Source organism: Aotus nancymaae, unplaced genomic scaffold, assembly GCF_030222135.1.
Source record: "Aotus nancymaae isolate 86718 unplaced genomic scaffold, 86718_ANA_hifiasm-v0.15.2.pri h1tg000021l, whole genome shotgun sequence".
Taxonomy (NCBI): Eukaryota; Metazoa; Chordata; class Mammalia; order Primates; family Aotidae; genus Aotus; species Aotus nancymaae.
The window spans coordinates 12,607,478-12,664,146 of NW_026988433.1; the positions used below are offsets into that span (position 1 = coordinate 12,607,478).

Below are 56,669 nucleotides of genomic sequence, written 5' to 3' on the forward strand. Positions count from 1 at the left end.
GGGGCTCCATGCGGCACTGCGGGATCAGCCTGCAGTCTCCGCCAGACTCCAGCTCTCCAGTGCCCCGCACGCCTTGGGCGATACCCGGGTCACCTCAGTGAGTGCTCACAAGTCTGTGAGGTAGGCGGCGCCACAGAGCAATGGAGGCGCGGGAACCCAAGGCACCTGTCCAGCTTCTCAGCCGAGCGTGAAACGCGCTCGGGGCTGGCATCCACACGGCCCAGCTCCACGCTCTCCCTATCAGCGCCTGAAGGCTCTTCGCACCTCCAGGGGGCGCTAGGCTGCGCGCACGCGCAATGGTCGCAGCCGCCTCCCCTTTAAGAGGATTCCTTTTGCCTCTTCCGACCCCTTCGCTTCCGCTCCGCGTTCCCACAATGCAGTGCGGCTGAGCGCCTCAGAGCCCGCGGGGACGCTGCGGGGGGACCCGTGCTGAGGCGGCGGCGGCGGCGGCGGCGACGTGGGCTGCGGCGGGCCCGCGGCGTCGGGCGGTGCGGATGTCGGGCTGGGCGGACGAGCGCGGCGGCGAGGGCGACGGGCGCATCTACGTGGGGAACCTTCCGACCGACGTGCGCGAGAAGGACCTGGAGGACCTGTTCTACAAGTACGGCCGCATCCGCGAGATCGAGCTCAAGAACCGGCACGGCCTCGTGCCCTTCGCCTTCGTGCGCTTCGAGGACCCCCGGTGAGTTCCCTGCGCGCCCGCCCGCCTGCCTTCCGTGCCTGAGGCCCCCTCCTTCCCTGCTCTCCCCTCCCCCGGCCTCCCCTCCCCCCGCGTCCGCGCAGACCCCTCACGGCGCCCCCTCACGGGTGGAGGATGAGGCCGCCTCTCGCAGGCCGGGGCCGTCCTTCGCGCCGTCGTCACTTCCTTTATTTTTATTATTCCAGTATTTTGCTTAGAAACCCAACAGCTGAGCAAGGGCCCCAGCCCGCCTGAACCGGTCTCGGGGGGGTCCCAATGAGCCCTGTCCACCTCCTGCCTGGGGCGGCACCGTGAGGGGAAGCAGCCCCGGGGCCGCGCGGGGGTCGCCGTTCCGCCCTTCCCGCCTGCCCCTCCCCCGGCCATAGCTCGCCGCCTGCAGGGTCGCGGGTGCCGCCGGAGGTCGTGGGGGGGTTTCTGGTGGAACAGCTCGCCGTCCGCGCGCCCCGCCCCGCGAGGCCAGGGCCCGGGCTTTGTAAAGGGATCAGGGATTTGGGTAAACTTCTAAAACAGCCAGAGTGGGGCTCTGATTTCACTTCCCTCTTTTAATGAGGGAGGCTGGGCGAGATGCTAAAGATTCCAGGGATTTGGAAACTCTGGATTCCTAACCCGGCTCGAAGGAGTGTTTGTGATTTTGCAAACAGTGTCAGCTGTCTGGCCTGAAAAAGCCCAGGAACTTTCAAAACTGTGGTTGCAGTGGTTAGAAGCCGCGGCGCTGAACTGGTCACTCCGCTCCGGCCAAATAAGAGCCCGTTCCCTGTTTTCCTAGCATCGTCGGTTCCCGGGGAACACAGGGAATGTTCGTAGGGTGTCCAGCCTACCTGGGGTGGACGTATTGATAGCAAGGAGAGCAACTGAAGAGGGGCAAGCAGGAAGCACCGCGAGGCTTTGATGGCTGAAGAGTCGACTCTGACATCTCATTCCTAATATCTTGTCATTTGCCTTAAAACCGAAACTGGGGGCCGGGCGCGGTGGCTCACGCCTGTAATCCCAGCACTTTGGGAGGCCGAGGTGGGTGGATCACGAGGTCAAGAGATCGAGACCATCCTGGTCAACATGGTGAAACCCTGTCTCTACTAAACATACAAAAAATTATCTGGGCACGGTGGCGCGTGCCTGTAATCCCAGCTACTCAGGAGGCTGAGGCAGGAGAATTGCCTGAACCCAGGAGGCGGAGGTTGCGGTGAGCCGAGATCACGCCATTGCACTCCAGCCTGGGTAACAAGAGCGAAACTCCGTCTCAAAAAAAAAAAAAAAAAAAAACCCGAAACTGGGCATTTTTACACCTAGCCAGAGAAGGCTATGCCTCGCTTATTTGGTAACCGTGCTATTGTGGTTTTTCAGCAGTTGCTATGGGTCGAGTGCCATGGTGTGTATTTAGGTTTTTTTCTTTCCTTCTTATTTTTTTCGATTAATAAAATAGGAAGTTTCACCATATTGCCCAGGCTGGTCTCAAACTCCTGAGCTCAGGTTATCTGCCTGTCTGATTATGGGCGTGAGGGACTCACCCAGCCTGTATTTAGTGTGTGTGGTTTTTTTTTAATCAATTTATGAGGTGTAGCTACTGTTAACCACATTTTACAGATCAGGATCTTGAGGATTTAGAGTTAATTGATAAAACAGCTAGTGGCAGGGCACAGTGGCTCACATCTGTAATCCCAGCACTTTGGGAGGCCGAGGCAGGCGGATCATGAGGTCAAGAGAAGAGACTGTCCTGGCCAACATGGTGAAACCCCATCTCTACTAAAAATACAAAAATTAGCTGGACGTGGTGGCGCACACCTTAGTCCCAATTGCTCTGGAGGTTGAGGCAGGAGAATTGCTTGAACTTGGGAGGTGGAGGTTGCAGGGAGCCGTGATGTTTCAAAACACACACACACACACACACACACACACACACACACACACACGACTAGTAAGGGATCAGGGGATTTGTTATTTTATTTTATTTTTGTTTGAGACGGCGTTTGGCTCTTGTTGCCCAGGCTGGAGTGCAGTGGTACAATCTCGGCTCACTGCAACCTCCACCTCCTGGGTTCAAGCTTTTCTCGTTCGTCAGTCTCCCGAGTCGCTGGGATTACAGGTGCCCACCGCCATGCCCAGCTAATTTTTGTATTTTTACTAGAGAAAACGGGGTTTCACCATGTTGCCCAGGCTGGTCTCAGACACCTCACTTCAAGTGATCCGCCTGCCTCAGCCTCCCAAAGTGCTGGATTACAGGTGTGAGCCACCGTGCCGGGCCTGAATGCAGGCCAATTTTTATTCAAAGTCTGCTCTGACATCCTAGCACTTCTGTGTCTCCTAATATGCATATTACATAGTCAAGGTTGCACTGGATGTGGTCCTTGTTGCTTTTAGTTCTAAAATCTTATAAATAATTATGTGCCTGTGACACTGAACAATGCCTTCATTGGCACATTCAGCTCCTCTTGTCCACCCAAGCTCCAAGGTCACACTTTACCAACTAATACTGGAGAATCAATGTGGCATTCTTGACTCTCCTAGAGTCCTAGGAAAGACTTAAAGTAATTTTATTGAATATTTATCTCTTTTGGCAAAATTATATCCAGAGAGTATTTTTTGGACAAAATAGTTCTCCAAACCATGCTGAAAAAGTACACTTAGGAAGTTCCAAGGCCAGATGCAATGTCCTATGCCTGTAATCCTAGCACTTTGGGAGGCTGAGGTGGGAGGATTGCCTGAGCCCAGGAGTTGAAGACCAGGCTGGGCAATATAGGGAGACCTGTCTCTACAAAAAAAAAATCCAAAGATTAGCTGGCCCTATTCAGGAGGCTGAGGTGGGAGGATTGCTTGAGCCGAAGACTTACAAGCTGCAGTGACTTATGCTCTAGCCCACTGTACTCAGTCTTGGTGACAGAGCAAGACCTTGTTTCAAAAAAAAAAAGTTCCTTCCACATTCATCACAAAACACTCATTTGCATTTGTTTTTTGAGCCTTATTATTTTTATTTTTTTTCAGATGGAGTGTTGCTCTGTCGCCAGGCTGGTATGCAGTGGCGCAATCTCGGCTCACTGCAACCTCCACCTCCCAGGTTCAAGCGATTCTCCTGCCTCAGCCTCCTGAGTAGCTGGGATTACAGGCATACACCACCACACCTGGCTAAATTTGCATTTTTAGTAGAGATGGGGTTTCTCCATGTTGGTCAGGCTGGTCTCAAACTCCTGAACCTGAGGTGATCTGCCTGCCTCAGCCTCCAAAGTGCTGGGATTAGAGGTGTGAGCCACCGCACCTGGCACATTTTTTTTTATGAGACAGGGTCTCACTGTATTACCCAGGCTGGCCTTGAACTGGGTTCAAACACCAAGCCCAGCTACTTTATTTATTTCCCTCAAATACTCTCCTATCCAACTGGCTACTTTTTTTTTTTTTTTTTTTTTTTTTGAGACAGGGTCTCTGTCACCCAGGCTGGAGTATGGTAGTGTGATCATGGCTCTGCACTTCTATCTCAGCCTTCTGAGTAGCTGGGACTACAGGTGTGCACCACCATACCTGGCTAACTGGTTACTTTTTTCTTTCCATAGACTTTATGGCACTAGGCCTTTTAGAACAATATTAAGGGGTTAGTGTGTGGTATGCTTTTTGAGAAAATGCTCACCAAGGTTAGAAAAACACTGGTGGTTTATTGGCAAAATCAATCTGTCAGCAGTTGATTCTTTTTTCTCTGAATTAGTCCTCTTATATAAATAATCTATTTGACCATTCATTATAATTTCAAACCTATAAAACTGTGTGACAGCTATAAAGGTTAATTCCAGTATCATGAAACATCTCTAAACCAAAGCAGAAATGCATCAAGATCCTAATTTGTGTTTTTCTTCCTTCACTCTCAGTTTCCCTTTTATGCTTACTACTCGTGCTTCTCACTGGGAAGTCACTCGGCCTCCTGAACAGCACTAACTCCAAACTTTTTTTTTTTGCAGAGATGCAGAGGATGCAATTTATGGAAGGAATGGTTATGATTATGGCCAGTGTCGGCTTCGTGTGGAGTTCCCCAGGACTTATGGAGGTCGGGGTGGGTGGCCCCGTGGTGGGAGGAATGGGCCTCCTACAAGAAGATCTGATTTCCGAGTTCTTGTTTCAGGTATGTTCCTTTCAAACAGAATGAAATGATACATGTAAAATACTTAACACAGAGTCTGGCTTCCAAGAAATGATAGCTGTTATTCTTCAGTGCATGGGACATGTGGGCTTTCTTTTCAGTAGCCTGTGTGCAGTGCCAGTCTGAAGCCCTGCCCTGGATTGCCAACGAGGCAAGTATCCTGCACATGAAATTGCGCTGGGAGTGCAGCCTTGGAAGAATATAAACATACTTCTTGTAAAGGCGTTTTCTAGTGGTGAGAAGGGAAGATGATGGCAAAACCCCTTGAGCTACAATTATAAAGACTCTTCTTTTGGAATGTACTTGGCATCAGACTTGGTAGAAAGGCATTCCAGGAGCCAGATTTGAACAACTTACCCAGCCTTGGATGCTGAAGAAAATCAAATTTTGTGGTGGTTTTAGAATTAAATATTTTTTAAAACCCTGTAACTCGGAGTGTTAGAGATTTTATTGGAAAGTATAGACTGTTCTCTGTCTAGTGTTTATAAGTGATGAAATGCTAAACTGGGAGGTTTATGTATCTTCAACATTTTAACACACTGGAAAGACCTGGGGCCTTCTGCATATTGCATGGGAGTTTTAGCGCCTTGGTGAAGTGAAATGTATCAAGGAGCCTAGCACCTTTTTAAGATGTGTATGTCACACAATCACAGCATACTCCCGTGTGCTTAAGAGTGATCCTCTCAGTATCTGCCTATCTTGTGTCCCTTTGTAATTTTTTAACCCCAGAACTCTATTCCCTCCTTCAGGATGTCATACATTATCTTTTTTTCTCTCCATGCTGCTCTGAAATCCTGCTTAGAAAACTATTAGGAAATGACTGCAGTCCTGAGCTGTGAGCGGTAAACACAGCCTTTGAGAGCAGGAGCACATTTCCCTTTCATGACTTCAGGTAGGGTTGTATGACTCCCGACTAGTTTTAGCATCTGAGTCTTACCTTCCCCCTACTGTATTGAAGAATGTTGGTGATCTCTTAAGAGGTACTTTGTATAGTTTGTCACTCACACCTATAAGAAAACTTTAGTTTTGTTGTTGCTGTGTTGTTACCTTCAGCTACTCTTTGGTTATTTCGTTGTCTGGTTTCAAAATTTTCATGTCCTGTGAAACTCTTGTCAGGCAATAAATAATTGGTACTGTTAAATTTCATATGGAAAAAAATTGGAACTCAAAGTAGTAGGAGTTTGGCATTGATTATAAAGAACAAAGAGGCTATGAATTCTCAGAGATACTAAACCTGTCATGGGATGGACTTCTTGCTATGTTGAAAAGGCCTGGTCTCTGGAAGATGGACTTAAAACCAGCTTCTCAGGGTGGTTTATTTACCACACGTACTTCGGTGCTCTTTTCTGATTTCATGTCACTTATCAAGGTTTATGATTTGGGGATCCTAGTGATCATGCAGAAGGGACCGTAGGCAGTGCTGGCTCTTAACAGGGCAGTTAACATAGCTGAAGGATGTGGGCTTTCTTATGTTCTCCATGCCTAGGACTTCCTCCATCAGGCAGCTGGCAGGACCTGAAGGATCACATGCGAGAAGCTGGGGATGTCTGTTATGCCGATGTGCAGAAGGATGGAGTGGGGATGGTTGAGTATCTCAGAAAAGAAGACATGGAATATGCCCTGCGTAAACTGGATGACACCAAATTCCGCTCTCATGAGGTAAGTCCTTGCCTTCTGTTGAGCTTGTACTCAAATCATTCCACTCACCTGACCTAGCAGAGGTAGCAACAGGCCATGCCAGTTGGTGACCTGACAGTACCATGAAAGATCTTAAGTGGACAAAGCCATGGAATTTGCTGTGCCTAAGTCCTTCAGGGTCATAGCTTAGAGAAGTGTTCATTCATGTTATGTTTTTTAAAAAATATGCTTTATTCTGTCTATTGGTATCACATGACACAGTTTGGTCATGGTATTTGTAACCTGGAGAGAATACTAGTGCAATCGTCTTAATGTGGAGAGTCATTTTGTGGTATCACCCCATTCCCAACCAGCTTAAACAGCAGTATCCCTCTGTGGACCCAAGTGCCCCGCCTGTTGGTCTAGGATGGGCTCTACAGACCAGCCTCCTCATCTCAGCCCTTCTAGGTCCCGCTGTCAGGGCTGAGCTGTCACTTCACTTTTCCTTTCCCAGAGTAGTACAGGATCCTCTCTGAAACCTGAGCTGTCATGACATTTTCTTTTTTAATTTTGTAATTTTTATATTTCTCTAGTTTTTGATTTTAGAGACAGAGTCTCATTATATTGATTGCCCAGGGTGACCTTGAACTCCTGGGCCCAAGTAGTCCTCCCACCTCCTCCAGTACTTGGGACTGCAGGCAAGCACCACTGTGCTAGGCTCAACCATGACATTTTCTTGTTGTTGATTACCTTACCCTTGAGACCCAGTGGTTCTTGATGTCCTTCCTTGTAGGAAAGCAGCTGCTGTTTTGGATCTCAGTTTGATTCAAGTGGTGACTATCTCTTTGGTACCATTGAGACCAGATACCAGACTACCAATTGGACATTGTTTTTTGTTGTTGTTGTTGTTATCCTGTCCTGCCTTGCTATGGGATTTATGGATGTCTGGGGACACTGACCTCTGGGTTCATTTCTTTTTCTGAGGATTCATATAATTCCATAGTTTTTGGCTTAGAGGTTGGTCCTTGGATGGTTTAATGGTGCTTTTGCTCTGACTGTCCTCTAGGACTTGAATTTGGAGCAGGAACAGAACAGCCCCTGATCCTCAGTTATACTGCAAAGCAGGGCCTCAGAAAGGGTAACTCCAATTACTGACTTTCACCTAAGGTGAAAAAGCATCTAGCTTCTTTCCCCTTGGGATCTTCGGATCTTCTGAGAATGGTGGCTGAAGGCAGAGGGCTTGGAGACAAGCCAGCCTGGACATGACTCCTCTGCTACTTATTAATTCCTTACCTGAACTGAACTACTCTTGGAACCTCGATTCCTTCACAGGCAAAATGGTCACATAAAAGCACCATCATAAGACTTGCCAGGAAGCTAGAACAAGAGGATAACATCTAGAGCATCTAGCAGAGATCCTAACACCTGGAAGGTATAAATACAGGTAGCACCTTCCATAGATGCCCATCTGAAGATGCATATATGAAGTGGCAGAGAATTAAATTATATGACCTGAGATCCTTTCCAGTTCTTAGCTTGGTGGGGGGGTGGGGGTCAATGGCAGTAATTCAGATACATTGTTTATAATAGCTAATTGAGTATTAACATGTCAGGCTGGCATTTATTATTTGTGTTACCTTGGGTAAATGCTGTAACTGAAGTCTTAATTTTCTTCATTCTTGAAATGGGATAGTAAGAGTACCTACCTCATAATGTTATGAGGGTTTGATGAGATAGCCTCATGCCAGGCACAGAGTACACAGTAAGTCCTCAATACTTAACTATTACTGTTAGATGTTGGTTTGCTTATTCTTTGGCTCTGATTTTTTTCCCTTTACTCTATTATTGTTAGATGTTGGTTTGCTTATTCTTTGGCTCTGATTTTTTTCCCTTTACTCTGTTTTTGTTCGCATTTCAGGGTGAAACTTCCTACATCCGAGTTTATCCTGAGAGAAGCACCAGCTATGGCTACTCACGGTCTCGATCTGGGTCAAGGGGCCGTGACTCTCCATACCAAAGCAGGGGTTCCCCACACTACTTCTCTCCTTTCAGGCCCTACTGAGACAGGTGATGGGAATTTTTTCTTTATTTTTTAGGTTAACTGAGCTGCTTTGTGCTCAGAGTCTACATTCCAGATTGATCATTTAGTGTCTTAGGAAATTTTTTTAATTTTTTTTTTAAAGAAAAAAAACTACATAATTTCTACCAGGGCCATATTAGCAGTGAAACATTTTAAACTGCAGAAACTGGTTTTGGTTCAGAAGCAAGTTGTATATTTTTCACCCGATTATGGGAAAAAAATCAGTTCTGTCTTTGTGGGTTACTCTGCTATGGAGATCAGCAGTTACTGTTGTTACTGAGTTGGCCCATTCTGTTTAGAAATATATTTTAAACGTTTAGTAATTGACATGTGTGGTTGTCCTTGATTAAGTTCACAGATTTCAACAAATAGGCACACTAATTTTAAAAATCATTGACCGGGCGCGGTGGCTCACGCTTGTAATCCCAGCACTTTGGGAGGCCGAGGTGGGTGGATCACAAGGTCAGGAGTTCGAGACCAGCCTGGCCAACATGGTGAAACCCCATCTCTATTATTATAAAAAAAATTTTTTTTTTTAAATCATTGAGTTGTAGTCATAATTTGTACTCAGTTAGTAAGGAGATAACTTTATTTATATGGGGATAGATAGTTGCTCTGATGTTGGTTTGAGAACTTCAACTCCAAGAGCAGGTTCTCTTTTAATTTGAGGCCAAGCTTGTAAATTAAGCTGCCTTAAGAAAGAAGCATTGCAGAAAAAGGAAGGGAATGGAAAAAATATACACATGGTGGCTAATGCCTGTGATCCCAGCACTTTGGAAGGCCAAGGCATGCCGGAGGATCCCTTGAGGCCAGGAGTTCAAGATAAGATAGGCAACATAGCAAGACTCCTTATCTACTTAAAAGAATTAACTGGACATGGTGATGGACATCTGTAGTCCCAGCTACTTAGGAGGCTGAGGTGGGAAAATCACTTGAGCCCAGGAGTTGGAGGCTGCAGTGATCCATGATCATGCCACTGCACTCCAGCCTGGGTATCAGAACAAGACCCTGTCTCAGAAAAATTAAAAAATGAGCAGCAGTGCAAATATCATTGGGAATTTCTTAGCCAAAACCAACTTTGGCAGTTTGGTTAGAGGAAAAAGTCCCTCTCTGATTCTATCACTTTTATCCCTAAATAGGTTTCATTTATCCTTGGTATCTGTGTTTTAAAACAAAAAAACCCACCATCTTGGACTCATCTCAATTTAATAATCATTTTGGGGGTGCTTTGTCCCAGGGCTAATTTTAGGACAAGTTCTCTTTTCAGAAAGAGAAACACTAGGTATGACTAGTATCCCTTTTGCATATAATCACTTTGTAAGATGGCAGATAGTTATAGGTTAGGAATTCCCAAGCTCTAGTCTACTTTGAACACTCTTCAGACCTTAGTAGGAAGTTAGCCCTTTTCTAGGAACAAAGTCGGTGCCCAGGAACAAATTCAGGTATGTTTGGTCAAGATAGGCCTGCTCAAATCAATGCAAATGGCAACTAAAAGGGACAGCCAAGGTTGTCACATAGTGATCAAGATGCTCCGTCTACCAGTTACATAGATAGAAAAGTTCACTTTCATGCAGTTGGTTCCGTCCTTTGGGGTTAAAGGCAGATAAATAGTGTCTTCCTTACTGAACAGGCCTGTTAAGTGAATACCTTGGAAGCTGACTTTTGCTTTCCTTTCATTTCAGTTAGCATCAGGAACTCACTGTTACAGATCTTTGGGCTCTAGACCTCATTGGGCTAGATCTTTCCCAATTCTGTCTTCAGAAGAGTCTGTTATTAAGAAATGCTTAATCATCCATTTTTTTAGGTGACTGAGAAAAGCAGGCACATTAGTGTTCACAGTAAGAAAATACTGTCATTGTGCTTCCACGTGTTCAGAGTACCCCCTTTCCAGAATGAGTTACTCAGCTGTGTGGGAATGGCTCTTGTTCATCCAGCTTTGGCAAAGGGATATTACCTGTTTGAAAACAACAAAAAAGAATGTTATAGCTGAGCCTGCTGCCCAGCTGGCTTTATTGAGCTAACTAGTCACTTAGTTTCTCATGGAAAATATGGAAGTAAGTGCAGCTACCATCCTGTTTTCTTAACTGGGAGTATCTGGAAGAATCAGTTCTAAGTGAAGCCAAATTAATGCACATTTTTCAGTAAGGAGTAGACAGGTTGACTAGCCACTAATATGCAGATAGGAGTAGAAGAAAAGACTATGACCATGAACTCAGGTGGTCCCAAGAAGCAAAATCTGAAGTAAGGTTCTGTGTAGGTGATAGCACGTATGATCAATAGCTACATCTGCTGAAGCCACAACTATCAGGCTCTGAGATGGAGAATCTCCTTTCTCTCCACAGTTAACAAATGGTTTAGTGGATTGGAGGCATGAATAATAGTTTAGCTCACAAGTTTTCTAGCTTTCTTTCCCATCCTTGCTTTAACCAGAGCCTGCTTTTAACTGGCACCTTGAGCTGACCAAGGCCAGTGTCTTCTGTGGAGTCTGCTCAGAATGATTCTCCCTCGGGGATGTCCTGAAGTGTAAGTTGGCACTTCAGTCTACCTGACTGCTTTTGGTTAGTCCCACTCCCAAATGCCCAGAGGGGTACTACAACAGCTCTGATACTCACCTACCCGCAGAGGAGATAAAAACAGTCAACCTATCCAAGGTTCTGGATTTTACTCTCAGCCCAGAGTAATTTAAAGCTTCTATTTAAAATATTTACAGTGAGGTAGATGATGCAAATCTCTACACCAGCAGTTGCAAACTGGTGGCTCACAGACTGCACCTGTCTTGCAGGTATGTTTTATTTGGCTTGGATCGTATTTTATTTTTTTAATTTTGAATTGGTTGCCAGCACTTAAAATTTAAGAAATATCACACAAGATGCCAGGTATCCAGGTTCTCTGGAGAAATGGGCTTACATTCTTGCCTGGCACCACTGAAATGGTAGCAGTCACGCTCCTCCTGCTTTGAGTGGGCACAGACTGAGGGCAGATCCTAATGACGTTTGAGTGATGTCAAAAAGGGGCAAAGATGTGACAACATCTACGCTAAGGCTGCACGTGATAACTAAGTTGTCACAATAAGATTCCTTTAGGAAAGGACTGGTTCTTTTTTGTGACACCCAGCCCAAAGCTAGACATAACAAATATTTATTCATGGTACGAATACTAGAAGGTTGGAGTTGATTACAGGATCTGGCATGGTCTTAACTGTGGCTTTGAGAAACAGTGAATGCCAGCTGCCCCTTGAGGGAGATCTTGAGCTCCAGATTTCCACCTACTGTAAACCCCACCCCACCCCCCACATCTTCTTTTGCTCATTCCTGTTACTAACTGCCTCCTAGAGGTAAGTATGACCCTGGCCTGGACTCTACTGCCACCTTAATGCCACCATCTGTATGTACTTTATCCTTTTCAAAGTGTTTTCACATAGCATCTTTGGTCCTCACAGTTCCTGCTTCGTTTTTTTTGTTTTTTTTTTTTTTTTTAATTTTTAGTTTTAATTTTAATTTTTTTAAATATGGGGTTTCACCACGATGGCCAGGCTGGTCTTGAACTCCTGACCTCAGGTGATCCACCCACCTTAGCCTCCCAAAGTGCTAGGATTACAGGCGTGAGCCACCACGCCCGGCTTCCTGCTTCATTCCTAAGGTCACTGTGAGACTGCCTGTTAAACCACCCTGGGCAGCACATACCTGGAGGGGCCACAAAGTACTCCTCCACGACACGATGGGAGTTTTGTAGTAATTCATCAGCACAGTTGCCTTCTACTACATTGTCGGATCTCAGGTATAGACATCTACAAAACCCAGAAGCTCAAGGTTACCCTCTCAGAGAATGTGGCTTTTAGGGGATGATGGAGAGGGGCAAAGAGGAGAGAACAAGGAAGCATATATTCTTGTTAATAGGCACTGTTCAAAGATAGAGAAACGGATCAACAGTAGACCAAACAGCAGCCTACAGTTTATAGATTGCCCCAACAACCCTGTGAAGTAAGTGCTAGTTACTTCTCTGGATTGATTTAAACAAGTAGTTTTGGATGATTATACGGGCAACTGCCTTTTGGTGGGGACAGGTAAAGGCAATTACAAAACAATATTTTAAATCTAACAGAGGCCAAAGTGGGCAGGTCACCTGAGGTTAGGAATTCGAGACCAGCCTGACCAACATGGAGAAAAACCCTGACTCTACTAAAAAGACAAAATTAGCCAGGTGTGTGGTGGTGCATGTCTGTAGTCCCAGCTACTCGGGAGGCTGAACCAGAAGAATCGCTTGAACCTGGGAGGCAGAGATTGTGGTGAGCCGAGATCGAGCCATTGCGCTCCAGCCTGGGCAATAAGAGTGAAACCCCGTCCCCCCAACAAAAGATTTCTTAAATCTAACAGGTTAGCACAGCCTGCCAAAGAATAGAAAGGGTACCTAGTTGAGCCTGGGTAAGTAGCACATCCTCAGAATAGCTGATGTCACTGCTCAAGGATGGGCAAGAAATAGCTGGATTGGGGGATGAAGGGATGAGAAATGGACTTCCTGGCATGTATACCAGCATGAATCCCAAAGCAAGAGAGCCCAGAGATTCAGAGAGGGGCACAGAGTTTAGCAGGCTGGAGTGTGGTCTCCTGGGGTAGAAGATGAAGCTAGAAACCTAAGCAGAGATGGGGCAGCAAACTTGCCTCAAGAGTGACTTACTTAAGGATACTGGCTCCTAAGTGAGAGAACTGGAATCTGAGGCCAATCTGGTACCCTTAATATGAATGCTTTTTCCACCACAGCCACTTTGGTGGATGTAAAAGTGCTTGCCCTTGAGCAAGATGTGCCACAAACAGCTCAAGAATCTCCCAGTGTTCTATGGGTCCTAGTGACTTTACTAAAGCCTTCAGATGGCAAACTCGTAAAAAACACAGGAGCTTGGGCCAGGCACGGTGGCTCACTGAGCGCTTGTAATCCTAGCACTTTGGGAGGCTGAGGTGGGTGGATCACCTGAAATCAGGAGTTGAAGACCAGCCTGGCCATCATGGTGAAACCCCATCTTAAAAAAAAAAACACAGTAGCTTGAACATATGCATGAGGCTTCACTATTGTTTCAAGGTACAAAAGTGTGTAAGCTTGCTTCCAGATACTTGGACTAAAAAATAAGCAGTCTGTTAAATCACTGATATGGTAATCAGTAGTAGCCATGCTCCTGCTTTGAGTGGGCACAGACTGAAGGCAGAGCCTAATGGCGTTTGAGTCATGTCATAGAGGGACAAAGATGTGACAGGAACATCTGGGCTAAGGCTGCACATAAGAACAAAGTTGTCACAATAAGATTCTTTTAGAAAAGGACTAGTTTTTTTTTTTTTTTTTGTATGTGTGTGTCGCACCCAGCCCAAAGAAAACACAAATATTTATTCATGGTACGAATACTAGAAGTCTATTATAGGATCTGGCACGTTCTTAACTGTGGCCTTGAACGAGTATGATCTTTTCAGACATTAAATTTCTTGTTTAAGAAAAAAAAAAGGCCAGGTGTGGTGGCTCCCGCATGTAATCCCAGCAGTTTGGGAGGCTGAGGCAGGTGGATCACCTGAGGTCAGGAGTTTGAGACCATCCAATATGGTGAAACCCTGTCTCTACTAAAAATACAAAAGTTAGCCAGGCGTGATGGTGCATACCTATAATCCCAGTTACTTGGGACGCTGAGGCACGAGAATCACTTGAACGATTCTCTGCTTCATGGGAAGCAGAAGTTGTAGTGAGTAGAGATTGTACCACTGCACTCCAACCTGGGTGGCAGAGTGAGATAGTGTCTCTCACACACACAAGAGTCACACCGGCTTTTTTTTGGTAATAACACAAGGACTGCGCATTAAGAAAATTTGGGAGAACAAAAGTAAAAATTATACCATTCAGTTTACCCCTGGACTTTCTGGAGTTTATATTTTCTGTTGGACAGTATTAAAAAATGACTAAGAGGTTAGGCTCTTGAGTCAGAGCTCAATTCAGATCCCAATGCTAATAATCCCATATTTCAGTTTCCTTGTTTGTCAGATGCCTCATAGGATTTCTGGGATGAAATGATACTAAAAAACAAGATCTGATAATGCTGAGCCTGCACTCACAGCAGTAAGAGAGGGGTCTGAGTGGCACCTGCTCCTTTCAGAAAGCCTTAGTGCACCCCAGTATACCTCAGTCCTCACCACTCATTCAAAGTCTGCGCTTGTGACCAGGCGTTACCTGCCTAGCATCTGAAGGTTTTGAGAAGACTCTACTACTGCCAACAGGCGGTTAAATGCTACTGCTTCCCCAAGAGTACATCTAATAGCAACTAATTTATTTACTCATCAAGTAATCAAGTTTGGTAATCAAGTTTCCTGCATAAGTGGAATTTCCGGGAAAACAAAATTCACCCCTTTATTTACCACATATTTCCATTTAGTTACTGGTTATGATGGAGTTGTTCCTAAAATAGACCCATGTCTTCTGGGGTCGTCGTCTTTTTATTTTTATTTTTTGAGACATGGTCTTGCTGTGTTGCCTAGGCTGGTCTCAAACTTCTGGGCTCAAGTGATCCTCTTGCCTCAGCTTCCCAAGTAGCTGGGAGTATAGGTGTGTACCACCATGCCCAGCTTTATTTTCTTAATTATGGGCTACTGAACCCATAGTCTCTGACAGTGGTACAGCAAGCATATCCCTCACTTGGTGAGCTGCTTCACTTTCTTGGACCTCAGAATTGTATAAAACACCAAACAGGACCAGATGAGCTCTTCAGATCAACTGCTGATTGACTAAGCTTCTACCTCACTTCCTATCTTTCCTAATCAGTGTTCTGTAAGGTAAGTTAGCCCACATACCCCAAGACACCCATTCTGATGATAATTAACTTCTCTCCTATGTGTTTGGGCTAACATTTGTCATGTACTGTCCTTAGGAGAACTGAACAAAAGTCACTTGAAATTTTGTGTTCTGGTTTGAGTGAGGAACCCTGGTTGAGAAAGACTTCAGCTGTAAACTAGAAGTCCCTGCTGACTAAAACTCATGAACACTAACTTAAGTAACTGTGGGAAATGCTGCTGCAATGGCATTGGGAAGTGCTGTGGCATCAGGGAGGATAAAGTGGCTCCATTTGTGATCCTGTCAGGCCTTGGACTGACTGATGGGACAGTTTTCCCAGTGCTTTTGTTTCCTTGAGCCTCTTCCCTGGTATCTGGCTGGAAGGAATAAATTCCTTTTTTTTTTTTTTTTGAGATGGAGTTTCGCTCGTTACCCAGGCTGGAGTGCAATGGTGCAATCTCAGCTCACTGCAGCCTCCACCTCCTGGGTTCAAGCAATTCTCCTGCCTCACCCTCCTGAGTAGCTGGGACTACAGGCATGTGCCACCATGCCCAGCTAATTTTTGTATTTTTAGTAGAGACGGGGTTTCACCATGTTGACCAGGATGGTCTCGATCTCTTGACTCGTGATCCACCTGCCTTGGCCTCCCAAAGTGCTAGGATTATAGGCGTGAGCCACCGCGCCTGGCCTAGGAATAGAATAGATTCTTACGGACCCTTCTACTTCCATCTAAAAGCCTTTTCTTTTTCTCCTAGTTTATTTCTAGTTTGATGCAGACTGGAATAAAAATTATAATTAAACCAGAGGTAACCCTTGGTTAAAAAGTTCTGGGCCAGGCAAGGTGGCTAACATCTATAATCCCAACACTTAGGGAGGCTGAAGCGGGTGGACTGCTTGAGCCCAGGAGTTTGAAACCAGCCTAGGAAATATGGTGAAACCCCATTTCCCCTAAAAATAAAAAAAAGTTAGCCAGGGGTGGTGGCGTGTGCCTGTAGTCCCAGCTACTTGGGAGGCTGAGGTGGGAGGATTGTTTGAGTTCAAGAGATGGAGGCTGCAGTGAGCTGAGATTGTACCACTGCACTGCAGCCTGGGTGACAGAATGAGACCCTGTCTTGGAAAAAAAAGGTCTGGGTTCAGGCCAGGCATGATGGCTCATGCCTATAATCCCAACACTTTGGGAGGCTGAGGCAGAAGGATCCCTTGAGTCCAGGAGTTCAAGACCCCCTCGGCAACACAGCAAGACTCTCTGTTTATTAAAAAAAATAAATAAATAAACACCTTAGCTGGGCATTGTGGTACATACCTCTAGTCCCAGCTACTTGGGAGGCTGAGGCAGGAGGATGGCTTGAGCCCAAGAGTTTGAAGTTTTTAGTTCAAATAAGACTCTGAGGGACATGGAACATTTAAGTATTTGGTTGTAATCAGAGTTGCTGTCAACTCATTCTCTGGATTTCAGATGAAAGAGAATAAAGTTCCTAGGAACTGACTTTAGCTAGCATATCTTAGAGCAGTATTTGGGAGCAGAAGCTCTGAGTTCCAAATCCTCCATTTATTACTGTGAAACTCTGGGCACATTACATAACCTTTCTGAACCTCAGTTTTTCCCATCTATAAAATAGATAACTTGTATTGACCTTCTAGGACTGTATGTAAAAACCGAGCCTGTCATGTAAGCACACTAATGTTTTTAGCTCAAACCAAATGACATGTCCAAATGACATGTTATTAGTGTGCAAAGAGATTTCTATTAACCAGTCAGGGCTTTTTTTTTCTTTTTTTTGGAGACCAAGTCTCGCTCTGTTGCCCAGGCTGGAGAGTGCAGTGGCGCTGTCTCGGCTCACTGCAACCTCTGCCTCCTGGGTTCAAGCGATTCTCCTGCTTCAGCCTTCAGAGTAGCTGGGACCATAGGCACATGCCACCATGTGCCCTACTAATTTTTGTAATTTTTAGTAGAGACATGGTTTCGGCATCTTGGCCAGGCTGGTCTCAAACTCCTAACCTCAAGTGATCTGCCCAGCTCAGCCTCTCAAAGTGCTGAGATTACAGGCATGAGCCATCATGCCTGGCCAAGTCAGGGCTTTTATAGCTAAGATGGCTACTACCTAAAACCATTTAAGCAACTTGGGACCCTGCAAAGAAGGATGGTGAGAAGGATAATGGCCATTTTGCCATGAACTAGGTGGTGACCCAAGAGGACACCATCAACATTCCTAAGCATATCTACTGAGTGGACTTCAAGCAGGATGCCCCCCAGGCTCTTAAAGAAATGGGAAATTTGCCACGAAGGAGGTGGAAAACTCCAGATACGTACATTGATACCAGACTCAACAACGCTGTCTGGCCAAAGTAGTAAGGAATGTCCATACTGTATCCATGTGCAGTGGGTGGTCCAGAAAACATAGTAATAATGGAAATTCACCAAACAAGCTCTATACTTTGGTTACCTATGTACTTGTTATCACTTTCACAGATCTACAGTGTGGATGTGAACTAACTTGCTGATCATCAAATACATCAATAAAGTTATAAAAACTGCCAAAAAAAAAAAAAAGGTTTAATACTTGTCTTCACTTTACTGGATTCTGTTAGTGTTTTCAAAACATTAAAGTCCTACAAATGTCAAGTTAAAATGATTAATGGGAATCATTAACCTAAACTGGTTTCCAAATTTATGAAAAACAGTACAGATCACTGAATACCAGGTTCAGATGCTAGCTACTAGATCCAGATTCCTCGTCATCTTTTTTCACGACCTCTTCCCTTATTAATAATAGTTTTATTTCTTTATATTTACCCTTTAAATTACTTGGGAAATTCTGACAACTCTGTGCTTCTAGTCCCTCCTTTCCTAGAGCTATTAATAAAGAACAGTGGATAGGTGTGGTAGCTCATGCCTGTAATCCCGTCACTTTGGGAGGCCACGGTGGGTGGCTCACCTGTGGTCAGGAGTTTGAGACCAGACTGGCCAACATGGTGAAACCTCATCTCTACTAAAAATACAAAAATTAGCTGGGTATGGTGGTGGGCACCTGTAGTCCCAGCTACTTGGGAGGCTGAGACAGGAGAATTGCTTGAACTGGGGAGGTGAAGGCTGCAGTGAGCTGAGATGGTACCACTGCACTCCAGCCTGGGCAGCAGAGTGAGACTCCATCTCAAGAAAAAAAACATTTACCAAATACTCAGTGCCAACCACTGAAAACATGATGAGCAAAAACAGACATGCTCTGGAAAGTAGGTGAGCAGGAGAGGGGCAGAGACTCAATACATCCCTTAAATAGATGTGTAAATATATGTAAATATCAGCCCTTTTGGATACCATGAGAGCCACAGGTAGAGAACGTAAGTATTAAAGAAGTTTTTTTGGCCAGCAAATAAACTTCACGCCTATAATCCCAGCACGTTGGGAGGCCAAGATGGGTAGATCACTTGAGACCAGGAGTTCAAGACCAGCCTGGTCAACATGGTGAAACCCCATCTCTACTAAAAATACAAAAAGTAGCTGGGTGTGGTGGTGGATGCCTGTAATCCCTGCTACTCAGAAGGCTGAGGCACAACAATCGCTTGAACCTGGAGGGTAGAGGTTGCACTGAGTTGAGATCATGTCACTGCACTGCAGCCTGGGCAACAGGCGGGACTCCAACTCAAAAAAAAAAAAACTTTCTTGAGGAAGTGGGAGGCTGAGGCAGGAGGATGCTTGAGACCAGGAGTTTGAGACCAGACTGGGTAACGTAGCAAGGCCCTATTTCTACAAAAATTTAAGAATTAGCCAGGTGTAGTGGTGTGCACCTATGGTCCCAGCTACTTGGGAGGCTGAGACAAGAGGATGTCGAGTCCAGAAGTTTGAGACCAGCCTGGGCAACACAGCGAGACCCTGTCCCAAACAAAAAAGAAAATTGTAAAGTGGAGAAAGGATCTGAAAGAATCAAACACTGGGCCAGGCACTGTGACTCATGCTTGTAAATCCCAGCACTTTGGGAGGCTGAGGTGAGTGGGTCGCCTTTGCTCAAGAGTCAAGACAAGCCTGGACAACATGGCAAAATCCTGTCTCTACCAAAACCAAAAAATTAGCTTGGCCTGGTGGTACATGACTATGGGCCTATACTTGGGAGGCTGAGGTGGGAGGATCTCTTGATCCTGGGAGACAGAGGCTGCAATGAGATCATGCTACTGTACTCTAACCTGGGTGACAGAGTGAGACTCTGTCTCGAAAACAATTAAAAAAAAAATTCAAGGCAGGAATACAACAGTAACCAAATAAGATAATGAGTTCACATTGTAATAAAAGAGGCAAGAAATGAACAAAAGTCCATTAAAACGTCAGGAAAAAACTCAACAGGATAAGAGTTACTGACTACAAGGGAAGAAGGGATTTGGAGTGGTTAGGAGAGCCCTTTCCAAGAAGATAAGCTGAAACCTATGCCAAGAGGGTGACAGCCATGCAAATACCGAGAGGCAGGAAAAAAACGAAAGGCAAGTGCAAAGATCTAGAGAGGGAAAGAACTTCTCTTTCTGGAGAAGCAGTCAAGGAAGCCAAGGAGGGTACTGATAAAAGCAGTACCTTCGAGTGAGTAGGCAGGGACTCTATGCATAGAGTAGGGCCTCAAAGGCGATGGGGTTTTGTTTCTGCTTAGCTAGGAGGACACGAGCGAGAGCATCCGTAATGAACACGGGGAAGAGGAAAGTCACTGACTCGCGGGGTGAGAGTGGGCAAGTTCCTGAATCTCGCCAACGCTCTTTCACCCCTGGAAAATGGTTCGCTAACTGCCACATTAAACAGCTGCAAGCCGGGCGCGGTGGCTCACGCCTGTAATGCCAGCACTTTGGGAGGCTGACACGGGTGGCTCACCTGAGGTCGGGAGTTCGAGACCAGCCTGACCAATATGGAGAAACCCCGTCTCTACTAAAAATACAAAATGAGCCGGGAGGTGGTGCACACCTATAATCCCAGCGACTCGGAAGGCTGACAGGAGAATCGCTTGAATCCTGGAGGCAGAGACTGCAGTGTGCCAAGATCGCGCCATTGCACTGCAGCCTGGGCAACAGAGCGAATCTCCTTCTCAAAAATAAATAAATAAAGATAAATGGCTGCGAACTGGCCACAGTCAAGGTTTCGAGGCTGCAGCCGCAAGTTTACCTGTCCTCCAGGACCGACTCCATGGGCTCCACCCCGTCAGTGTCCACGGCGCGTAGCAGGTCGGCGAAGGCGATGGCTTTTTCCAGCCGCGCTACTGCCTCCCGGCTGCCGAAGTCCACAAGTGCTAGACGCTCCAGGTGCTCGATCACCTCGGCCGTGATTCGGCCACTGCCCTGGAAGAGGAATGAGGCGGGGAGTGTGGGTCACCGGCGGAACCCGGTGAATGTGAGTCACCGACGCTCCGGAGCGCTTCCCGGTTTGCTTCGCCACCCGCCTAGATGGCCCCGGCCTTTACCTGAGGATCTGTCTTGGAGGTGAAGCACCGGGGCCCGCCCAGCGGGGCCCGAAGGCCCAGCCACAACGCCCGCGCCCACATTTCTTCCTTCCGTGGCCCCCGTAGTGCGTCCGTGCGTAACGCCGAGCGGCGCGACTGAGTGATGACATCAGAGTGCGCCGCCGTCGCCGCCGTCACCGCTATCGCCATGAACAGTGTGGGGGAGGCATGTACCGACTTGAAGCGCGAGTACGACCAGTGCTTCAATCGCTGGTTCGCCGAGAAGTTTCTCAAGGGGGACAGCTCCGGGGACCCATGCACTGATCTCTTCAAGCGCTACCAGCAGTGTGTTCAGGTGAGCCCTCGCGCCTCAGCTCTCAGGCCCCGCGTTCTTCGCGCTGTCTCCGCCACACTCATTGTATTCTACGGGGCTTGGGACTGGGAGGGTGGAGGAAAGCTGCAATGAGACCAGTGGGAGGAACCCTATCCCCTACCATCACCACCGAGGCCGCTTGAGTGTCTCTCCGAATGACAAATATTGGTGCAGTGCTTTTCTTTTTAAGACGCACAGTCGGCCGGGCGCAGTGGCCCACACCTGTAATCCCAGCACTTTGGGAGGCCAAGGTGGGCGGATCACCTGAGGTCAGGAGTTCGAGACCCGCCTGACCAACATGGAGAAACCCCGTCTTTACTAAAAATACAAAATTAGCTGGGCATGGTGACATGCCTGTAATCCCAGCTACTCGGGAGGGTGAGGCAGTAGAATTGCTTGAACCCGGGAGGCGGAGGGTGCAGTGAGCCGAAATCGCGCCATTGCACTCCAGCCTGGGCAACAAGAGCAAAACTCCGTCTCAAAAAAGCACAGTCACATCCTTTGGTTCATTTGGTGTTCATCCTAAACTTGCAAGGTGGGCATACTCATATTTTATAGATAGAAAACTAACACACAGAAGTAGGAAGTGATTGGTCCCGGTTCACTAGAATCAGGTTTCCTTGATTCTTTCGCAGGTGGTGCACTTTTCCACTATTACTGTTGGGGTCTCGGCGGGGTTATACTTCAGACTGGAGGATCACATTGTTTTGTTGTTATAAACCCTTCGTTAGCTTGTTTATCTCTCTCTACCAGTCCCCCCAACTGCAGATAGGAAATGGTCATTCTGGCCTAATGGATGTGGAACTGCTTTGAACTGTAAGAACAGCACTGGGCCAAGCACTTCCAATAAGTTAACCTAATACATCCTCACGGCAATTCCCCGAGGGAAGCGAGGGTGGCTCAAGGTCACATAGCCAGTAAGTCCTGGAACCCAGATTTGAACCTAAGTCTTTCAGTAACACAAAGTGACATTATTTTTCAAATTTCACTTAATTTTAACGGTTCCCTCACAATTCCTTTTCCAATCTCCCTCAGGTCTTAACGCTTGATTTATTCATTATGGTACTTCTGTTTTTTATTTATTTATTTTTGAGGCAGAGTTTCGCTCTGTTGCCCATGCTGGAGTGCAGTGGCATGATCTCAGTTCACTGCAACCTCTGCCTCCTGGGTTCAAGCTATTCTCTGGCCACCTGAGTAGCTGGGATTACAGGAATGTGCCACCATGCCCAGCTAATTTTTGTATTTTTAGTAGAGATGGGGTTTCGCCATGTTGGCCAGGCTGGTCTCTAACTTCTGGCCTCAAGGGATCCACCTGCCTCTGTCTCCCAAAATGTTGCGATTACTCCCAAAATGTTGTGAGCCACTATGCCCGACTAGTACTTGTTTTTTAAAAAGTATGTAGTTTGAATCATGGTTATGAGTCTTTATAGTCAGCTTGATTTTACTTTTGTGCCGTCATATTTTATTTACAAAGCTTGCAACTCAAGCTTCATATAGGTCTTCAAAATATGTTTTCTCCTCTTACCAGAAAGCAATAAAAGAGAAAGAGATTCCTATTGAAGGACTGGAATTCATGGGCCATGGCAAAGAAAAGCCTGAAAATTCTTCTTGACCTTGATAGTCACCATGAAGGAGTCCTCAAGTCCAGAAATTGAGAACTCTGGATTTTTGTCAACTGAATCTGTGAAAATAGCCATCAGATTTGATGAGGAACTGCGGCGAGAGGAGTTTTATTTCCTCCTTCGATGTTTTCCTCTCAATTGTAAAAGATGATGAACTCTTTGATGCACCTGCTCGGGCATCTTGCAGGAACTCAGTGTGCTAAAATTGAACAATTTTTTGAAATTATGGTTGCAATACTTGGTCTGGAATCAACTTTACATAAATATACCTTGTATGCAAATAATGATAAACTAGTTAGAATGAGCAGAGGTGCCTGACCTCTTGATTTCTGCTGCAAAGGACATTATATACACTGTACTGGGGTCACTGTTCATGAAAGCAATTGGTTAGGGCCTCTTTTTTCTCTCAGGGAACTAATGCTCTGAAAAGGGATCTGGGCACAACAGTTTCAGGAAGTGCTTTTGAGCACACTTATTTTTATATGGTAACCAGTGGTTAAGATTGCTGGTGGCCTGGATTAGACAACTTTTACCACAGTTCCCTGCCTTCACAAGAGGTGTCAGATTAAGATGTGTAAGCTACAAGAATGTTGCAGTGAACACCATTTCAGAGCTCTCAATGCTCTCTTAATTCTTAGTTCAGGAATTGGAATATTATTCAGATACTTGGAATAGCTGTGGAGGAGGAACCTAAATTGCAAAGATCTGCTGTTGCCAGCTATCAACCCAAGTCAGTGAATTGTTAACTGCATATCCTAAAAATGTCAAAATGCTGCATCTGGTTAAATGAGGGGGGAAGCTGAAGGTGCTTGCTTTATTTGCCTTGTTTACTCATCCTGCCCTATAATGTCTGTAATCATGAAGATGGAATAAATTGTAACATTTTCTATCATTATTTGCCTCTGGAACTCAGTGCATTTTATGGAACTATTACCCTGTTATCCTACAGAGCTCATATATACACTGGGAGTTTTGTGTTTTGTTAACTTAAAGGTGAAGAAAAAGTGACTTGTCTAAGCTAGGTGGCCATCAGAAATCTTACTGTCACCCAGGCTGGAGTCAATGGCGCAATCTCAGCTTACTGCAACCTCCACCTCCTGGGTTCAAATGATTCTCCTGCCTCAGTCTCCCGAGTAGCTGGGATTACAGGTGTACACCACAATGCTTGGATAATTTTTGTATTCTTAGTAGAGACAGGGTTTCACCATGTAGGCCTGGCTGGTCTTGATCTCCTGACCTCAGGTGATCTGCCCGCCTCAGCCTCCCAAAGTGCTAGGATTACAGGCATGAGCCACCACACCCAGCCAAAAACCTCACTATTTCTAAAATGTATTGCCACAATGGGCTACACAAATATATTATGGTACCAAAAAAGTCAGGCTCAGAAGAGAACCTGTGGACGTTAGAACGTCACATAATCCCCACAATTGTGTAATTTAATTTTATTATATGCCCAAAAATAGTATGAAGGTTGAATTACAGGCCGGGTATGGTGTCTTATGCCTGTAATCTTAACACTTTGGGATACTGAGGTGGGCGGATCACTTGAGCTCAGGAATTCGAGACCAGCCTGGGCAACATGGCAAAACCCCGTCTCTACAAAAAAATTAGCTGGGTATGGTGGTGTGTGCCTGCAGTCCCAGCTACTTGAAAGGCTGAGATGGGAGAATCACCTGAGCCTGGGAGGTGGAGACTGCAGTAAGCTGTGACTACACCACTGCACTCCAGCTTGGGTGACAGAGCAAGACCATCTGAAAAATGAACTTGATTTACAGAAGGCCCTAATTCTATTGTCTTTTCTCCACTTTACCAATTGCTACATCATATTTAATGTGACTTGTCTTTAGATGTCATTTCAAAACATTCTTCATTTATATTTTATGACTGGCTAGGGTCCGTTATCCAAGGATTACAAAAGATGTTTGGAACCCAGCCAAGTGAGGCCAGGCAGCAAGCTGAAGTAAGTATAATACATCTATCTTAAACTCAGATTGGCCTCAAGCAAAACAGCTCTATAGGGACTCAGAAGTGCAGGCTGTTATATCACAAAATGGCAAAGATAATGAGATTCTCTATTCTGTACTGTATATACCTTACCTTTGCATTACCAATTTAATGTAATATACTATGAAATACCTCGTTGCCTCTTGAACCTTACCACAAGTGTTCCTTTGAGCCTTAAGAATAAACCAGCTCTGGCCAGGCACACTGGCTCACGCCTGTAATCAAGACTTTGGGAGGCCAAGGCAGGCAAATCACCTAAGGTTAGGAGTTCAAGACCAGCCTGGACAACATGGCAAAACCTCATCTCTACTAAATATACAAAAAAAATTAGCCAGGCATGGTGGTGCATGCCTGTAGTCCCAGCTATTCAGAGGACTGAGGCAGAAGAATCGCTTCAACCCAGGAAAAGGAGGTTGCAGTAAGCTGAGATTGTGCCACTGCACTATAGCCTGCAGGACAGAGAAAGACTCCATCTAACAAAAAAAAGTGTTTTTTTTTTCAATTTTTTATTTTTTTTTGAGAGACTCTCATTCTGTCGCCAGGTTGGAGTGCAGTGGCGCGATCTCAGCTCACTGCAACTTCCACCTCTCAGGTTCAAGCAGTTTTCCTGGCTCAGCCTCCCAAGTAGCTGGGACTACAGGCACACGCCACCACACCCAGCTAAGTATTTTTAGTAGAGATGGGGTTTCACTATGTTGGCCAGAATGGTCTCCATCTCTTGACCTCATTATCTGCCCACCTGGTCCTCCCAAAAAGGTTTTAAATTTTGATGTGCAATTAATTGCCCTCTCAGTGGTTTTCTAACTACTACTACTACTACTACCATTTCTCCTAATTCTTACTTTTTTTTTTTTTTTTTTAAAGACGGGGTTTCACCATGTTGGACAGGCTGGTTTCGAACTCCTGACCTCAAGTGATCCACCCGCCTCGGCCTCCCAAAGTGCTGGGATTACAGGCGTGAGCCACTGTGCCCGGCCTTTCTTTTTACTTTTTTTTTTTTTTATTTCTCCTAATTCTTATGGCTATAGGATAGTTTTAGTTCCAGAAACAAAGCCAATACTCTAAGCAGAAATGTGTCACACTCCCTTTACTTCTCAAGATTTCTGACCCTACCAGCCCCGAAGGAGATTACCTCAAGGTAAGAACTTGACACACTGGAGAAAATTATCTGACTACAGGGAAGATTCTGCAGCAAATGGTAGTGGAATGGGACAGGAAAAAGATGAGACCCAGAGCAAGCATTTCCTCTTGAGAAACACAGGTACCTCTTTCAGGTATAAACTGCAGACATTCTGCTAGCCATTCGATGTCTCTGACATCTCAGGCCTGTCAAGGAACTATCTTTTGTTTTTTCTGAGACAGTCTCGCTGTCGTGCAGGCTGGAGTACGGTGGCACAATCTTGGCTCACTACAACCTCCACCTCCCAGGTTCAAGCCTCTATACCAAGATACAGATGCATGCCACCACACCCAACCAATTTTTGTATTTTTAGTGGATGGGGTTTCATCATGTTGGCCAGGCTGGTCTCAAACTCCTGACCTCAAGTGATCCACCCACCTCGGCCTCCCAAATGTTGAGATTACAGGCATGAGCCATGTGCCTGGCCAAGGACCAATCCTGATGCTTAATTAGCACCACTCCACTTGGTCCCTTGGCTTTACTCACATCAGGCACAAGACACCAAGGGGGACTGTAATAAGCACTTATTCATTGGGCTGAATTGGACCTGTAACGCTCAACAGCAGCCTGGACCTTCACTGTGGAAACAGAAGTAACTAATGCCAATTTCTTTTCAACTTGGCACTGACTTGAAGCTCAAATGCTAATTTCTTAAAAAAAAAAAAAAAAAAAAAAAAACAACGAAAGAATATAACTCTCAGCTCATGACCAATCTAAGTTTAAGTTATTTATTTAAGCCATCTCCTGCCACAAGCAAAGGAATGGAAGATCAGTATACCAGTCATCATTTGATACACGTAAAGGAGGTGAGCTTAAGGTCCCATATACTTTTTCTGGTCCATGTGCAGAGTAATGGTCCAAACCAGTGCTATGGTCCCTGGTGCCCAGACGGTGGTCCAGATTCTCTTTATTCATCTTCGTAGCCAGTTGGAAGTGGATTCACATGAGAGTTATGGAATAGGGTATGGTTACCATCTCCCCAGGGAAACGGCTGTGGAGTGAAGATGTCAGTTAGATAATTCCAGAAAATAGTTCAGAAAGAACACTGCCATGAACTGCTTAAAACAGGTGACAGATCATACATAAAAACAAAATGGAAATTAGTCCTTTATCTACTGGCATAGTTCAACCTTCCCACTATTTAAGGGAGCTCTTATAACTACCAAGGGAGCTCTTCAAGTTATCCTGGCTACAGTATAGTTTTAATTGCAGAAACAAATATGGATGGCAGAAAATGCAAGCTCAAGTTAGTTACTCATAATCCTCTCCCTAGTAACTAGTATATCCAATGCTGTGTTTATGAAAGCATAATCCTCAAATCACTTGTATCAAAATGGTGGCAGTGAGAATTAGGGGAGGGAGATACTTAATTAAATGCACATTTCTGGCACCATCCCATACTTCAAACAGTATCTGGGCTGGGAAACTGCAACCCACCCTTAATTATCTTGCCTATTACTTTTGAAAAGCATTACTTTCGGGCAATGGTCTCCAACCCAGGGTGATTTGCTCCTCCAAGGAACACCGGGTAGTATCTGGAGACTCTGTGATTGGGGGGGGAGGGGGGGCTGCGCAGGTACTACTGCCACCTAGTGGGTACAGGCCAAGGATACAGCTAAACATTTCACAGTGCACAAGGTAGTCCCCCAACAAGAATTATCCAGCCCAGAATGTCAACAGTGCTGAGGCTGAGAAACCTTTGCTGTTTGGCTTCTAATTCCACTGTACAAGGGTGGGAGTGCTGCTCAAAGACTCAATAATTCAAGAGTCTAGGTTAAGTTTCTATGAGGCCAATCCTATATGGGCCAGGTGATGTAATAATTTTTTTTCATCGCTTCTTGGCCTTTTGGCTAAGATCAAGTATATCATTATTATTTTGAGATGGAGTTTCACTCCTGTCACCCAGGCTGTAGTGCAATGGTTCGTCTCCGTTCACTGCAACCTCCACTTCCCGGGTTCAAGCGATTCTCCCGCCTCAACCTCCTGAGTAGCTGAGATTACAGGCGCCCGCCACCGCGCCTGGCTAATTTTTGTATTTTTAGTAGAGACGGTGTTTCGCCATGTTGACCAAGCTGGTCTTGGAATTCCTGACCTTACGTGATCCGCCCGCCTCGGCCTCCTAAAGTGCTGGGATTACAGGCGTGAACCACCAAGCCCTCGTTAAAGATACAGCAAACAACAGACGACAAATCACTGTAATATATCTACATCAACAGCCAAATGATAAAACAGTCGAGAAAATAAGGTATTGGTAGGGAATACAGAAAGCTGTCTGTCTTCATTATGCAACTAGTAGCTGCCAGATGCCCAGGTCTTAGGCGAACCGCCTTCAGACTTTGCCACTCTTAATAAGATCTCCCAAACTCCAGGCTTTACACAACGGACACCTGTTTCAGAACTGTATCAGACGACAGGAGGCGTGATGAATCGGAGAAACGGGAAACTAAAGGGCACTTACTGTATGACCTTGAAGAAAACTGAGATGTAATCCCAAGTCTCAGTTGTCCTTCCACAAAATGGGAGAAAATATATGTTCTGTTTGTGAGGATTAAACGAACTGTACACGCCTGGCACCCACGCTTTTAGAGAATGAAGAACTTGCACTAAGGCACAGAGAACGGACGCTTGAAGAGATATGCAAGAGCGTACCTTGGTCCTGATGCGGAGATGAGGGTAGGCGACAAACTCGGGTCTCTCGTGCTCTTTTTGCGACTTCAGGTACACATTCAGCATGCTGACTCCCACCCCAGGGAGCGCGACGAAGAAGGTGAGGATCTTCCACATGCGAGCTGCGGAGAGGCCACAACCGCTCAGCCCCGGTGCGGGGCGGGTCCGGGTCTCACTTTCCCTCCCCTAAGGCCTTGGACCAAGGTCACAGTCCCGCCCTGCCTCACCCGAGTGGGACTGAGGCCCGACCCGTCGACCCCCGTACCTGAACCTTCTCCGCTATGGGCGGCACTCGACATAGGCCGCCCCAGCTGTGGGCGGGACCAACCCAGCAGCCGAGAAAGCCGAGACCCAACAGCTGCCGCCATCTTCGATCTGGACCTCCGCAGCACCGGAAGCGGAAGTAGAAAATTGGCTCTGTGGGTGGGACTACAACCTCCAAAGGAAGTTTCTATTGGGCAACGCCTTCCCACTGGCACCAACCAGAGCACTATCATCCGGGCCGACTGAGTCCCTGTCAAAATCCTCGGCGTCTCGGGTAAGAGAGCGCATGCGCCAGGCACCTCCCTTCAGGCTTTGCCGTTTCCTTCATGCGCCTGCGGATGCCTTGTGGTCTCCCTCCTGTCCCCACCTGGGCTAGGCGAGGCGGAACCGCAAGATAGACTTTTGTAGGGCTTCCTGGCACCTGGGATTGCTCCCTTCGTTGGAGTCCGTTGATGGCCATCTGGAGGTTCTGAGCCCAGACCGCCCTATCTAAAATTCCATTCCCCTTCCTCGCCATCCTCTGACTCACCGTTTTTTCATGGCACATAACATGGCACCGTCGTCGTTATACTACTATTTTGTCTGTCTTCCCCCACTAGAATATAAATTCTGTGATACCAAGAGTTTACCACTGCAGCATTCTCAGAATAATCCGGGAATGGTGTAATTTGGAATCATACCCGGCACATAGCAGATACTTGATATGAATGAATAGCAACAGGAACTAAAAGAGCACTGGAATTGGTGCCAACAGAACTGGATTCTAGCCTGACTCAACATTCTCATCTTTTGACCTCTGGTCACACTGGATTCTCTTCCTTGAAATTCTGGAAACAATAATTGACATTTGGCCGGGAGTGGTACCTCACGCCTGTAATCTCAGCACTTTGGGATGCCGGAGACCTGCGGATCACTTGAGGTCAGAAGTTCGAGACCAGCCTAGCCAACATGGTGAAACCCTGTCTCTACTAAAAATACAAAATTTAGCCGGGCATGGTGGCATGCGCCTGTAATCCCAGCTACCCGGGTGGCTGAGGCATGAGAATCGCTTGACCCCGGGAGGGGAAGGTCGCAGTGAGCTGAAATTGCGCCACTGCACTCTAGCCTGGTCCACACACACACGAAAAAGACATCTGTTAAATTTTTTCTGCACAATTCTTTCCTACTCACCCCCTTCTTCCTTCGTTTTTCTTCCTTCTATTGCCTAAAAGCAGCTTTAAAAATAAAACTTTTAAAAAGTATATAACATAAAATGACAGTAAACTTTTTAAAAAAAATTATAGGCCCCTTTGAAAATGTAATGAAGATCCGCGTGGTGGCTCATGCGTGTAATCCCAACACTTTGGGAGGCTGAGAAGGCTGAGTTGGGCAGATTGCTTGAGCTTGAGAGTTTTAGACCAGCCTGGGCAATAAAGCTTTTTTTTTTTTTTTTCATTGAGATGTAGTCTCACTCTGTCACCAGGCTGGAGTGCAGTGACGCCATCTCGGCTCACTGCAACTTCTGCCTCCCGGGTTCAAGCGATTCTTCTGCCTCAGCCTCCCGAGAAGCTGGTACTATAGTCAACCGCCATCACGCCCAGCTAATTTTTATATTTAGTAGAGACAGGTTTTCACCACGTTGGTCAGGATGGTCTCAGTCTCTTGACCTCGTGATCCGCCCGCCTTGGCCTCCCAAAGTGCTGGGATTACAGGCATGAGCCACCGCGCCTGGCAAGTTTTTTATTTGAAAAAAATAATAAAGTAATGAAAGCTTTGAACTCTTTCCTCCAAAAACGCACCTACGTGTAAACACACAGTATAGCAGACATCGTTGGGAGAAGAGGTTACCATAAAATATATTCGAACACCCCCTAAGCGTCTTTGTGCCTCAGATCAAGAGCTCCTGGGGGCTGCATGCGGTGGCTCGTGCCTGTAATTGTAGCACTTTGGGAATCCAAGGTGGTTGGATCCCCTGAGGTCAGGAATTCGAGACTATCCTGACCAAGATAATGAAACCTCGTCTCTACTAAAAATACAAAATTAGCCAGGAGTGGTGGCACATGCCTGTAATCCCAGCTACTTTGGAGGCTGAGGCAGGAGAATCACAAGAACCCAGAGGTGGAGGTTGCAGTGAGCAATGGTTGCAGTGGTCACACCATTGCACTCCAGTCTGGGTAACAAGAGTGAAACACCGGCTGGGCGCTGTGGCTCACACCTGTAACCTCAGCATTTTGGGAGGCTGAGCAAGCAGATCACAAGGTTAGGAGATTGAGACCAGCCTGACCAACATGGTAAAACCCCATCTCTACTAAAAATACAAAAATTAGCTGGGTGTGGTGGTGTGGGCCTGTAATCCCAGCTATTCAGGAACCTGAGGCAGGAGAATCACTTGAACCTGGGGGGCAGAGGTTGCAGTGAGCCAAGATCATGCCACTGCACTCCAGTCTGGGCAACAGAGCGAGACTCCAACTCAAAATAAATAAATAAATAAAAGCGGCAGGCATGGTGGCTCACGCCTGTAATCCAAGCACTCTGGAGGCCAAGGGAGGGGGGCGGATCACCTGAGGTCGGGAGTTCAAGACCAGCCTGACCAACATGGTGAAACCCTGTCTTAAAAAAAAAAAAAAGAAGAAAAATTAAATAAATAAATAAATAAATAAAAGTGAAACTCCTTCTCAAAAGAAAGAAAAAAAGAACTCCTGGGTAGGAGAACAAACAGGAAGTCTGGTGTGAGAAGACTGGGCTCATGTCTTGTTCCCCTTGGGCAGGTTAGCTGAAATTGATGCTTTAGGTCGTGCAGTTTCATGAAGACAAAAACTTAGGATCGTATTACTAGAACTTTACAATCTGATTTAACCTTCAATCTTTCTCAAGTAGCCTGAGTTTTTACACTTCATGGTGCAATCAGGATCATCAAATCTGTCAAACACATCCTCAAACACAGCCAAAGGGTATCTGAGGCCCCACAGTGGGGCCATACAAAGGGTCTAAGCTAGCCAGACTCACTTGTAGTCCTAGCTACTTGAGAGGCTGAGGCCAGAGGATCCCTTAAGCCCAGGAGTTCAAGTCCAGTCTGGGCAACATAGCAAGACACTGTCTCCAAAGAAAGAAAAAGAAAGTGTTCAAGACCAGGGATCAGGAACTCCTGGGTTTAAATCTCTGGTTTGCCACCAGCTATGCTTTCTCTTCTCTAAAATAGGAATATAGTAATGTAATACGCATTTATTCAATCATTTATGTAACAATTTTTTTTTTTTGAGACGGAGTCTTGCTCTGTTGCCCAGGCTGGAGTGCAGTGGTGTGATCTCGGCTTACTGTAACCTCTGCCTCCTGGGTTCAAGCAATTCTTCCGCCTCAGCCTCCAAGTAGCTGGGATTACAGACATGCACCACCACGCCTGGCTAATTTTTGTATTTTTTAGTAGAGATGGGGTTTCACCATGTTGTCCAGGCTGGTCTCAAACTCCTAACCTCAAGTGATCCGCCTGCCTCAGCCTCCCAAAGTGCTGGGCTTACAGGCGTGAGCCACCATGCCCGGCCTACAACAAATATTTATTAAAATCCAGCTCCACCTTGGGAAGTTACTCAGTCTCAATCTCTGTTAATGTAGGTATTCATTTAATAAATACTAACTAAGGTGACTACCATGTGTTAAGTGTGTACACTAGTCCACAGAACTATAAGCTCCCTCTTTCATGCAGCATACAGTCTAGTGGTAGAGACAGAATTAAGTGAAAAATACCCAATGCCTAGAATATGTTAAGAAATTGAAGAAATGTTCATTTTCAATTTTTTCATACACTTTGCAGGGTAGCCCTTCTAAGTAAAGACTCTGTCTACCATGTGCTTGAGAGTATATGTACAGCACATGCAGAAGCATGATGGCTATGCTTTTTTTTTTGCTTTTGTTTTCTTTTGAGATGGGGTCTTGCTATGTTGCCCAGGCTGGAGTGCAGGAGCTGTTCACAGGCACAATCCCACTACGGATCAGCACTGGAGTTTTGACCTGCTCTGTTTCCGACACGGGCCAGTTCACCCCTTCTTAGGCAACTTGGTGGCCCCCCACTCCATCAATGTGACCCAGAGGTCACCATATTGATGCCAAGCTTAGTGCAGACACCCAATTGGCATAGCGCACTACAGCCCAGAACTCCCAGACTCAAGCGATCCTTCTACCTCCTTCTCCCAAGTAGCTGGGACTACAGGTGCGCACCATCACACCCAGTGATAGCTACGATGTTATTGCCAGGTATGCTCAGCATTTGCAGAGCCTTGGGTGACCGAAGTTAGACTGCTCAGGAAACCAAAATCACTAATACAAAGAATATCTAAAGAATATCTGATATTCATTTAGCACTTATTTTCTGTCCATATCTGTGCTAAGCACTTTACGTAAATTGTTTTCCCTACCTCTAAATGACCACTCCTTAAGTCAGGTTGAGCACTCTAGGATCATCTTTGACTCCTCTCTCTCTCTCTCTTTTGCTTTCTCTCTCTCTCTCTCTCTCTCTCTCTCACACACACACACACACACACACACACACACACTCTTCATATCCAGTCCATCAATAACAAACCTTGCCAGTTTTCCAATATATCTAGCGTCTGACTATCTGACGACTTTTTTTTAGACAGGGTCTTGCTCTGCCGCCCAGGCTGGAGTGCTGTGGTGTGATGACAGCTCATTGCAGCCTCAGCTTCCTGGGTTCAAGCAATCTTCCCACTCACTTCAGTTTTCCCTGTAGCTGGGACCACAGGTGTGCACCACCATGCCCAGCTAATATTTTAATTTTTATGTAGAGACAGGGTCTCACTTTGTTGTCCAGGATGGCCTCAAACTCCTTGGCTCTCAGGTGATCCTCCTGCCTCAGCCTCCCAAAGTGCTGGAATTACAGGAAGGAGCCACCAAGCCCAACATCTGACCACTTCTTACCACTTACATTACCAATTGGTAGAGCTACCAATTTGGTCAAAGGTATTCTCATCTCTTACCTGGACAATTTCTTTTCTTTTCTTTTCTTTTCTTTTTGAGACAGAGTCTTGCTCTGTTGCCTGGGCTGGAGTTCAGTGGCGCGATCACAGCTCATTGCAGCCTCAGCTTCCTGGGCTCAAGCAATCTTCCCACTCACCTCAGCTTCCAATGTAGCTGGGATTACAGGTATGAACCACCACACCCGGCTAATTTCCATATTTTTAGTAGAGATGGGTTTCACCATGTTGCCTAGTCTTGAACTCCTGAGCTCAAAGTGATCTGCCCGCCTCGGCCTCCCAAAGTGCTGGGATTACAGATGTGTCAACATCTTTAATTCATTCAGTTAGGGTCTCAAGTGAGTCCTTGGGCTGGTGCCACAACAGTGGTCCCCATAGAACACCCAGTCCAGAGGGAAAGACTGACAGGTAACCAGGTTATTAACAACCAGTGCGATGAGCTCTACAATGGGAAGGCAGGAAGGCATGGGCCTTGGTGTCAAGTTCAAGTATCAGATCTGCTGCTTAGCTGTGTAATCATGGGTAAGTCAAGTTACCTCTTAGAGCCTCATCTGGGAATTGCAGTCATGACAAGGACTTTATAGGGGGATACAGATATTAGCTAACTTGTAAGCATTTACTATGTCATGGGCCCTTCACATGTATTAATTTAGTCATTACAACACAACACTCCCACTTTATGGAGAAGGAAACTGAGGGACAAGGTGGTTAAGTCATGTGCCTGTCCCACAGCCCTTTAAGTGATAGAGTCAGAATTTTTCTTTTCTTTTCTTTTTTTTTGAGATGGGATTTCACTCTTGTTGCCTAGGCTGGAGTGCAATGGCATGATCTCTGCTCACTGCAACCTCCGCCTCCCGGGTTCAAGTGATTCTCATGCCTCAGCCTCCTTAGTAGCTGGGATCACAGGCGTATGCCACCACACCCAGCTAATTTTTGCATTTTTAGTAGAGATGGGGTTTCATCATATTGATCAGACTGGTCTTGAACTCCTGACCTCAGGTGATCTGCCTGCCTCAGCCTCCCAAAGCGCTGGGATTACAGGCTTACTGTGAGCCACCATGCCCGACCTAGAATTTTTTTTTTCTTGCTCTGTCACACAGGCTGGAGCACAGTGGTGCAGTCACAACACACTGCAGCCTCGAACTTTTGGGCTCGGGTGATCCTCCCACCTCAGCCTCCTGAGTAGTTAGGACTACAAGTGCACACCACCTCATCCAGCTAATGTTTTTGGGTAGAGATGGGGGTCTTGCTATGTTGCCCAGGCTGATCTCCACCTCCATCCTCCCACCTTAGCCTCCCAAAGTGGTGGAATTACATGTGTCAGCCACTGTTCCTGAACCAGAGTCAGAATTTAAATCTGGAAGTCTGGTCCCAAAGCCTCCATGTTTAACCACTCTGAGATACTGCACTCAGCACAGTGCCTGGCACGAAGTGAGTGCTCAATAACTGTTAACTGTTAGAATTGTCTTGACCGAGGAGGTACGGAGTCAATGGAAGCAGATCAAAATTTTATTTGGCTTTGGCAGGGCAGTCAGTCCAGTCAGTCTGCCCTCCCGTAGGAGGTGACATCTAAGTCACCTACCCCCAAATAAATGTCAGTGAGTCAGAAACAAGTTTGGGTTGGGATGGGAAGAGTGTTCCAGAAAGATATCTTTCTAAAGGATACCACCAGAGAGGCTGGGTGCGGTGGCTCACGCCTGTGATCCCAGCACTTTGGGAGGCCAAGGCAGAAGAATCACCTGAGGTCAGGGGTTTTTGAGATCAGCCTGGCCAGCATGACGAAACCCCAGCTCTACTGAAAATACAAAAATTAGCCGGGCATGGTGATGCATGCCTGTAATCCCAGCTACTCGGGAGGCTGAGGCACAAGAATCGCTTGAACCTGGGAGGCGAAGGTTGCAGTGAGCCAAGATCATGCCTTTGCACTCCAGCCTGGACCACAAGAGTGAAACACCATCTTAAAAAAAAAAAATTAGCCAGGCGTGGTGGTGGGCATCTGTCATCCAGCTACTGGGAGGTTGAAGCACAAGAATCACTTGAACCTGAGAAATGGAGGTTGCAGTGAGCCAAGATCCAGTCTGGGCGACAGAGCCAGACTCTGTCTCAAAAAAAAAGGTTGTATGTGAGAGTTGCTTTCTTTGCAGTGGGAGGGGGCAGTCCAACCGGGGCAGGCTGAATAGCGTAGCCGTGCAGGTTAGAACACTGGACTTGGACCTTGAGCCACCCAGCTTTGAGCCTTGGCCCTAACCTTTCCTACTGGGAAGACCTGGAGCAATCTGCTTTACCTGTCTGAGCCTTTCTTTCTTCATTTATAAATGGGGCTAATAACTGGATCTTCCAGAGATGTTGTGAGCTTAAATGCGACTATGTAGATAGAAAGCCTGACGCATGGGGAGGGCGATGCACAGTGATGGCTATTACTTATTTCTGTGCTCCTACCCCCACCCCTCAACCCTCTGCCTAGCTGGATTGTCAGCTTTGGAGGGCAGAGCCCCAGTATCATCTGTCTCTGTGACCCGTAGAATTTAGTGCTCACTTATTTTTCCTTACTGGTCCCTGTTGATACTCACACACTTGTCTACACTTGAGGCTCTGCTCAGGCCAGCCCCACACGGTTCCCCACCTCTGGCCGCACACATCACAGCAGGTTCTCACCTCTTCCAGGCAGCCTTTCCTGGTTATATCCTGACCCTGGCCTTTGGTCCCTTGGTGATGTTCAACTCCCTGTACCTTGTATGATGACTATTTTGCTTTCTCATTCCATTGAGAGCCCCAAGAGACACCCCCCTTTTTTCTTTTTCTTTTTTTTTTTTGAGACAGAGTGTTGTTCTGTTGCTAGGCTGGACTGTAGTGGCACAATCTTGACTAACTGAGTGGCTCAGCCTCCCGAGTAGCTGGGATTACCAGCACGTGCCACCACGCCCGGCTAATTTTTGTATTTTTAGTAAAGATGGGGTTTCACCATGTTGCTCAGGCTGGTCTCGAACTCCTGACCTTAGGTGACCCACCCACCTCGACCTTCCAAAGTGCTGGGATTACAGGTGTGAGCCACCGCGCCCATCTAGGAGATTCTTTTTTTTTTTTTCAGATTCCTCTAAATTCCCTCGAAGCCTAGCACAGGGCAGGCATAACAAAATGGTTAAGAACTCAGGCTCTTAGACAAAGCTGGATTTAAGTCCACCTCTGGCCAGGCGAGGTGGCTCACACCTATAATCCCAGCACTTTGGGAGGCTGAGATAGGAGGATCACTTGAGCCCCAGAGTTCAAGACCAACCTGGGCAACATGACGAACCCCTGTCTCTACAAAAAAAAAAAAAAAAAAAAAAATACAGAAATTAGCTGGGCATGGTGGTGCATGCCTGTAATATCAGCTACTTGGGAGGCTGAGATGGAGGATTACTTGAGTCCAGGAGGTAGAGGTTTCAGTGAACCAAGATCATGCCATTGCACTCCAGCCTGGGCAACAGAGTGAGACCCTGTCTTCAAATACTAAAAATAAATCCAGGTACTGCTGCTATTGCAGGACGGGTCGTTTTATGTTTCAGTTTCTTCATCTGCGGAATGAGGAAAATAATAGGACCTACTGTCCGGGTTTTTGAGAGAACTGAATATGATGATGTGTGTAAAGCACTTAGCACCTTCTTCAACCTACAGCAGTGATTTGTATTACATTATTATTAATTATCCACTGTTACATTAAGTTTAAAACAAAGCAGATATATGGTATGTGAAAAGGTGGTATATTGGAATGTATTAATATCAGTCCCTCTTACACTGTGTGTCAATAAAGCTGTTAAAAACAAGAAAGCAGGCTACAAAATATTAAATGTATACTTGCATTTTTGTATAACACATAGGATAATTCTGCAAGGGCTCTACTCACATGTTCACAGAAGTTATGTCTGGGCTTTAAATTTTCTACCATGAACATATAGTACTTGTATTATAAGAACAAAAGCTTTCATCAAAAAAGCAGATTATAAAGTTCCTAAAGACTAGGTGTGGCGGCTCATGCCTATAATCCAAACATTTTGGGAGGCTGAGGCAGGAGGATTGCTTGATTCCAGGACTTTAAGACCAGCCTGGGCAACATAGGGAAACACCATCTCTATTAACAACAAACCAAAAACAAAACATGTTTTTTCTTGCATTGCTGTAAAGAAATAATATATATATTTTTTGAGATGGAGTTTCGCTCTTGTTGCCCAGGCTGGAGTGCAATGACGTGATCTTGGCTCTCCACAACCTCCACCTCCAGGGTTGAAGCAATTCTCCTGTCTCAGCCTCCCGAGCAGCTGGGATTACAGGCATGCGCCGCCACGACCAGCTAATTTTGTATTTTTAGTAGATACCGGGTGTCTCCATGTTGATCAGGCTAGTCTCAAACTCCCGACCTCAGGTGATCCGCCCACCTCAGCCTCTCAAAGTGCTGGGATTACAGGCGTGAGACACCCTGCCTGGCCAAAAAAAATTTTTTTAAATAAAGTCGCGGCCGGATGTAGTGGCTCACGCCTGTAATCCCAGCACTTTGGGAGGCCGAGGCAGGCAGATCATGAGCGGGACCAGTCTGACCAACATGGTGAAACCCCACCTCTACTAAAAATACAAAAAATTAGCCGGGCGCAATGGCACGGGCCTGTAATCCCAGCTACTCAGGAGGCTGAGGCAGGAGAATCACTTGAACCTAGGAGGCAGAGGATGGAGTGAGTCAAGACACTGCCCTCCAGCCTGGCCAACAGACCGAGACTCCGTCTCAAAATAAATAAATAAATAAATAGATAAATAAAGTTGCTACCAGCACTTCTGTTGATGGTATTAGTTCCATTAGATTGTAAGCCACATGAGGGCAGGAACCCCTTCTGCTTGGAGCAGAAAAGGCTCAGTGAACATATACAGCAAAGTGACCTGGTGGGGCGACTCTGGCACCGGCGTCTGCAGTACCGCTCTCCCCCAGTGGGTGGCAGGCTCCGCATGTGCGGGCGCCGCCCACGAGCCCGGCCAGAGGAGTCACGCCCGCGACCTTCAACGTAGCTGACTGGTCTCAGTATCCTTGAAAGAGGAGAGGGTGGAGCTTGTGCGAGGGCTGCTGGGACCCGGTCTGGGCCTCAAGGACACCTTTTTTTTTTTTTTAATTTAATTTTTTTAGAGACAGGGTCTCGCCCTGTCGCCTAGGCTGGAGTTCAGCGGTGCCAGGTTAGTGCCCCCTTAACGAAACAGACCTCGGCCAGTCGCGGTGGCTCACACCTGTAATCCCAGCACTTTGGGAGGCCGAGGCAGACGGATCACCTGATATCAGGAGTTCGAGACCAGCCTGGACAACATGGTGAAACCTCGCCTCTACTAAAAATACAAAAATTAACCGGGGCACGCCTGTAATCCCAGCTTCTCAGGAGGCCGAGGCACTAGAAGCATTTGAACCCAAGAGACAGAGGTTGCAGTGAGCCAAGATCAGGCCACTGCATTCCAGCCTGGGTGACAGAAAGAGACTCCATATTAAAAAATTATAAAGAGGGGCAGTCCTCAGCTGTGACAAATTCCAAATCCATTCCTTTGAGACCCACCCCTGTGTGTCAAGCTGCGTCCATATTTTTTTCTTAATAATTATTTAAGTTTTGAATAGCTAATACATCCGTATGGTTCAAAGAAAAAAAAATAAAGATAAGCCAGGCATGCTGACTCATGTCTGTCATTCCAGCACTTTGGGAGGCTGAGGTGGGATGTTAGCTTGAGCTCAGGAGTTCAAGGCCAGCCTAGATAACATGAGACCCCATCTCTACAAAAAAAGTAAATTAGCCAGACGTGGTGGTGTACACCTGTAGTCCCAGCTACTAAGGCTGAGGCAGGAGGATTGCTTGAACCCAAGAGGTTGAGGCTGCAGTGTGTCCCTGTACTCCAGCCTGGCTGGACAGAGTGAGACGCTGTCTCTAAAAGATATGAATACAGGCTGGGTGTGGTGGCTCACACCTGTAATCCAAGTGCTTTGGAGGCCAAGGCGGGCAGATCACCTGAGGTCAGGCGTTCAAGACCAGCCTGACCAACATGGTGAAACCCCGTCTTTAAAAAATATATGTATATATGAATACATACTTTAAAAAAAAAAGGCTGGGCATGGTGGCTCATGCCTGTAATCCAGCAGTTTGGGAGGCGAGGCAGGCAGATCACGAGGTCAAGAGATCAAGACCATCCTGGCCAACATGGTGAAACCCCGTCTCTACTAAAAATACAAAAATTAGCTGGGTATGGTGGTGCACACCTGTAGTCCCAGCTACTCGGGAGGCTGAGGCAGAAGAATTGCTTGAACCTGAGAGGCGGAGGTTGCGGTGAGCTGAGATCACACCACTACACTCCAGCCTGGCACCAGAGAGAGACTCCATCTCAAAAATAAATAAATAAATAAAAATAAAGAATGAAAAGTCTCCCTGCTCCTGTCCTCCAGCCACCCCAGTTTCATTCCCAAGAAGATTACCACCCTAGAGAATTCTGACATGGTCTTCTAGAGATATTCTGTGCACAGATGAGCATCTATTTTGTTGTTGGTTTATGAGACAGTCTCACTCTGTCGCCAGGCTAGAGTGCAATGGCCTGATCTCGGCTCATTGCAACCACTGTCTCCTGTATTCAAGCGATTCCCCTGCCTCAGCCTCCCAAGTAGCTGGGACTACAGGTGCACACCACCACACCTGGCTTTTCTTTTTTTTTTTTTTAATTTTAGTAGAGAGAGGGTTTCATCATGTTGGCCAGGATGGCCTCAAACTCCTGACCTCGTGATCTGCCCGCCTCAGCCTCCCAAAGTGCTGGAATGACAGGCGTGAGCCACCGTGCCCGGCCTGAGCATCTATTTTACCGCCTCTCACAAACTCATCACTGATTTTTGTTTTTGTTTTTCTTTCTTTCTTTCTTTTTTGAGGCAGAGTCTCACTCTGTCACCCAGGCTAAAGGGAAGTGGTGCAATCATGACTCACTGCAGCCTCGACCTCCTGGGCTCAAGCGATCCTCCCAACTCGGTGTCCCAGTAGCTGGGACTACAGGTTCATGCCACCATGCCCAGCTAAGTTGTTTTCTTTGTTGTCGTTGTTGTTTTTTTCTGAGACCAAATTTCGTTCTTTCACCCAGGTTGGAATGAAATGGTGCGATCTCGGTTCCCTGAAACCTCTGTACTCCAGGTTCAAGCAATTCTCCTGCCTCAGCCTCCTGAGTAGCTGGAATTACAGGTGCCCGCCACCACACCCACCTAATTTTTGTAATTTTAGTTGAGATGGGGTTTCTCCACGTTGGCCAGGCTGGTCTAAAATTACCAACCTCAGGGGATCCGCCTGCCTCGGCCTCCCAAAGTGCCAGGATTACAGGTGTGAGTCACCATGCCCAGCCAAGTTTTGTATTTTTGTAGAGACAGGGTTTCACCATGTTGCCCAGGCTGTTCTCAATCTCCTGAATTCAGGTGATCCTCCTGCTTCAGTTTCCTAAAGTGTTGGGATTACAAGTGTGAGCCAGGGCACCTGGCTAGGAGATCCTTCTAAAGTACAATCTGCCTATCCCACCATCCCTCTTTGAAAGCCTGTTGCCCCCAGGATAGAACTCAAACTACTCACTCTGACCTCCAAGGTGCTAAGGGATATGATTGCTGCCTAGCTCCACCATTATTCCTAGGGACACATCATCCATCCTCAGAGCTATGCTGCTTTCTGTTTCTGAAATATGCCAAGCCCCTTCCAACCTCAGGACCTTCGCTCATGCCGTTCCCTGTGCCAGGAATGCTCTTCCTACTTTTCATCCTATTAACTTCTAAGTTGCCTGGAAGCTTCACAAGAGCAGGGGCCTTGTCTGTCTTGCTTACTCCCGTATCCCAACACCAAACACACCGCCTGACACAAACAAAGTGCTGAATTTTTTTTTTTTCCCTGAGATGGAGTCTCACTCTGTCACACAGGCTAGAGTGCAGTGGCCCAATCTTGGCTCACTGCAACCTCCGTCTCCTGGGTTCAAGTGATTCTCCTGCCTCAGCTTCCCTAATAGCTGATATTACAGGCGTGTGCCACCACATCCAGCTACACACACACACACACACACACACACACACATACACACACACGCAAGTCAATTCTGCTTCTTTAAATTTTGACACACTGTCTGGACTCTTACTGTGCAATATAACAGCTCATGAGTTATGAATTCTGTTTTTATCTCACAGTCTCATGTGCTCCACAGCTATATTGTAAACCCCACCCAGGCAATCACCATGCTCCTGTCTGCATTTCCCACGACAATCTCCACAGTAATAACAGATACTAATTGTTCTTAACTTTTTTTTTAAGCCAGTCGTGGTGGCTCATGCCTGTAATTCCAGCCCTTTCAGAGGCTGAGGTGGAAGGATCGCTTGAAGCCAGGTGTTCAAGACCAGCCTGGGCAACAAAGTGAGACTCCCACCTCTACAAAAAACAAAAAAATTTAGCAGGGCATGATGGTGAGTGCCTATAATCCCAGCTACTCAGGAGGCTGAGGTAGGAGTATTATTTGAGCCCAGTGAGCACTGCTGCACTCCAACCTGGGTGACAGAGTGAGACCCTGTCTCAAAAAATAAATAATTTTGGCCCGGTGCGGTGGCTCACGCCTGTAATCCCAGCACTTTGGGAGGCCGAGGTGGGTGGATCACCTGAGGTCAGGAGTTCGAGACCAGCCTGGCCAACATGGTGAAACCCTGTCTCTACTAAAAATACAAAAATTAGCTGGGCATGGTAGCACGCTCATGTAATCCCAGCTACTCGGGAGGCTAAGGCAGGAGAATTGCTTGAACCCGGGAGGAGGAGATTGCAGTGAGCGGAGATCATGCCATTGCACTCCAGCCTGGCCAACAGAGTGAGACTCTGTCTCAAAAAAAGAAAATAATAAATAGGCCGGGCGCGGTGGCTCAAGCCTGTAATCCCAGCACTTTGGGAGGCCGAGGCGGGTGGATCACGAGGTCAAGAGATCGAGACCATCCTGGTCAACATGGTGAAACCCCGTCTCTACTAATACAAAAAATTAGCTGGGCACGGTGGCGCGTGCCTGTAATCCCAGCTACTCAGGAGGCTGAGGCAGGAGAATTGCCTGAACCCAGGAGGCGGAGGTTGCGGTGAGCCGAGATCGCGCCATTGCACTCCAGCCTGGGTATCAAGAGCAAAACTCCGTCTCAAAAAAAAAAAAAAAAAAGAAAATAATAAATAAATAAAAATAATTTTAAAAAATAATAAATTGTTTTTACATAGAAGATATTGTCATTTTGCTGTTACTGCTTTTCTTCTGATGATAAACCACTTGTAACAACTTCAGGTAGAAATAAATAAAAAAGAAAGAAAGAGAAAAAAAGAAACAACTTCAGCCTGAAATAACTTTAAGGTAAAAGTGCCCCATTGGCTCAGCTTTAGAGCTATTGTTTATCGAAATGGCACCTGTAACCTTGTTTCCGTTTGTGGGTTTTGCCTTCTGTTACATATTGGCTGAGGCTTATATTACGGATCTTTCCTATTTTTGGAGACCTGAAGCATCGGCATTATCGTCCTGTTTACAACCATAGCTACAGCATTCATGGGTTATGTACTTCCATGAGGTCAAATATCATTCTGAGGCGCTACAGTAACTACAAACTTATTCTCAGCTCTTAGGAGAAGGGAATCTGCTCGCCGTAAGCCTGGTCTCGGATAGTTGCTTTCTCTCCTTAATTTGAAGTATAATTTAAATCAAGCATAATTTAACTTAAAGTGTAATTTAATTATGCATTATTCCCAAGTTACGCACATGGCATTGATCTTGACATTACTTTATCTGTCTTGAAGTTGGCAGAAAGTAGTACGAATGACTGGGGTGGAGAGGAGGTCTATTTAAACCCTGCTTGTAACAGAGACTGCTCTCAGGCTTTATTTATTTTTTCTTTTTTGAGACGGAGTCTGTCTCTGTCGCCCAGGCTGGAGTGCAGTGGCACAATCTTGGCTCACTGCAACCTCCACCTCCCTGGTTCGAGCGATTCTCCTGCCTCAGCCTCCCGAGTAGCTGGAACTACAGGCGTGCACCACCACACCCAGCTGATTTTTGTATTTTTAGTAGAAATGGGGTTTCACCATGTTGGCCAGGCTAATCTCGAGCTCCTGACCTCAAGTGATCTGCCTGCCTCGGCCTCCCAAAATGCTGGGATTACAGGCGTGAGCCACCATGTTCAGCCTCAGGTTTTATTTAATTATTATTTATTTATTTATTTATTTGAGACAGAGTCTAGCTCTGTCACCCACGCTGGAGTTCAGTGGCACAATCTTGGCTCACTGCAACTTCCACTTCCCAGACTCAGGCAATTCTCCTGCCTCAGCCTCCCATGTAGCTGGGACTACAGGCATGCACCACCATGTCTCAGCCTTTATTTTTATTATTATTTTTTTTTTTTCATTTTTTTTGAGACACAGTCTTGCTCTTTTCGGCTGGAGTGTAGTGGCGTGATCTCGGCTCACAGCAACCCCCACTTCCCAGGTTCAAGCAGTTCTTGTGCCTCAGCCTCCCAGTTAGCTGGGACTACAGTTGCGTGCCACCACGCCCAGCTAATTTTTGTGTTTTTCGTAGAGACAGCGTTTCGCCATGTTGGCCAGGATAGTCCGAACTCCTGGCCTCAAGAAATCTGTCTGCCCCTGCCTCCCAAAGTGCGGGGATTACAAATGTGCACCACCATGCTTGGCTAATTTTTGTATTTTTTGTAGAGATAGGGTTTCACCATGTTGCCCAAGCTGGTCTTAAACTCCTGGGCTCAAGCAGCCCTTCCTTTTTCTACAGCAAGTCTCGCATTAGGTTTTTGTTTGTTTGTTTTAAGTTTGCTTTGTTGTTAATCTCTTTCACTAGATTATAAATTCCAGCCCAGCCTGATGGCATACACCTATAGTCCGAGCTACCTGGGAGGCTGAGGCAGGAGGATCGCTTGAGCTCAGGAATTCAAGGGCAGCCTAGGCAACATAGCAAGATCCTAACTCAAAAAACAAACAGGCTGAGCTCGGTGGCTCATGCCTGTAATCCCAGCACTTTGAGAGGCTGAGGCGGGTAGATCACCTGAGGTCAGGAGTTCGAGACCAGCCTGGACAACAGGATGGTGAAACCCCATCTCTACTAAAAATACAAAAATTAGCTGAGTGTGGTGGCACGCACCTGTAGTCCCAGCTACTCTGGAGGCTGAGGCAGGAGATTCGCTTGAACCTGGGAGGTGAAGGTTGCAGTGAGCCAAGATTGCACCACTGCGCTCCAGCCTTCAAAAAACAAACAAACAAAAGATAGATTATAAACTCCATGAGAGCATTTAGCTTATTTAGCTGGTCTTTGCTGTTGTTGTATCCCCCACAGTTTGCAGTTTTCGATACATAACTGATAAAATGACAATACTTAACATTTTCTGAGGCCTCACTGTGCATCAGGTACTCTTGTAAAGATTTCATAAAAAGTAGGGGGCAGTGGCTCACAACCAGCATTTTGGGAGGCTGAGGTGGGTGGATCACTTGAGCCCAGGAGTTCGACGTCAGCCTGGGCAAAATGGCAAAACCTCCTCTCTACCAAAAAAACAAAAATTAGCAGGGAACGGTGGTGTGAGCCTGTAGTTCCAGCTACTTGGGAGGCCGAGGCGAGCGGGAGGATCACTTGAGCCCAGCAAGTGTAGGTTGCAGTGATCCTAGATCCTAAGAAGATTTCATAAGAAAATTCAAGAGTGGGAGTTGAGAGGAGTATAGGCAAATAGTGAATGCGTACAATGCATGTTATTTGGGTCTTGGATATTCTAAATGCCCTGCCTTGAACTCTAGGCAACCTATGCATATAACAAAATTACACATGTGCCCCACAAACATACAAATAAAAAACATAGGCCAAGCCAGGTGGCTCACACCTGTAATCCCAACACTTTGAAGGGCCAAGGTGGGAGGATTGCTTGAGGCCAGGAGTTCGAGACCAGCCTGGATGACAAAGATCAAGACCTGATCTCTACAAAAAATAAAAGACATAGCTGGGTGCAGTGTCTCGTTCCTGTAGTCCCAGCACTTTAGGAGGCTGAAGTGGGTGGAACACTTGAGGTCAGGAGTTTGAGACCAGCCTGGCCAACATGGCAAAACCCCGTCTCTACTAAAAATACAAAAATTAGTCAGGCGTGGTGGTGGGAACCTGTAATCCGAGCTACTTGGGAGGCTGAGGCAAGAGAATCACTTGAACCAGGAGGTGGAGGTTGCAGTGAGCCGAGATTGCGCCAATGCACTCCAGCCTGGGTAACAGAGCGAGACTCCACTTCAAAAATAAATAAATAAATTAATTAATTAAAGACATTAGCTAGGCATTGTGATACATGCCTGTGGTCCCAGCTGCTTGGGAGGCTGAGGTGGGAGGATTGCTTGAGCCCGGGAGTTCAAGACTGCAGTGAGCTGTGTTTGTGCCACTGCACTGCAGCTGGGCAACAGAGTGAGGCCCTGTCTCAAACACACACACACACACACACACACACACACACAGACACACACACAATATATATATGTATATATTTCATTTTTTTGTAAATGAAAACTTCTTTAACTTACACACAAAAATTAATAAATAAAAAATTAATTCCATTTTCAAAATAACTATTTGGTGGTAGTAGAAACTATTATTAGCCTCCTTCACCAGAGTATGGGATTGCATCATCAGAGAATTAAGTAACACGTATCCAAGGACAGGTCATTAGAAAGCAGCCATGTCAGGATTGAATGAGGCTGGCCAGGGCCGGGGCTGGAGTCCTGCTACCCACTCAGCAACGGTGGCCATGAAGGTTATTTCGAGAGGGATGAGATCCTGGGATTCCTCTGAATTAGCAGGTGTTCTCTGGGTCCCATTACAAAGGAATCTTCCACTTTATTTAAACATCACCATTTACACCATTTACTGCCGGGTCACAAAGGACTTCAGATAGATGGACTTAGTTCAAACAAAGGCTTAGCATTGACAATGGAAGTGAAAACAGTATCGAGATCAGATCTGAAGTTGACTGGGACTTCCGCCCACCACTAGTTGGCTGATAGGAAGTTTTTAACAGTTAGGATACCCCTCCCGTGCTCCTGGCCAGCCCTGATTCTCTTGAACACCATTCTCTTCACCCAGGTTGTGATGCAGCCTGCACTTATTTCCGGGTGTTGGAAAACATGGCCCTCCTGGGCAAAGTCGCCTGGATTCCTCAGACTGAGTCAGGGCTTCTTTCACCTCCACAAGCTCCTGGAGCATCACTCTGCTATGCTGGGTTACTATATCCCTTCTGCTCACCAGGCTGTCAACTTTTGAAGGACCAGGACTGGGGTTTCTACATTGCTGTGTCTCTTCCCTCTTCTCGTTGACCTGCTCGCTCCTACTCACCCCTCAGGTCTCATCTTAAAAGGCCACCTCTGGCTGGGCCTGGTCGCTCATGCCTGTAATCCCAGCACTTTGGGAGGCTAAGGCAGGAGAATCACTTGAGCCCAGGAGTTCTAAACTAGCTTGGGCAACATGGCGAGACACTGTCTCTAAAAAAAAGAAAAGTTACCTTGGCCGGGTGCGGTGGCTCACGCCTGTAATTCCAGCACTTTGGGAGGCCAAGGTGGGTGGATCGCCTGAGATCAGGAGTTCGAGACCAGCCTGACCAACATGGAGAAACCCCATCTCTACTAAAAATACAAAATTAGCTGGGCACAGTGGCGCATGCCTGTAATCAGCTACTCGGGAGGCTGAGGCAGGAGAATTGTTTGAGCCAGGAAGGCAGAGGTTGTGATGAGCCAAGATTGCTCCATTGCACTCCAGCCTGGGCAAAAAGAGTGAAACTCCGTCTCAAAAAAAAAAAAGTTACCTCCTCCCGAAAGCCTTCCCTGGCAACCCCCATAATCCCTATAGAAAATGTTCCTGGCCAGGCGTGGAGGCTCTCGCCTGTAATCCCAGCACTTTGGGAGGACGAGGCAGGCAGATCACGAGGTCAAGAGTTCGAGACCAGCCTGATCAACATGGTGAAACCCTGCCTATACTAAAAATGCAAAAATTAGCTGGACGTGGTGGCAGGTGCCTGCAATCCCAGCTACTCAGAGGACTGGGGCAGGAGAATCGCTTGAACCCAGGAGGAGGAGGTTTCAGTGAGCTGAGATCGTGCCACTGCACTCTAGCTGGGACACAGCATGAGACTCCATCTCAAAAAAAAAATATATATATAGCAACTTGACTTTGTCCTTGAAAGATCCCCATAGACCAGGCACGGTGGCTCACGCCTGTAATACCAGCATTTTAAGAGGCCGAGGTGGGTGGATCACCTGAGGTCAGGAGTTCAAGACCAGCCTGGTCAACATAGTGAAACCCTGTCTCTACTAAAAATAGAAAAATTAGTGGGGCATGGTGGCATGAGCCTTTAGTCTCAGCTACTTGGGAGGCTGAGGCAGGAGAATCTCTTGAACCCAGGGGGCCGAGGTTGCAGTGAGCCAAGATCACACCACTGCCCTCCAACCTGGGTGACAGAGTGAGACTTGGTCTCAAAAGGAAGGAAGGAAGGAGGGAGAGAAAGAGAGAGGGAGGGGGAGGGGGAAGAAGGGAAGGAAGGAAGGAAAGAAGGAAGGAAGGAAGGAGGGGAGGAGCCTCATGGAGGTCATATGTTTATACTCTTCTGTAATGGAGATAGGGTAGTGGTGGGCTCTGGCGTGTGCCGTGCTAAATTGGAAACCATGGTCTTCACTTTCAGGCTATGCAACATGAGCAAGTCATTTAGCCTCTCTAAGCCTCAGTTTTCTCATCGGCAAAATGGAAGTGATAATAACCATGCCTGGGTCATAAACCTGCAAGAAGATTAAATGAGATAAAACTTTTAGGACAGTGCCTGATCCAGAAGTCCTGAAACTTCTGGATCCTATTATTATTACTATTTTCATTATTACAACTATTTATTTATTTATTTAGAGACAGAGTTTTGCTCTTGTTGCCCAGGCTGGAGTGCAATGGAGCAATCTCGGATCACGGCTACCTCCGCCTGCCAGCCTCCAGCGATTCTCCTGCCTCAACCTCCTGAGTAGCTGGGATTACAGGCATGCGCCATCACTCCTGGCTAAATTTGTATTTTTAGTAGAGACCTGACCATGTCAGCCAGGTTGGCAACTCAAACTCCCGACCTCAGGTGATCCAGTTGCCTCGGCCTCCCAAAGTGCTGAGATTACAGGCATGAACCATCACCCCCGGCTATTACAACTATTAACACCAGGACTGGAAGGGATCTCAGATCTTCAAATTCAGGGGCTCCCTTCATAGGGTTCAGCGGATCACCTCCTCCCAAGGGATCCACAGTAGGTGTTCAGGAGGGCAGTCTATGTACATCTGAAAATAAAGTCTAATATTGTGTCTGCTCATTTTCGTAAGGATGAGAAATTTAGCTGCCAACAACTAAGAAATGGGGAACTTGAGTCCAGAGAGGGCCAAGGGGTCTTGCTCCAAGTTTCTCCCTTTATTCATGCATTCATTCATTCATTTTTTTTTTTTTAATGAGACAGAGTCTTGCTCTGTCACCCAGGCTGGAGTGCAATGGCATGATCTCAGCTCACTGCAACCTCTGCCTCCCAGATTCAAGTGATTCTCCTGCCTTAGCCTCCTGAGCAGCTGGGACTACAGGTGCGTGCCACCATGCCCGGCTAATTTTTGTATTTTTAGTAGAGATGGGGTTTCACCATGATGGTCAGGCTGATCGCGAACTCCTGACCTCATCATCTGCCCACCTCTGCCTCCCAAAGTGCTGGGATTACAGGCTTGAGCCACTGTGCCCAGCTAAACTTTATTTATTTATTTATTTTTTTATTTTTTGAGACAAAGTCTTACTCTGTCACCCAGGCTGGAGTGCAGGGGCATGATCACGGCTCACTGAAGGCTTGACTTCCTGGGCTCAGGCCATCCTCTCCCTCAGCTTCCTGAGTAGCTGGGACTACTGGTGTGCACCACACCTGGCCAATTTTTTTGGTGTGTTGTAGAGACAGGGTTATCCTATGTTGCCCAGGCTGGTCTTGAACTACTGGCCTCAAGCGATCTTCCCATCTCGGCCTCCCAAAGTGCTGGGATTACAGGCATGAGCCACCCAACTTCATTTCTTTATTTTATTTTATTTATTTATTTATTTTTTAAGATGGGGTTTCACCATGTTGGTCAGGCTGGTCTTGAACTCCCGACCTCAGGTGATCCACCCGCCTCGGCCTCCAAAGTGCTTGGATTACAGGCGTGAGCCACCACGCCCAGCCTAAACTTTATTTTTTGAAGCAGTTTTTTTTTTTTTTTTGAGACGGAGTCTTGCTCTGTTGCCCAGGCTGGAGTGCAGTGGCATGAATGCTGTTCACTGCAACTTCCGCCTCTGGGTTCAAACAATTCTCCTGTCTCAGCTTCCTGAGTAGCTGGGATTACAGGCGTATGCCTGGCTAAGTTTTGTATTTTGGTAGAGAACGGGTTCCACCATGTTGACCAGGCTGGTCTTGAACTCCTGACCTCAGGTGATCTGCCTGCCTCGGCCTCAAAAAGTGCTGGGATAACAGGCGTGTGCCACCCACCCAGCCTTTTTGGAGCAGTTTTAGGTTCACAGCACTATTAAGCAGAAGGTACAGAGATTTCCCATACATCTGTTCCCTCCCCCGACACAGGCACAGCTTGCCCCGTTATCAATATACCCTACGTGAGTGGTGTTTTTCGTTTGTTTTTGTTTGTTTGTTTGTTTTGAGGCTTAGTCTTGCTCTGTTGCCCAGGCTGGAGTGCAGTGGCCTGATCTTGGCTCACAGCAACCTCCGCCTCTCGGGTTCAAGTGATTCTCCTGCCTTACTCTCTCGAGTAGCTGGGATTACAGGTGCCTGCCACCCTGCCTGGCTAATTTTTGTATTTTTAGTAGAGGTCAGGTTTTGCCACGTTGGCCAGGCTGGTCTCAAACTCCTGACCTCAGGTGGTCTGCCCACCTCAGCCTCCCAAAGTGCTGGGATTACAGGTGTGAGCCACCGCGCCCAGCCCATGAGTGGTGTTTTTATTACAACACAGAAACACGCTGAGGCATCATCATCCCTGTCTAGTTCACATTAGGGCTCATTCTTGAGGCTGCACATTCTATGGGTTTGAACAGTTGTGTAATGATATGTACCAACTAACTTTTTAGAGTCTTTCCAATGCATTCAGCTGCATTCATAGAAACATCTGTCTTCTCTGCAGAAAAACACTTATATTTCATCAGTTTGTCCTATATAATTATATGATTTAATTACAAGAGTAACTGACTGCCAGGCACAGTGGCTCACACCTGTAATCCCAGCACTTTGGGAGGCCGAGGTGGATGGATAACATTTTTTTTTGAAGTCAGGAGTTCGAGTCCAGCCTGTCCAACATGGTGAGACATCATCTCTACTAAAAATACAAAAATTAGCAGGGCATGGTGGTCTGTGCCTGTAATCCCAGCTACTCGGGAAGCTGAGGCAGGCGAATCACTTGAACCTGGGAGGCAGAGGTTGCAGTGAGCTGAGATCGTGCCACTATATTCCAGCCTGGGCAACAGAATGAGACTCCGTCTCAAAAACAAAAGAGCAACTGATAGGAGAACCAACCCACCTGACTCTTGATAAGCACATACATGGTCACGTCTTCACTCAGCAGGAGTTAGTGGCTGGTCACACTAGAAATGGACCCACCAGCTGCTGTAAGCCTCACATTGTTCTAGATCTTACAGCGGGCAACGAGAGCACTGGTTGATCTCGTAAGTCAACTCCAGGGAATTTTTTTTTTTTAATAAAGACGGGGGCCTTGCCAAGTTGCCCTGGCTGCTTCTGAACTCCTAGCCTCAAGTGATCCTCCTACCTCGGCCTCCCAAGTCGCTGGGGTTACAGGAATAAGCCACCATGCCTGACCTCCCAGGAATTTTTAATCCAGTGAGTTGGTTAATCCAGAAAGCTTCTCCTATACAACCACGTATAACAAAAAGTGACCTCCCTGGAGTAATTGGAGTGACTGATTCTGTCCTTCTTATTCATTTATATTTTCCAGCTCTTTGCACCTTTATTGTAGATGAAAGTTGGGATGTGTGGTCTTTTTTTTGGTAAGACTTAATTAAGACTATAGGGTCATATATGCCAAGGGCTAAATGAACTGTACTAGACTTCAAATTCCTTGAATCGAGCCTATTGTAAAAGGCTGGACTTGACATAACATGCCTAATTGGGATAATGACAGTGGAGAAGTCTTGGTATTAGGGAGTATTTCTCGAAGTGTGCCTCAGGACCCGCAGCGGCAACATCGCCTGGGAACTTGCTAGAAATGTAAATTCTTGGGATCCGCCCCAGAACTGCTACATCAGATACTTTGGGGTGGGGCCTGGAAATCTGTGTTTGAACAAGCCCTCCAAAGGATTCTGGTGTTCCCTGAAGTTAACAGATGGCTCACCTCACGGGCTTACCGCTCAGAGGCTGCGTGAGATCAGAAAAGCCACTGCACCTCTCTGAACCTATTTCTTCTTTGATAAGAACAATAACAAACCTACCTTACAGAACGATTGTGAAGGTTAAATTAAACGATATGTGTAGGCACAGTGCCTGACACCCGGAAGACACTCACTACGTGGTGGGAATAGCTAATATTATTTGTAGGAATTCATGAGTGGCAGCTTTAATCAGGATGAAAAACGGTGGAGCGGGATGTGGTAACGCACACCTGTCATCCCAGCAGTTTGGGAGGCGGAGGTGGGAGGATCACTTGAGTCTAAGTGTTAGAGACCAGTCTGAGGAATATAGTGAGACTCCTGCCTCTACGAACATGTTTAAATTAGCTGGACATGGCGGTGTGCCTGTAGTTTCAGCTACTCAGGGGCGTGAGCTAGGAGGATGGCTTGAGCTCAGGAGATTGAGGCTGTTGTGAGCCATGATTGTGCCAGTGGGCAACTGAGTGAGACTTGGTCTCAAAAAAAAAGAAAGAAAGAAAAAAGAAGGAAGGAAAGAAAGAAAGAAGGAAGGAAGGAAAGAAAGAAAGAAAGAAAAAGAAAGAAAGAAAGGAAGGAAGGAAGGAAAGAAGGAAGAAAAACAGACAGACAGACAGACATTTGGGAGAAACGAGGAAAAGATGTTAGGGGGTTTAAAATTTTTAAATATTTCTGGCTGGGAACAGCAGCTCATGCCTGTAGTCACAGCACTCTGGGAGGCCTCAGGCAGGAGGATTGCTTGAGTCCAGGAGTTTGAGACCAGCCTGGGCAACATAGTAGGACACCCCCCCCCATCTCTATAAAAATAAATAAGTACCTGTCATCCCAGCACTTTGGGAGGCTGAGGTGGGCAGATCACTTGAGGTCAGGAGTTCAAGACCAGCCTGGCCAACATGGTGAAACCCCATCTCTACTAAAAATAAAAAAATTACCCAGGTGTGGTTGTGGGCACCTGTAATCCCAGCTACTCAGGAGGCTGAGACAGGAGAATCCCTTGAACCCAGGAGGTGGAGATTGCAGTGAGCCAAGATGATACCACTGCACTCCAGCCTGGGCAATAGATTGAGACTCAGTCTCTAAATAAATAAATAAGTAAAATACAAACTACTTCTGATTAGGCACTTTGATCTCATTGTGTACCTTCACCCTCTGAATAAACATGTTTTTTTTTTTTTGAGACGGAGTTTTGCTCTTGTTGCCCACGCTGGAGCGCAATGGCATGACCTCGGCTCACCACAACCTCCGCCTCCCGAGTTCAAGCAATTCTCCTGCCTCAGCCTCCCGAGTAGCGGGGATTACAGGCATGCGCCACCATGCCTGGCTAATTTTTTGTATTTTTAGTAGAGACGGGGTTTCTCCATGAACCCTTTAACTCCTGACCTTGTGATCTGCCTGCCTTGGCCTCCTAAAGTGCTGGGATTATAGGCATGAAGCACCGCGCCCGGCTGAATGAACATGTTAAAGTAGAAGTAGGTATCATTATGTTCCCTGCCCACTTCACAGATATGGAGACTGAGGGTTGGTGGGGCTGAATGACAGCTGAGAAGTAACAGAGCTGGCACCTCACCATATCCATGTGCCCCACCCCACTCTCAGCCTCGAACAGATGCACGCAGATTGCCTGCTCACCAGAGCCTCCCGCCTTCCCCAAACCATCTGCCCTCTGATTGTTTTCCTAGGGCTCTGGAAGTCAGGCCTTTCAACTCATCTCTACTGCACAGGGATTTCTCCCCTGGCGGTTTCTGCTGCCTGAGACCCTTGTCCAGCCCCAGCCAACACCAGCGTGATTCACTTTTTGTTTTTTTGAGATAGAGTTTCGCTCTTGTTGCCCAGGCTGGAGTGCAGTGACACAATCTCAGCTCACTGCAACCTCTGCCTCCCAGCCTCAAGCAGTTCTCCTACCCCAGACTCCCAAGTAGCTGGGACTGCAGGCTGGGACTACAGGCATGTGCCACCACACCCAACTAATTTTCATATTTAGTAGAGATGGGCTTCTCCATGTTGGCCAGGCTGGTCTCAAACTCCTGACCTCAGGTGATCCACCCTCCTCGGCCTCCCAAAGTGCTAGAATTGCAGGCGTGAGCCACCGAGCCCGGACATGGTTCACATTTGAATCTGAGACCGGAACTCATAAATGCATTAATTCATTAACTTCTCAGACATTCTCCATGCCATGGGCTAGGTACTGAGGGTACAGAGAGAAGCAAAACAGACATGGGCCCTACCGCAGAGAGCTTGAATGTTCACATGGAACATTTCCCAGTGCTTTCTAGGCCTAGCCTTGATTTCTGCTGAACCTGAGCCAAGGCAGAGGCACAGGTGCCCTCATGGAGCATAACCAGACAAATATTGTACACTATAATCAGTGCAGGGACGGGAACACAACCTGGCTCTGTGAGAGGCCAGAAGAGACCCTTGACCAGTCTGGGGGTAGACAGAAATCCAGGAAGACTTCCCAGAGGAGGTGACCTTTGAGGCTGATTGGGTGGTGTTTGTTTGCTGTAGTGTTTCATCATTTTCTCATTTTATAGATGGCAAAATGAGTCCAGAGAGAATTACTTAGCTCATGTATTCCATTAATCAAGCAAACATTTCCCTAATATCTACACTGCCCATTATTGAGCCCTGAGCCTGGGGATACAGAGGTAAATAAGGTAACAGCCCTCCTAGAGGGAATGGTACAGAGAGGGCCCAAGCATTCAGGATACCTCACCAGTCACTCCCCAGCGGCCTCTGTTTTTTTGCATGTATTATATTTTATCACTATTATTGTTTTATTTTGAGACAGGGTCTCACTCCATTGTCCAGGCTGGAGTGCAGTGGTGGAAACATAACTCACTGCCGCCTCAATTCCCTAGGCTCAAGCAATCCTCCCATCTCAGCCTCCCCAGTAGTGGGGACGGTAGGCACGTGCCACTGTGCCCAGTTAATTTTTGTATTTTTTGTAGAGACAGGGTCTTGTCATGTTGCCCAGGATGGTCTTGAACTCCGGAGCTCAAGAGATCCTCTCACCTCGGCTTCCAAAGTGCTGAGATTACAGACATGAGCCCTGTGCCTGGCCCATTTTATTTTATCTTTTTAAAAGTCTGGATTGGTTGGGTGTGGTGTCCCGTACTGTGGGAGGCTGAGGCAGGTGGATCACCTGAGGTCAGGAGATTGGGACCAGCCTGATCAACATGGCAAAACCCCATCTCTACTAAAAAATACAAAAATCAGCTGGGCATGGTGGCATTCTCGCCTGTAGTCCCAACTTCTCAGGAGGCTGAGGCAGGAGAATTGCTTGAACCTGGGAGGCAGAACTTGTAGTGGGCTGAGGTCGTGCCACTGTACTCCATCTTGGGCAACAGAGCGAGACTCCAAAGAAATAAATAAATAAAACTTATTCTCAAAAATAAATAAAATTAAAAATGATAAAAGTCATGATTATTGCAGTATACATAGAGTGAAATTCTCCCTTTTTCTTTCTTTCTTTTTTTTTGAGACAGAGTTTTGCTCTTGTTGCCCATGCTGCAGGGTCCCAAGTAGGTTTCTCTGATTCTCCTGCGTCAGCCTCCCGAGTAGCTGGGATTACAGGCGCGTTCCACCACACCCGGCTACTTTTGTATTTTTAGTAGAGACCGGGTTTCTCAATGTTTCAGGCTGGTCTCGAACTCCTGACCTCAGGTGATCTGCCCGCCTCAGCCTCCCAAAGTGTTTGGATTACAGGCGTGAGCCACCACGCCCGGCTCTCCCTTTCTAATACATATGTGACAAACTTACAGTCCTGCAATCATCATCACAATCAAGACACAGATCATCATTTAAATCTCTCTCTCTATTTTTTGAGTCAGAACCTTGCTCTTTCATCCGGGCTGGAGTGCAGTGGAGTGATCTAGGCTCACTGCAACCTCCGATTCCCAGGTTCAGGCAATTATCCTGCCTCAGCCTCCTGAGTAACTGGGATTACAGGCGCGTTCCACCACACCCAGCTAATTTTTGTATTTTTAGTAGAGATGGGGTTTCATCATGTTGGCCAGGCTGGTCTCGAACTCCTGACCTCCGCCCACCTCAGCCTCCCAAAGTGCTGGGATTACAGGTGTGAGCCACTGCACCTGGGCCATCATTTGAATCTGATATTCATCCCACTTCCTGAGCCCAAGCTTTAGCTTTCCCCTTAATTCACTGTATTATCTTGGGCAACTCTTGCCCTTCTTGAACCTCAGTTTCTTCATCTGTAAAATGGAAACCCTAACACTGCCCTTACAGGATTGCTGTGAGGATGGCTGCCTGGTACCCAGTAAGCACTCAGTAAACACCAGCTTTTATTCACACTCCTTCCCTGTTCTGGCCCTTTCAAACTCTCCCTCTCCCTCTGGGGCTCGCGCTCTCTCTCTCTCTCTCTCTCTCTCTCTCTCTCTCTCTCTCTCTCTCTCACACACACACACACACACTCA

General features: G+C 46.6%; 4 protein-coding genes across 4 annotated transcripts; 2 read left to right on the top strand and 2 right to left on the bottom strand.

The window, feature by feature from the left end:
- Positions 1 to 346: 346 nt before the first annotated feature.
- Positions 347 to 8,841, top strand: SRSF9 (serine and arginine rich splicing factor 9). The gene is made up of 4 exons (XM_012468959.3): positions 347 to 682; positions 4,639 to 4,799; positions 6,304 to 6,476; positions 8,353 to 8,841. Exons 1-4 carry the CDS (start codon positions 495 to 497, stop codon positions 8,494 to 8,496), a joined length of 666 nt encoding a protein of 221 aa, XP_012324382.3. The 5' UTR covers positions 347 to 494; the 3' UTR covers positions 8,497 to 8,841.
- Positions 8,842 to 9,703: 862 nt separating this feature from the next.
- GATC (glutamyl-tRNA amidotransferase subunit C) lies at positions 9,704 to 20,833 on the bottom strand. The gene is made up of 4 exons (XM_012468960.2): positions 20,742 to 20,833; positions 20,447 to 20,619; positions 12,198 to 12,301; positions 9,704 to 10,468 (listed from the first exon to the last, which is right to left on the bottom strand). Exons 1-4 carry the CDS (start codon positions 20,820 to 20,822, stop codon positions 10,416 to 10,418), a joined length of 411 nt encoding a protein of 136 aa, XP_012324383.1. The 5' UTR covers positions 20,823 to 20,833; the 3' UTR covers positions 9,704 to 10,415.
- A 77-nt stretch (positions 20,834 to 20,910) lies between these two features.
- Positions 20,911 to 23,610, top strand: TRIAP1 (TP53 regulated inhibitor of apoptosis 1). The gene is made up of 2 exons (XM_021675452.2): positions 20,911 to 21,075; positions 22,622 to 23,610. The coding sequence occupies exons 1-2, from the start codon at positions 20,929 to 20,931 to the stop codon at positions 22,703 to 22,705; spliced, it is 231 nt and encodes a 76-aa protein (XP_021531127.2). The 5' UTR covers positions 20,911 to 20,928; the 3' UTR covers positions 22,706 to 23,610.
- Positions 23,611 to 26,613: 3,003 nt separating this feature from the next.
- LOC105728548 (cytochrome c oxidase subunit 6A1, mitochondrial) lies at positions 26,614 to 28,968 on the bottom strand. Its single transcript, XM_012468961.2, has 3 exons — positions 28,832 to 28,968; positions 28,549 to 28,688; positions 26,614 to 26,890 (listed from the first exon to the last, which is right to left on the bottom strand). The coding sequence occupies exons 1-3, from the start codon at positions 28,932 to 28,934 to the stop codon at positions 26,807 to 26,809; spliced, it is 327 nt and encodes a 108-aa protein (XP_012324384.1). The 5' UTR covers positions 28,935 to 28,968; the 3' UTR covers positions 26,614 to 26,806.
- Positions 28,969 to 56,669: the final 27,701 nt, after the last annotated feature.

What these genes read in the sequence shown, in the direction of transcription:
- LOC105728548 (XM_012468961.2), bottom strand. Translation starts at nt 28,934, where the DNA reads ATGGCGGCAGCTGTTGGGTCTCGGCTTTCTCGGCTGCTGGGTTGGTCC. An exon ending in CCATAGCGGAGAAGGTTCAG is followed by an intron (nt 28,689 to 28,831) that starts GTACGGGGGTCG and finishes GCCTCTCCGCAG; the next exon opens with CTCGCATGTGGAAGATCCTC. An exon ending in ATCTCCGCATCAGGACCAAG is followed by an intron (nt 26,891 to 28,548) that starts GTACGCTCTTGC and finishes TTCACTCCACAG; the next exon opens with CCGTTTCCCTGGGGAGATGG.
- GATC (XM_012468960.2), bottom strand. Translation starts at nt 20,822, where the DNA reads ATGTGGGCGCGGGCGTTGTGGCTGGGCCTTCGGGCCCCGCTGGGCGGG. An exon ending in CCTCCAAGACAGATCCTCAG is followed by an intron (nt 20,620 to 20,741) that starts GTAAAGGCCGGG and finishes TTCCTCTTCCAG; the next exon opens with GGCAGTGGCCGAATCACGGC. An exon ending in GTACTTTGTGGCCCCTCCAG is followed by an intron (nt 10,469 to 12,197) that starts GTATGTGCTGCC and finishes GTTTTCAAACAG; the next exon opens with GTAATATCCCTTTGCCAAAG.
- SRSF9 (XM_012468959.3), top strand. Translation starts at nt 495, where the DNA reads ATGTCGGGCTGGGCGGACGAGCGCGGCGGCGAGGGCGACGGGCGCATC. An exon ending in GTGCGCTTCGAGGACCCCCG is followed by an intron (nt 683 to 4,638) that starts GTGAGTTCCCTG and finishes TTTTTTTTGCAG; the next exon opens with AGATGCAGAGGATGCAATTT. An exon ending in CCAAATTCCGCTCTCATGAG is followed by an intron (nt 6,477 to 8,352) that starts GTAAGTCCTTGC and finishes TTCGCATTTCAG; the next exon opens with GGTGAAACTTCCTACATCCG.
- TRIAP1 (XM_021675452.2), top strand. Translation starts at nt 20,929, where the DNA reads ATGAACAGTGTGGGGGAGGCATGTACCGACTTGAAGCGCGAGTACGAC. An exon ending in GCTACCAGCAGTGTGTTCAG is followed by an intron (nt 21,076 to 22,621) that starts GTGAGCCCTCGC and finishes TCCTCTTACCAG; the next exon opens with AAAGCAATAAAAGAGAAAGA.